General features: G+C 45.4%; 1 protein-coding gene across 1 annotated transcript; it reads left to right on the plus strand.

The window, feature by feature from the left end:
- Window positions 1-22,167: 22,167 nt before the first annotated feature.
- On the plus strand, window positions 22,168-26,474 carry LOC109733063 (uncharacterized). Its single transcript, XM_020292263.4, has 4 exons — window positions 22,168-22,682; window positions 22,788-22,885; window positions 26,048-26,137; window positions 26,228-26,474. Exons 1-3 carry the CDS (start codon window positions 22,175-22,177, stop codon window positions 26,132-26,134), a joined length of 693 nt encoding a protein of 230 aa, XP_020147852.4. The 5' UTR covers window positions 22,168-22,174; the 3' UTR covers window positions 26,135-26,137; window positions 26,228-26,474.
- The last annotated feature ends 45,615 nt before the right edge of the window (window positions 26,475-72,089 follow it).

Below are 72,089 nucleotides of genomic sequence, written 5' to 3' on the forward strand. Positions count from 1 at the left end.
CTAGTGTCATCGAACCTTAAGTGTGTAGACCCTACGGGTTCGGGAGACATGCAGACATGACCGAGACGCCTCTCCGGTCAATAACCAACAGCGGGATCTGGATACCCATGTTGGCTCCCACATGTTCCACGATGATCTCATCGGATGAACCACGATGTCGAGGATTCAATCAATCCCGTATACAATTCCCTTTGTCAATCGGTACGTTACTTGCCCGAGATTCGATCGTTGGTATCCCAATACCTTGTTCAATCTCGTTACCGGCAAGTCACTTTACTCGTACCGTAATGCATGATCCCGTGGCTAACTCCTTAGTCACATCGAGCTCATTATGATGATGCATTATCGAGTGGGCCCAGAGATACCTCTCCGTCATACGGAGTGCCAAATCCCAGTCTCGATCCGTGCCAACCAACAGACACTTTCGGAGATACCCGTAGTGCACCTTTATAGTCACCCAGTTACGTTGTGACATTTGGCACACCCAAAGCACTCCTACGGCATCCGGGAGTTGCACGATCTCATGGTCTAAGAAATGATACTTGACATTGGAAAAGCTCTAGCAAACGAACTACACGATCTTTGTGCTATGCTTAGGATTGGGTCTTGTCCATCACATCATTCTCCTAATGATGTGATCCCGTTATCAATGACATCCAATGTCCATAGTCAGGAAACCATGACTATCTGTTGATCAACGAGCTAGTCAACTAGAGGCTCACTAGGGACATGTTGTGGTCTATGTATTCACACATGTATTACGATTTCCGGATAACACAATTATAGCATGAATAATAGACAATTATCATGAACAAGAAAATATAATAATAACCATTTTATTATTGCCTCTAGGGCATATTTCCAACAGGATCTTCTCACTCGAGACCTATATATCAGCCCACCAGCTGATTTCTTTCTGCGTGCTGTTATAATTTGGTGCATCCATGATTATCCGGCTTTGGTCACTATGTCAGGGCGAACGACACATGGTTACAATGCATGTGTTCGCTGTGACAGGAATCCGCTGTCATACGCAATACTTAGCAAGATCTATTACATTGGACACCACCGTTTCCTTGCCAAGGACAAGCCGCGTCCTACAAAATACCGAAGGCATGTGTTCAATGCAAAGCATGAAAACCGTGATGCACCAAAGAGGCTCACCGCCGATGAGTTGCAAGTGGAATTAGAGAAGGTTAGGCATATGACACTAGGAAACCATCCTGGTAATGGTAGCGGGAAAAGGAAGCGTGGCAAGGCAGAAGAGAGATTATTGTTTACCCGCAGGTCCACTTTGTGGGACTTGGAGTATTGGAAAGATTTGGATCTGCAGCATAATCTTGATGTGATGCACATCGAGAAAAATATATGTGACAACATTGTCGGCACACTTCTTAATATTGAAGGCAAGACGAAAGATACCTTAAAATCTAGGATTGATTTGACACATCTGGGTATCAGAAAGGATTTGCAGGTGCAAGATGAAGGTAAACCACGGGATATGGCACCAGCTGTGTACGTATTGGACAAGGTAAAGAGAAAAGAATTCTGCGAGGTCCTGTCACGTGTGAGATTCCCACATGGATTTGCTTCCAACCCTGAAAGGAGAGTCAGTGCAGATGGAAACAAGGTACAAGGGTTGAAAACTCATGACTGCCACGTCCTACTTCAAAGGGTTTTACCTATTATCCTTAGAGGATTGGGCCGCCCTGACTTATACAGAGCAGTTGCAGAGTTGGGACAATTCTTCAGGGAACTCTGCAGTAGAAATATCAGGATAGATGCTTTGGAGAGTCTTAGAGACAAGATACCAACTATCCTATGCGACCTTGAGAAGATATATCCTCCAGCCTTCTTTGATGTGATGGTGCATTTGGCTGTTCATCTACCTGATGAGGCACTACTTAGAGGTCCAGTACAGTATGGCTGGATGTACCCTATTGAAAGGCGGCCAGGCACTTTCAAGGGCTATGTCAGGAACAGACCTGAGGGTTCCATTGCAGAGGCTTGCATTGCTACAGAAGCGTTGACATTCTGCTCAAAATACATTGAAACAGCTGATCAGCTTAGCAAAGAGGTGGGTGAAGACAATCCCGGGCTCAATGTTTTCGATTATTCTGTTCGAGTTACAGGGAAGAGTCGACAAGAGGACAAACCTAAATATTTGGACAAAATGGTTTGGTATGTGTTGAATAACTATCCTGAGATACTACCTTATATCAAGTAAGTGCTAAGTACTGCAGCTTATACATCGTAATCTACTAAACTTGCAGCACATTCTTATATATTTAGATGTTTGACGTGAGCACTATGTTGTGCAGCATCTATAAAACGAGTTACTGCCACAAAATCCAAGAAACATTGACAAACTGATTATGGCAGGATTTGCGAAATGGTTCAAGAGCCATGTAAGCTATTGAATTGCACTGTCAGTTTTTTTAATATATTGAGTACATAAGATGATTAGCTTGTCTATTTTCTAAACATAGGTTAAGAAGATGCGGGAGGATGGGCAGGCAGTTGATGATGCCCTTTATGCACTAGCAATGGGTCCTGATACTCGGGTAAGATATTATGAATCTTGCGTTGTTGGAGATGTGCGCTACAACACCCTTGCACGCGATGAAGGCAGGAAGACACAAACAGTGCCATCATGAGCACGGATACGTATGGCAGAGAGACAACTGAAATGTATGCTAACATAACAGACATTGTTTAGTTGCAGTATATCTCCAGTTTCGAGAATCATCGGTGTGTGGTTCTGTTGTGCTGTCGTTGGTATAACCTGTTTTCCAGGATCGCAAAACCCAGAGCTGATGATTATTTCAAATCCATCAATGTCAAGGCGGCGTACCATACCAACGAGCCTTTTATTTTGGCAAATCAAGCAACATAGATATTTTTCTTGGAAGACACATTTGCACATAGCGATGACTGGAGAGTATTGCAAAGGTTTGAGTAGAGGAATCCGTTTAATGAAGTTGCACAACAAGATGATGCTTACACCGCTCCTGATGTACAAGATTCCACAGATGTTCCTAATATCTTTGAGAACCATCACGTCAATGACGCTGGCGAAAAGATTGCTTGTCGTGTTGTGGACATACAAGAGTTGATCAAGAAGAAGCCAATGTTCGAGGACATTGAGGATGAAGAAGAAGATGAAACTCTGAGGAATTACGATTCAGACTGATACACATGGCGAAGATGTTGACGCTGCTGCTGCGGATGATGATTAGATTGCTTTTGTCGTATTTGCCTGTCAGAAGACGTTTTTTATCTACTATGTGAAATTGTGCTTGCTATGACAACTGAAACCTGATGAACGTGTTGTTTAGTATTTTGCTATGAGAACATCACTTGTTATGTATGTTGATTTGTGTTTGGTGATTGTATGAGGAGTAAAACATGATGACATTGTTGTTCAGTTGTACTCATATTTGGTTGTGAAACTTGAATTTGATGACATAGTTTGTTGTTGGACTGCAATTTTCTCGACGTCTTCGAATGGGAACAAAGCTGACCCGACAGGGCCTCTTCTAATTTATTTATTTATTACCAAAAGGGCCTCTGCTAATTATTTATTTATGAGCAAAAGGGGATACCCCCCGATTTCCGTTAATAGAAATCATTAGATGTTCACAACACTATGCCCAGCCTGCTACACAGGTTTCATTCATTACTAGTTTCAGCAAAGTGCTCATGTCATAGCCACTGAATACATCACGAGTGTTACATACACTGCAAATAAAGAGACAATCATCCTACAGAGCACATCGATTTTCCCCATTATCTTCACAAGCTCTTTCATCTCCTCATTGCTGTCAAGGCCGTTCAGCAGCTGTTGCTTGGCCATGATCAGAGGAACTGCATCTTTAACCTTCTGCTCTGCATCTTCCTCTTCTGTCGTTCCTTCAGTTACTTGTCCAATACCCCAACCTGCTGGTATTGGGATTCCTCGGCTAACCAAATAATCAGCGTAGTTGCATTCCCCCACATCAGCAACTTCCCAGAAATACAAATCACATGAATCTTCCCTTTTCTGCACGAATCAAATTGGAAGATCATCAACCAAACTATTAAAAAAATCAGCAACTGAAAGCAGCAGAACAACACTTAAACATATTATTACCCCATGATTCGGGCATCTGTAGAAGACTCGGCCAGGGTTGAGGATTGTGGTTGAGACGCGACGGATGACTCTGCGTGATTTGCAGCAGTGGCACCACACCAACGGCAGCGGGTTGCGATGAGCAACCGGCTGCGGTGCGTGTGCCGGCGGGGGTGTGATGAGACCCACAGACGATGGTACGGGTGGCGACTTGGCACATATCTGGTTGTTGCCTGCTGAAGAGCAGGTGGACAAGCAGCCAGTGGACATGGTTGCTGCGGCCAGAGCTTCTGACGCTAGGCAGAGTAAGTAGAGAAGAGGAGAAGCGAACGTTGGATATGTCAGTTTCATTACTTGCAGAGTAGCATAGCACCATATATAGTCATATTGGTTTGGATTTGAACCAGCTACAGGAGCACGTCTCTCTTTTTCTAAAACTCAGAACGTCTCTTTACTGTACACTAACTTGTTCTGTACGCCTTCTCAAGTCTTTGTTTTTCTTTCTTTTTTTTAGGGGAAGGAAGGAGGACAAAATTGAGAGTTCCTGGGACTCGAACCCAAGGCCTCTCAGTTGAATACCTAGGGTGCTAGTCACTTATGTGGCGAACATTCCCTGGGAGGAGGATGGTAGACAAACGCATTTTCCTCGCAGTTTTAGTTGCGACGCAAGATCGAACGGTCGCAGTTTCGAGAATGTTACCAGGCGAACGAGCCCAGTTTTTCTTTTCTTCCTATATATAAATAAGTATGCTACTTGGAGTCGGCTTAGTCAACAAACGATTGTGCCAACCTTGACCGTTGGATTGACATTCAATGTCTGTCGTGTTTCTTCAGTCTCTTCTTCCTCCAGCCGCCAAAGCCAAACCAGCGTCGGAGGGACGCCTGCTCCCGCCTCCCACGGCTGTTTGTGCTGCCGCGCACGCATCATGGCCACATCGCACCCTAAAACTCTGCGCATCTTCCCCGGCTCTTGTTCGTTCCCGTCTGAGGCATCACCATCGTCCTCCGCCTTGGTTCGCTCACCGCGGCGCCGCCCTCCGGTGTTGTCAACATGGTCAACAACCGAGAGGAATAAGGATATGACTGTGCATGGTGAGGATGACAGTAGGGACCCAGCAGCGCGTGCAGTAATTTTGTTTTTTCGGGGCGGAGAAGGGAACTGGGTTGTGCGGGAGCTGTGGCCCGTCTAGCCCAGGATTTTATTTCATATGTTTAGCACATGACCAGCCCAGTTTGTTTTTTTCCTTTCTGAAAATGGCTAGCCTAGCTATTTTGTTTTTGCAGAATAACCAACGTAGGCCTACTTGCTTTTCTACACCCTGCTGGGCCGAAAATCTTTCAAGACGAGGAGGGATGCATTTTGCCCAGAAAATGGACTATAAGTAATAAGAAATGGGCTATAAGTAACAATAAATGGGCTGTAAAATGGAAAAATACAACAAACAGGCAATTAGTTCCAAAATACTTTTTTCTTTCGGATTTTGATATTTTCAATTTCATTGTTTTTGTGCGGGTAAAATTTCATTGGATTTAAATTAAGGTATGTTTAGTTTTTAAATTAATTTGAATCTAGCTAGAAATTTCGGGCTGTATGCTGTTTGGGACAGATTTGGAGGCTGACTTGTGGGTCTACTAGGTTGACGTGTACGAAAGGCTTTGTCAACTTAGTCCACAAACGATTCTAGCAGCAGTGACCGTTGGATGTTAATCCAACGGCCGTGCTGCTTCTTCAATATCTGATCTTCTTGCTCCAGCCGCCCAAACCAACGCCGGTGGGACTGCCTGCTGCCGCCTCCCGTGGCCGGTTGTACTGCCGCATGATACGTCTCCAACGTATCTATAATTTTTGATTGTTCCATGCTATTATATTATCCATCTAGGATGTTTTATATGCATTTATATGCTATTTTATAAGATTTTTGGGACTAACCTATTAACCTAGAGCCCAGTGCCAGTTTCTGTTTTTTCCTTGTTTTTGAGTTTCGCAGAAAAGGAAAACCAAACGGAGTCCAATTGACCTGAAACTTCATGGGGAATATTGTTGGACCAAAAGAAGCCCACAGAGTATCGGAGATGGGCCACAAGAGTCCCGAGGCACCCACTAGGGTGGGTGGCGCGCCCTACCCCCTGGGCGCGCCCCCTACCTCGTGGCCGCCTCGGAGACCCCCCTGACTTGTTCCCGACGCCAAAACCTCTTATATATACAGGAACCCCCAGAACATAACCTAGATCGGGAGTTTCGCCGCCGCAAGCCTCTGTAGCCACCAAAAACCAATCGGGACCCTGCTCCGGCACCCTGTCGGAGGGGGGATCCATCACCGGTGGCCATCTTCATCATCCCGGCGCTCTCCATGACAAGGAGGGAGTAGTTCACCCTCGGGGCTGAGGGTATGTACCAGTAGCTATGTGTTTGATCTCTCTCTCTCTCTCGTGTTCTTGATTTGGCACGATCTTGATGTATCGCGAGCTTTGCTATTATAGTTGGATCTTATGATGTTTCTCCCCCTCTACTCTCTTGTAATGGATTGAGTTTTCCCTTTGAAGTTATCTTATCGGATTGAGTCTTTAAGGATTTGAGAACACTTGATGTATGTCTTGCGTTGGATACCCGTGGTGACAATGGGATATTCTATTGATTCACTTGATGTATGTTTTGGTGATCAACTTGCGGGTTCCGTGACCTTTGGAATCTATGCATAGGGGTTGGCACACGTTTTCGTCTTGACTCTCCGGTAAAAACTTTGGGGCACTCTTTGAAGTACTTTGTGTTGGTTTGAATAGATGAATCTGAGATTGTGTGATGCATATCGTATAATCATACCCACAAATACGTGAGGTGACATTGGAGTATCTAGGTGACATTAGGGTTTTGGTTGATATGTGTCTTAAGGTGTTATTCTAGTACGAACTCTAGGATAGATCGAACGGAAAGAATAGCTTCGTGTTATTTTACTACGGACTCTTGAATAGGTCGATCAGAAAGAATAACTTTGAGGTGGTTTCGTACCCTACAATAATCTCTTCGCTTGTTCTCCACTATTAGTGACTTTGGAGTGACTCTTTGTTGCATGTTGAGGGATAGTTATATGATCCAATTATGTTATTATTGTTGAGAGAACTTGCACTAGTGAAAGTATGAACCCTAGGCCTTGTTTCCTAGCATTGCAATACCGTTTGTGCTCACTTTTATTACTTGTTACCTTGCTGTTTTTATATTTTCAGATTACAAAAACCTATATCTACCATCCATATTGCACTTGTATCACCATCTCTTCGCCGAACTAGTGCACCTATACAATTTACCATTGTATTGGGTGTGTTGGGGACACAAGAGACTCTTTGTTATTTGGTTGCAGGGTTGTTTCCAAGATACCATCTTCATCCTACGCCTCCCACGGATTGATAGACCTTAGGTCATCCACTTGAGGGAAATTTGCTACTGTCCTACAAACCTCTGCACTTGGAGGCCCAACAACGTCTACAAGAAGAAGGTTGTGTAGTAGACATCACCGCACAGGCCACACCGCCCCACCCTACTCCATTGCTGGCCAAGCCATTCCTCTACTCACCCACACCTCCTGTTATTTTTCGGCGATGGCAGCCGGACCGGTAAACCCTCGTACTCCCCATCGCGTGGGCAACCACAGCCGACTCTTCCCCGGCTCCGTGTCGTTCCCTTCCTAGGCCTCGCCTTCGTCCACCGCGCTGGTGCTCTCGGCGCGGCGTGGTCAACGTGGTCAACGAACGACATCCATCGGACGTGGACTGTACGTGGAGAGGCTGACAGCTGGGTCCACGGCCGCACATAAGGAAATGCCTCCTTATTACGCACAAAATAATGATTCCTCCACCTGACATATGGGACCCACAAAGGGCCTCTGTATTTCGCAAAAAAACGTTCCCCCCGCTGACAGGTCGGACCCACCAGCTATATCTTCGCACGCAAGGAAGTGCCTCCTTATTATGCACAAAAAATGAATACTCCCCCTGCTAGCTGGGACCCAGCATAGTGGGAGGCTGACTTGGGCCTACTAAGTTGACAGGGATGGAGGGCTTTGTCAACTTAGTCAATATGAACGATTCTAGCTCCAGTGACCATACGATGTCCATCCAACGGCCGTAGTGCTTCTTCAACCTCTGGTATTCTCGCTCCAGCCGCCCAAAGCAGCGCCGATCGTGCCACCTGCTCCTGCCTCTCATGGCCGGATGTGCTGCCGTGGAGGCCTCACAGCCCCCTACTTCTCCCACCGCTGGCCAGGCCCTGCGGCGACGGCATCCTCACATCGCAGCCGAACCAGTGAACCCTCGTACTCCTCTCCACGTGGGCATCCACTGCCGTGTCTTCCTCGGCTCCGCGTCATCCCCTTCCTAGGCCTCGCCGTCGTCCACCGCCCTGGTGCTCTCACCGTGGCGTGGTCAACGTGGTCAAGGAACGACTTCCATCGGAAGAGTACTGTACGTGGAGAGGTTGACAACTGGGTCCATGGCCGCAGCAAGGAAGTGCCTCCTTATTACGTGCAAAATAATTATTCATCCACCTGACAGCAGGGACCCACTGGTCGATGTAGAGGCGCGCACGTGTGGTAGTAGAGGCGCGCACATGTGGTAGTAGAGGCACGCACGTAGCATGTACACGTACGTACAGCGGCCAGGGTGCAAGAAAGACAATACGACCACGTACGTACATACGTGCAGGGTCTCGAACGCCTGCTCACGCATACATATGACCAGGGCTCGTGTACATGGCTGTGGCTGGGTCGGAACGGAGAAACCGCGTCAGCGTCGTGTTCATGGGGAGGCAACGGAATGCGTCGTGTTCATCGGGAGGCAACGGAACGCGTGTTGTTCATCGGGAGCCAACCGGCTTGGACGGAACAGGCGATGGAAACGAGGCCTGGCGTACCGCAGAATGGAGGAAACAACCTTGTGTTCGACCACCCACGGTGGAAACGGGATCCTGTTCATCGGGAGGGGTCTGGCGTACCACAAAACGGAGGAAACGGACCTCCTACGGTCGAAACGGGGTCCTGTTGATCGGGAGGGGTGTGGCGTACCGCAAAACGGAGGAAACGGACTTGTGTTGGAGCGCTGCGGTCGAAACGGGGGTCCTGTTCATCGGGTGGGGTGTGGCGTACCACAAAACGGGACTCCACCGGATATTGTTCATCTCCACCGTCGACCTCCTCCAGCCTCCACGGGCTACTGTTCATCCACCGTTGACCTCCTCCAGCCTCCACCTGCGACTGTTCATCCACGGGCTCCACTGCGCGCTCCTCCATCGGCTACTGTTCAACCAGCCCTGTCCACGGGGGTCCTGTTCAACCACCCCTCCACGGGCTACTGTTCATCCAGCCCTCCACCGGCTACTTTTCAACCAGCCCTCCACGGGGTCCTATTCATCCAAGCCTCCATGGGGTCTTGTTCATCCACCGGCTCGATCGATCGGGGTACTGTTCATCCAGCGGCAACGGCCTCTACTACCACGGGTCCTGTTCATCCAACCCCCCACCGGTAACTGTTCATCCAAACCCCATCAACAACGCTCACTGTTCATCCAGAGGCAGCATCGATCGGCTTCAGTTAGCAGCAGTAGCGAAGGAATCACTCGGGTTCAGTTAACAGCAAGGGATCGTTCGATCGCTCGGGTTCAGTAACGCGTAGCCTGCAGTGCAATCGCTCGGGTTCAGTTAGAGCCCAACGCCTCGCTCGGGTTCAGTTAGAGTGCAACGCCTCGCACACACGCGCGTACGTATGAGAGAAACGCGCATCGCTCGGCCCCGACCACCCACCGTAACCGGGAACTCCCCCGATATTTTCCTCGCCCTTGCTTCTACCACGATTTTTCCATCATGGATGGCCCAAAGAATGTCATGCAGCTGCGTCTCCGGACCGCCCAGGACAAAAAGCCCATTTTCTTTCATGATTTTTTGTCATAGAAGTAGGATCCCACCACATCTATGATGATACCGGGTTTTGTCACAATTATTGTCATAGAAGTGTCATAAGTATGACAGAAAAAAAATTCGTTCGGCCCAAAATGTCATGATGTGCCTTTTTTTGTAGTGTATACAATAGTAGGAAGTTATACATGAAAGTTAATTGCATGGTGCATCCAATGATATTTGTTCCGTATTATGAATGTTTATATTTTTCTCCTATAAAATTAGTCACACAAAACAGAAACAAAGGGCATATCTCTCTCTGTCCACCGCACACCCCCTCTCTCTACACCATTTTCAAATATGCACACAATCTATCTCTCGGCCCTCTGAAAGTACGCCCCCAACACATTCACGCGTGATGGTCATTGTAGTTCAAGCGAAAGCACAATACGGTCACTGGACTTCAGACTACGCTCAGCACGGTCACTGTATACATTTTGTGGTGAATATATGGTCTCTATCTCACCGTACTGCTCCATATTTTTTTGATGACACTGATGGTCATTGTATTTAAAGCGGAAGCACAGTGTGGTCACTTAACTTCAGAATAAGCTCATTATGGTCATCATATACATTTTGTAATGTGAACCAACCTGTGGTTGAATGGTTAGGAGGATAGTGGTATCCCCAACCCATCAGGATTCAAGCCCTGGTGCTCACATTTATCCTGGATTAATTTCAGAATTTCTCACAATGCGCATTCAGTGGGAGGAGACATTCCCATTGACTACGAGGCACCTACAGTGACTTCATAAAATCTCAAGATGATATGTCGGCTCAGTCTCTCGAAGGTGCTCATAGGGGTAGGGTTTGCGTGTGTGCGTTCATAGGGGTGAGTTTATGCGCGTATATATGAGCGCTTGCGTCTGTAATGTGTTCAAAAGAATATACATTTTTGGGGTGATTATACAGTCACTGGCACACCATACTGCTCCATATTTTGTTGATGACACGATCAATTGACCAGTCAAACGGTCCACGTGGAGCAACTAGTGTTGCACCATCAGCGCACATTATCGTAGGGCCCACCTGTTAGCGGGTACATGAAAGAAAAAACGACAATAAATTTGTGGTCGGTGGGGATTCGAAGTCATGACCTCAGGTTGGCAGCCCGCGCACCCTAACCATAGGGGACAAGGTCGCCTTGTGATGATATGCTGAGCCGACCCTTTTAATACACATGAGCTAGTGTGGTGAATACACACACATCACACATGCGCACAAACATGCACGCAACGCCCGTGCATGCATGCAATACTCACACATACACATTGATGGAAATATGCCCTAGAGGCAATAATAAAGTTGTTATTATTATATTTCCTTATTCATGATAAAGGTTTATTATTCATGCTAGAATTGTATTGACCGGAAACTTAAATACATGTGTGAATACATAAACAAATACCGTGTCCCTAGTGAGCCTCTTCTAGACTAGCTTGTTGATCAAATATGATTAAGGTTTCCTAACCATAGACATGAGTTGTCATGTGATAACAGGATCGTATCATTAGGAGAATGATGTGATGGACAAGACCCAACCATTAGCATAGCATATGATCATTCAGTTTATTGCTACTGCTTTCTTAATATCAAATACATGTTTCTTCGACCATGAGATCATGCAACTCCCAGACTCTGGAGGAATGCCTTGTTTGCCATCAAACGTCACAATGTAACTGGGTGATCATAAAGGTGCTCTACAAGTATCTCCGAAGGTGTATGTTGAGTTGGCATGAATCGAGATTGAGATTTGTCACTCCGTATACAAAGAGGTATCTCTGGGCCCTCTTGGTAATACAGCATCACAAGAAGCTTGCAAGCAAAGTGACTAAGGAGTTAGTTACGGTATGATGTATTACGGAACGAGTAAAGAGACTTGCCGATAACAAGATTGAACTAGGTATGGAGATATCGACGATCGAATCTTGGGCAAGTAACATACCAACGGACAAAGGGAACTACGTATGTTGTCATAAAGGTTCGACCAATAAAGATCTTCGTAGGATATGTAGGAACCAATATGGGCATCCAGGTCCCCCTATTGGTTATTGACCGGAGAAGCGTCTCGGTCATGTCTACATCATTCTCGAACCCATAGGGTCCGCACGCTTAACGTTCGTCGACGATATAGTATTATATGAGTTATGTATGTTGGTGACCGAATGTTGTTCGGAGTCCCGGATGAGATCACGGACATGACGAGGAGCTCCGGAATGGTCTGGATGTAAATATTGATATATGGGATAATAGTGTTTGGTCTCCGGAAGGGTTCCGGAATTCACCGAAAGGGGTTTCGGATGTTTCCCGAAATGTTCGGGTACGAGAACACTTTATTTGGGCCAAGGGGTAAAGTCCACGAGGCTTTAGGAAGGTGCAAAAGGAGTTTTGCGGAGGCCAGGGGGCCAGACGCCAGGGACCCTGGCGTCTGGGGCTAGACGCCAAGGACCCTGACGTCTGGTCCTAGAGTCCGAGAAGGACTCTTGCCTTGCGGGCTAAACCGACTTTGAGGAGGCTCTTTCTCCAAGAAACGACCCCAGGGCTCAACATATAAATAGAGGGGTAGGGCTAGCACCCGGAACACATCAAGGTTCACCAAGCCGTGTGCCGGTACCCTGTCCCCTCTAGTTTATCCTCCGTCTAGTTTCTGTTGTGCTTGGCGAAGCCCTGCGGAGATTGTTCTTCACCACCACAGTCACCACGCCGTCGTGCTGCTGGAACTTGTCTACTACTTCGCCCCTCTTGCTGGATCAAGAAGGCGAGGACGTCATCGAGCTGAATGTGTGCTGAACGCGGAGGTGTCGTACGTTCGGTACTTGATCGGGACGGATCATGAAGGTGTATGACTGCATCAACCACGTTGATAAACGCTTCCGCTTAGCGATCTACAAGGGTATGTAGATGCTCTTCCCCTCTCGTAGCTATGCATCTCCATGGATAGATCTTGCGTGTGCATAGATTTTTTTGTTTTCCATGCAATGTTCCCCAACAGTGGCATCATGAGCCAGGTCTATGTGTTGATGATATGCACGAGTAGAACACAAAGGAGTTGTGAGCAGTGATGTTCATACTGCTTACCACCAACGTCTTATTTTTATTCGGCGGTATTGAGGGATGAAGCGGCCCGGACCAACCTTACATGTCCACGTACATGAGACCGGTTCCACCGACTCACATGCAACTTGTTTTGCATAAGGGTGGCTGGTGTTTCTCCTACTTTAGTTGAATCGAATTTGACTACGGCCGGTCCTTGCAGAAGGTTAAAACAATAAACTTGATAATCACCGTTGTGGTTTAGCGTAGGTAAGAACGGTTCTTGCTAGTTGCCCGTAACAGCCACGTAAAACTTGCAATAACAAAGTAGAGGACATCTAACTTGTTTTTGCAGGGCATGCTGTGATGTGATATGGTCAAGATATGATGTGATATATGTTGATGTATGAGATGATCATGTTTTGTAATAAGTTCATGACTTGCATGTCGATGAGTACGACAACCGACATGAGCCTTAGGGTTGTCTTTAATTATTGTATGACTTGCGTGTCAATCACTAAGCGCCATGTAATTGCTTTACTTTATCGCTATGCGCTAGCAATAGTTGTAGAAGCAATAGTTGGCGAGATGACCCCAACGCTACGATGGAGATCAAGGTGTCATGCCGGTAACGATGGAGATCATGCCAATGCTTTAGATATGGAGATCAAAAGCACAAGATGATGATGGCCATATCATGTCACATATTTTTTTAATTGCATGTGATGTTCATCCTTTATGCCTGTTATCTTGCTTAGAATGACGATAGCATTATAAGATTATCCCCTCACTTAATTTCAAGAAAATTCTCCCTGAGTATGCACCGTTGCCAAACTTCATCATTTCGAAGCACCTCATGATGATCGGGTGTGATAGACTCTACGTTCACATACAACGGGTGTAAGCCAGTTTTGCACAAGCAGAATACTTGGGTTAAACTTGACGAGCCTAGCATTTATAGACATGGTCTCGGAACACTGGAGACCGAAAGGTCAAACATGAGCCATATAGTAGATATGATCAACATGGAGATGTTCACCATTGATGACTACCCCATCTCACATGATGATCGGACATGGGTTAGTTGATGTGGATCATGTATCACTTAGATAACTTGAGGGATGTTAATTTAAGTGGGAGTTCATTAGTAATTTGATTAATTGAACTTAATTTATCATGAACGTAGTCCTGATAGTCTTTGCAAATCTATGTTGTAGATAAATGGCCCATGCTAATGTTCCATTGAATTTTAATGCATTCCTAGAGAAAGCTAAGTTGAAATACGATGGTAGCAATTACACGGACTGGGTCCGTAACTTCAGGATTATCCTTATTGTTGCATAGAAGAATTATGTCCTTGATGCACCGCTAGATGACAGACCTACTGCAGGAGCTGCTACAGATGTTATGAATGTCTGGCAGGCTCGATCTGATGACTACTCAATAGTTCAGTGTGCCATGCTTTACGGCCTGGAACCGGGACTTCAAAGACGTTTTGAACGCCACAGAGCAGAGCCACCGAGATACCATGTCACGTAGTCCCATCTATATCATGTAAATGTACGTACAACCATGTTGCAAGAAAGTAAATATGGCTATGTACGTACATACTGGCAGGGTCTCGAACGCGTACAGCAACGGCATCCTGTTCATCGGCAGCCAACCGGCTGGGTCAGAATGGAGAAAACAGCGTCGTGTTCATCGGGAGTCAACCGACTGGGTCAGAATGCGTCCTGTTCAACGGGGCCAACTGGCTTGAACTGAATAGCCAAAACAAGGTCTGGGGTACCGCAAAACGAAGGAAACGGCCTTTTGTTCGATCGCCTATGGTCGAAATGGGTTCCTGTTCAGCGAGAGGGTGTGGCGTACCGCAAAACAGAGGAAACATACTTCTCTCCAATCGCCTACGGTCAAAACAGGGTCCTATTCATCAGGAGGATTGTGGCATACCGCAAAACAGAGGAAACCAACTTCTCTCCAACCGCCTACGGTCAAAATGGGGTCCTGTTCATCAGTAGGGGTGTGGCATACCACAAAACAGGACTCCATGGGCTACTGTTCATCCACCGTCTACTGTGTCGCTCCAGCCTCCACGGGCTACTGTTCATCCACCGTCGACTTCCTCCAGCCTCCACCGGCTACTGTTCATCCAACCTTCACGGGGTCCCGTTCATCCACCACCAACCGGTTGGGGTGTGGCGGCCTCCTTGGGGTACTGTTCATCCAACTTAACCGCCTATTACCATGGGGTCCTGTTCATCCAACCCCCACCGGGAACTGTTCATCCACAACTAACCAACCAGCTAGACTCACCACATGTCTCGACTCGTTCTACATATCGCGTGCACGGCAGCAACGAGCACTGTTCATCAAGAGGCAACACAACACATCGGCTGGCAACGTCTCGCACGGGGGCTTGACCTGCTTCAGTGAGCAGCGAGAAGGATCAATTGGGTTCAGTTAGCAGTGAAGGAATCAGTCGGGTTCAGTTAGCGGCAAAGGAATCGCTCGGGTTCAGTTAGCAGCCAAGGGATCGATCGATCGGCTTCAGTACTTAGTGGGATCGATCGCTCGTGTTCAGTACTTAGCTAGTGCAATCGCTCGCATTCAGTAAGCGAACGCCTTGCAAGGGTTCAGTAGCGAACTCCTCGCACACATGCGCATACGAGAGAAACGCACAACCACGCTGCATCGCTTGGCCGCGACCACCCACCGTAATCGGGGACTCCCCGAAATTTTCCTCGCCCTCACTTCTACCATGATTTTTTATGTCATAGAAGGCCCAAAGAATGTCATGCAGGTGCGTCTCCGGCCCGCCCAGGACGAAAAGCCCATTTTCTGTCATAATTTTTGACATAGAAGTAGGAGCCAACCACATCTATGATGATACATGTTTTTGTCACAATTATCGTCGTAGAAGTGTCATAACCATGACAGAAAAAGTTTTCGTTCGGGCCATATGTCACGGATGTGTCTTTTTTGTAATGTATCTCTTTTTGGTGATTTTGGGATTTATGGGAATTTATAGAAGTGGAATTAGGTCAAATGGAGGTACGTTGGGCCCACAAGCTCAGGTGGCGCCCCCCTAGGGGCATGCCGTGTGATCTTGTTGCTCTCCCATACATCTTCTAGCCTCCTCATGAATCTTCTAGTGTCCCTTCTGGTCCAGAAAAAATCAGCGTAAAGTTTCATCGTGTTTGGACTTTGTTTTGTACTGTTTTCTGCGGAACAATAAAATAGGCAAAAAATAGGAACTGGCACTAGGCACTGAGTTATTAGGTTAGTTCCTAAATGATATAAATTGTGTATAAGATTTATAATATAATAGCATGAAACAATGAAAAATTATAGATAGCGGGAGACGTATCAGCATTCCCAAGCTTAATTCCTGCTCGTCCTCGAGTAGGTAAATGATAAAAACAGAATTTTTGGTGTTGAATGCTACCTATTTTTACGGTATGAATGCTGAGAAATGATGAAGTAATTGATATCAACATAATAATAACCATGAATAATTCAACATAATCATTACTATTCAAATATATGATGCTTAACGAATGCTATCCCTACTCATTGGATTATGTATGCAAGGCATGACTCTTCCTTCACCACATTAATATAAATCATGAGCACCCCGGTGTCAAACCAGGCAATTGTATCATTTCGTACGCTTCAGCATTTCCAACTTCACTCCATACATGAGCGCGAGTCATGGACTTAGCACTATGGGTGGAATAGAATATGTTGATAGGACAAAAGTGGAGAAAGTCTCGCATCAACTCGGAGTAGGGAATGGAGAGGCATTTCAACTGATACCGATGCAGGAGTAGGGATTTCCATGCAAAGGATGCCCTAGAGCTATAAGTGTATGAAAGCTCAATACTCAAACTAAGTGGGTGTGCATCCAACTTGCTTGCTCATGAAGACCTCTGGCATTTGAGGAAGCCCGTCATCGGAATATACAAGCTAAGTTCTATAATGAAAATTTCCCACTAGCATATGAAAGTGACAAATCAGGAGACTCTCTATATGAAGAACATGGTGCTACTTTGAAGCATAGGTGTGGTAAGAGGATAGTAGCATTGCCCCTAATCTCTTGATCTGTTTTTTTCTTTTCTCATTTTTTTCAAGAACAATATCATGAACCTTGTCCCCACATTTTGGAGGACTCACCAGTCTCCATCATTCTTTACCTCACCGGAACAATGCTCTAATAATGATGATCATCACACTTTTATTTACTTACAACTCGATAAATTGAAATAGTATGCCTCTATATGAATGCCTCTGGTAGTGTACTATGATGTGCAATGATCTAGCGTAACATGTATTACAATGATGAACGGTGGCTTTGCCACAAATAACATGTCAGTTCTATATGATCATGTAAAGCAATATCATGATGAACACACATGTCATAAGACAAAAGGTAGGTGGAAATTGCATGGCAATATATCTCGGAATGGTTATGGAAATGCCATGATAGGTAGGTATGGTGGCTGTTTTGAGGAAGGATATATGAGGCTTATGTGTGATAGAGCGTAGCATATCACGGGGTTTGGATGCACTGGCGAAGTTTGCACCGACTCTCGAGGTGAGAAAGGTAATGCATGGTACCGGAGAGACTAGCAATATGTGGATAGGTGGGAGTGTTGTATTAGTCCATGAACTCACATTAGTCATAAAGAATTCGTATACTTATTGTGAAGTTTTATTAGCACTCGGAGCAAAGTATTACTCGCATGCCCCTAGGGAGGAGTTTGGTAGGAGTTAACCATCGCGTGCCCCTGATTCAAACAACACAAAGGATTTCAATCAGACATAAAAATGCTCAAACCTCCCCACCATGCCATGACGGACACTTAAGTAAGTAATACATAACAAGCTTTAATATTGATATTTTTACTAACCAATGATCATGAACCAATACCCTTACATATTATTATGTCAATATAATCAAATCACATATTTCATATTCAGTGATCCACATGATTTTTTTTATTATATCACTCTTGTATACCTATCATTTTTAGACTAGTCTTATAACCCGTGCACATTACCACTTCCTATTTAAGAATCTCTCAAAAACGATTTAAGTGAAGCACGAGAGTGCAAATTATTTCTATAAAATATGACCACCATCGTGCTCTAAGAATATAAGTTAAGCACAAGAGCAACTTCATAGCTCAAAAGATATAAGTGAAGCACATAGAGTATTCTAACAAATCATGATGAATGTGTGTCTCTCTCATGAGGTGTGTCCAGCAAACAATTATTGTGTCAACCTAACAAGAAAACAAAATAAAACTATGGCACAAGATGCTCCAAGCAAAACTCATATCATGTGATGAATAAAAATATAGCTCCAAGTAACATACCGATGAATTCTGGACGAAAGAGGGGATGCCATCTGGGGCATCCCCAAGCCTAGACACTTTTGGTCTTCCTTGAATATTACATTGGGGTGCCTTGTGCACCCCCAATCTTAGGGTCTTGCCACTCCTTATTACTTCATCCATCGTGATCTCACCCAAAACTTGAAAACTTCAGCACCCAAAACTCAACAGAAACTTCATGATGTTCATTAGTATAATTGGCAAATCATAAACCTTAGGTACTGTTGTAAATTGATTCATAATTATTCTTGCATAATACCTACTATATTCTAACTTCTCCATGATGATGATCCATAGCATCATTAAAATAAGCACACAATGCAATACAAAAGGTAATCTGTCTAAAACAGAACATTCTGTAATGATCTGAACAAAAACCATACTTCTGTAACTCCAAAAATTCTGAAAACTTATGACAACATGGACAATTTTTATATCAATTATGTGTAAAAATTCCAGACCAAGACCACCTTCCAGTAAAAAGAATAAACTCCTACACTGGGCGCAAAAGTTTCTATTTTTGCACAAAATTGATTCAACTATCATCCAAATTATCCCAAAGGCTTTACTTGGCACATACACTAATTAAAAGGTAAATACAGAATCATTACAGTAGCAATAATAATGTCATCAAGCCAAAATAGAAAATAAAATTATTGGGTTGTCTCCCAACAAGCTCTTTCTTTATAGCCATTAAGATAGGCTTGAGATTTCAGTGATGCTCACATGAAAGATAATAATTGGAACACACACAGAGCATCATGTACCATGTGAAAAACACATTTAAGTCTAACATACTTCCATAGGCATTTTATAAGTAAACAAAGTATCAAGACAAGCAATATCTAGCATATGCAAAATTGGAAGAACGAAGCATTAATAATGTCAACACAAATGGAGGTAATTTAGTGACAGGAAGATTTTTATAACCACATTTGCCTCTCTCAAAATAATTACATATAGGATCATAATCAAACTAAAAATATAGCTACCATATAAAATATTCTTTCTATGATCCACATACATAAAGTTTTATACTCTTCCAAAATAGAGGGATTAACATCAACTAAAGTCATGACCTCTTTGAACCCACTTTTATCAAAAAATTCATATGAATGAACACTCTCGGAATATGTGGGATTCTTACTACCTAAAGTTGACGCTCTTCCAAACCCACTTTTAGTTGTATTGCAAATCATTATCAATTATAGATTCATCATGAAGTTCAAATAAATTTTCAAGATCACAAGAAGCATCATAATTATCACCCAATCATGATCATTAGCACAGTTGATATTCATAGAATTTATACTAACACAATTACAATCATGCTTTTCATTCAATAGATGCATCCCAATAGCATTCTCTTTTATCACTCCTTCATTGTTAGCTATTGGTTTACAATATGCAGCAAATTTGAAAAGATTAGCTAGCGGATGCGTATCCATATATCTTATTTGCTATTTTTATTTTCTATTTTTGGGTGTCAATGATAAGGATAACATAACTAGGCAACTAAGAAGTTGAACAAGTAAATGGCAATGTGTATGAAGGGACCATGAGTTGTTTGATGAAGTCTCCCCGGCAATGGCGCCAGGAACTCTTTCTTATATTTGTGAGCTACGTTGGGATTTTCCTCGAAGAGGAAGGGTGAAGCAATATAGTAGCGGATAGTATTTCCCTCAGTAGAGAACCAAGGTTATCGAACCAATAGGAGAGTCACGCAAACAACCTTTAGCAGTACCTAAACACACAGGAGCAAATACTTGCACCCAACGCGGGCAAGAGGGTTGTCAATCCCCTTGTACTCGTTAATTGCAATGATTAAATCTGATACTAGTAGATAGATAAATCACAAAGTAAAATAAAAGTAATAAAATTGGAGCAAGGTATTTTTAGTTTTTGTAATATGATTAAAATAGACCCGGGGGGCCATAATTTTCACTAGATGCTTCTCTCTCATAAAAATAGCATACGGCGGGTAGACAAATTGCCGTTGAGCAATTGATAGAAAAGCGCATAGTTATGATGTTATTCATGGCATGATCATGTGCATAGGCATTATGTCCGTGACAAGTAGACCGACTCCTGCCTGCATCTACTACTATTACTCCACCAATCGACCCCTATCCAGCATGCATCTATGATATTAAGTTCATGACAAATAGAGTAATGCTTTAAGCAGGATGACATAATGTATACAGAATAAAACCAAGCAATATGATTAAAATCCTTCATTTTCTCCATAGTAGCAACAACACAATACTTGCCTCGCTACCCATTCTATCACTGGGTGAGGACACCGCAAGCTTGAACCTACTACTATGCACCACTTCCACTAAAGATTTACAAATCAACTTGGCCAAAGAAAACCCATAGATCGGAAAGCATTACATAGCTATAACAATCATACATAACAAAGTTAAGAAAGACTCAATTACTTTCAATGAATAATCCAATCATAAACCCACAATTCATCGGATCCCAACAAAGACACTGCAAAAGAAGATTACATAGAATAGAACTCTGAGGAGAACATTGCATTGAAGATCAGAGAGAGGGAAGAAGCCATTTAGCTAATCACTATGGACCCGTAGGCCTGTGGTAAACTACTCATACATTATCGGAGGTGCGGCAAGGTTGATCTAGATGCCCTCCATGATCGACCCCCCTCTGACAAAATACCGAAAAATGCATCCAGATGGGATCGCGGAAGAACAGAAGCTTGCAGCGGCGGAATAATTGTTTCGTGTGTCTCTCTGGTGGTTTGGGGATTTATGGAAATTTACAGAAGTGGAATTAGGTCAAAGAAGGCACGTGAGGTCCACAAGCTCAGGTGGCGCCCACCTCGGGGCGTGCCGTGTGAGCTTGTGGCTCTCCCGTACATCTTCTGGCCTCCTCCCGAATTTTATAGGGTCCCTTCTGGTCTAGAAAAAATCATCATAAAACTTCATCTTGTTTGGACTTTGTTTGGTACTTTTTTTTTTGCAAAACAATAAAATAGGTAAAAACAGGAATTGACACGGGCACTGAGTTTATAGGTTAGTTTCAGAAATAATATAAAATTGCATATAAACCATATAAGATTATTAATATAATAACATGAAACAATAAAAAAAATATAGATACATTAGAGACATATCAATATATCAAAGGAAGTTGAAGGCACGGGCGGATTGATAGTAGAGATCAAGGGCATTTTGTCTAGGCCAGAATACTTAATTTGTTCTCGGATTTCCTCCCGTTTCGGCATTCTTAATTTGTTCTTCCTTTTGTCCATCTACATTATTCTTCCATATTATCGGATTTATTTCAGGATTTTCGACGATGCACATTCAGTGGGAGGAGACGTTCCCGTCGACGACGAGGTATCTACGGTGACTTCGTAAAATTTAAGATGATATGTCGGCTCAGTCTTTCGAAGATACTCATAAGGATAGGGATGAATGTATGCGCATGTATATGAACACTTGCGTTTGTACTGTGTTAAAAACATTATCTGTCTTTTATTACCTACTTATTTTCGAGCGCACACATGTGCACGAATCACGACGCGGTTTACTCCAAGCAGAACATTTCTGCTCAATCACAGTGCACGAGGTCTCGGAAAACGCGGCGTGTTCGCTCGTATGGACCAGCGCGCGTTGTTTAATTAATAGTACTAATTGGGAGAAAAGGATAAAACAAAAGAGATGCGGGCCAACATTTTACTACTCCCTACTCCACTGCCAACAAAAGCTCCACTGCCATTGTCTGCAATGGCGTCTCGGCCTTTCCCACGGGAGTCCCGGCCTCCTAGCTCTAGCTCTCTCTCCGCCTCCGTTCAAATGGGATCCTCGCCTGCGCCTTCGCCTTCGCCTTCGACTTCGCCGCCGATGCCGATGATAGGGAGGGCCGGCAACCTCACCGTCTTCATCACGCCGCCGTCGCCGGCCAGCACCCCGCGCTCCTCGCGCCCGTCCGACTCCCCAAGGCCGGACTTCTCCACCCCTACCTCCCGCACGGGTACGGCACCGCCTCCGGCGCAGAAGAGCGCTAGCCCGCCCGCGCCGCCGGTCAAGTTCTCGCCCCCTGCACCGCCCGTGAAGGTGTCCCCAGTGCAGGTGCCCCCGCCGCAGTACGGAAAGGCTTCTGCGGGGGGCAAGCACGACGGATCGGCGTTCGGCTTCTTATGGGACGCCGTCGCGCGCGTGCAGGAAGGTGATGGGGGAAAGCATTTTCGTCAACTCAATTGCATCTCAATTTTCTCTTCACATTTCCTGGATTGCGTGTTCTGATGCGCGGGATTCTTCTGGGTTGCCGCAGCGCACGCGAGCCTGGACGAGTACGTCGCCAACTGGTTCGGATTGGATCAGTCTAAGTACCAGTGGGCTCTCAACGACTACTACGATACCACCGGCAAGGTTCGTGCTTTTCGATTTCTCCTCTGCAGTTTCCCTCTAGCTTTGAGGAATCGGATTCCATGCGTGTCCACTTGGTTCTCTTTTTCATTCATGTTCTTAACTGGATCTGCGACTGCATGTGAGAACAATTTGAGAGTAGAGTTTCATACGTACTAATTTTGCAGTCTTTATAATTATGATAATTATTGTGATGAAGATTTGGTGGGTGAATTGCATCTGTGGTTGCGCTGCTCTTGTTATCAGTTGAGGTTCAAGTGTTGATTAGGCAGTGCTGGTTCCTAGTGCTTACTGCAAAACTAAAGTCAATCTCATCTTGTTATAGTATCTGTAAAGCTGGAAAAGGAAGATAGAAACACAAGGCAAGAATAGATGCCTAATCACACCTTTTAGCTCCTATAGAAATGATGAAGAATTTCCCTGGGCACAAAATGTGCACTAGGCTTGTCATATGTCTAGAGTAGCATACTTTGAAGCTTTTGTAAAGTTGTTCCCTTGTTCTAGCTTTGAGTGCACCGGCTGTTTGAATTGATTATAGCCTCTCAACATACTTGTGTCCGCCTTATGTTTATTCTTGACAATCATCACTGGCAAGCAGGTGAAATAACAGACCTTGTCTTTGCTGTTATGTTATTTGCATCATTCAAGTGCTCATGTCATTAATCTAATTCTACCCTTTAACCTTTAACCATATGTTCAAACGCAGAAATGGCACTAGAGTGATAGGAGGTTTGTTTGGGGATTGGAGAGAAACAAGCATAATACTACTAGCGTGTTACTACAGTTGAAAATAGTTGTCTTTGGTACCATACTTGATGTGTAATTAGTGTATCTATACTTACGTCATTTCACAATTTGGCCTATATATTGCATAATTTCACATTCATAATACAATTTGGGGTTGAAGGTGGTTGGCGTTAGATTTTGTAATGGTTGGAGTATTTCTAATTGTAGGAGATGTCATCATGTTACAATAGTGATGTAGCGAATTGGTAGAAGCCTTAGGTTGTTACAAATATAATATTCAGAAAGGATTTGTTGAACCTTTTACCATGGAGATAGTGTTACTATGCCCTCCAGTTCAAAAGGGTAAGTTGTAATGTAATATACTTAAAGTCTCCGTTACTATAATACTTTGAAGGCAAGACACGATATAAATGTTTAAAAAGATATCGATAGCCAGAGTCTGTAACATTTGACTGCACATAATCTAAGAGCATCTACATCCGGATCCCTCAAATTCCCCTATAGGTCCGGGTGGACGGCCCTGTCACTACCCGGTCACGAAATTGCCACCCAACTGGACCCCTCAAAACCCCCTATACGCCCAGGCTGTCCGGCACCCCCCAAACCCAGCCCGTATGTGGGACGGATATGGGGAGACCCGGTCGCGTTGGCCACGTCAGACTAGCCCACCCTAAACCCACAAATATGCGCCCCTAGCCGCATCCCAGACCAAACCCTAGCCACTCGACTCCACTTCCAATCCGCTTCCCCCAGCTCCTCTCCAGCATGGTGGGCAGCGGATCTGAGTCCGGCAACTCTGGATCCGACGGGTAACGGATCTGAGTCTGGCAACTCCGGATCCGTCGACTGGGACCTCGTCCCATGCAAGGAAGAGGAGTTGGCTGTCCAGCTGGCTGTCCGCTGTTCTCGGGAGGAAACCCGTGCTCCGCCATCAGAGTCACTTGGTGGGAATCCATTGCATCCGCGCAAGTGGGGCTTGTATCCGGCAGCTTGGGGCGCATGACCGCGGCAGAACCGGAGGCGACGAGCAGCGGCTGGAGGTACCGGCGCGCCTAACCGGACGGCTCCGGGCTGGCAACACAACCCTTGTGGTGGAGCCTCGCCCCCGTGACGTCGGGCTCTGAGTCCAAGGTCAACGCCGTCATACGGCACGACCACTGATGCGTCAAGGAGCGGCGTGCCCGCCGTACGAGGGAGAAGTTGCGCCATGCTGCAAAGGACAAGAGCGCTGATGCCCTCCATGCCCGCATCCTGGCAAAGCGGCAAGCCCAGACGGCGTGCTCTCGCACTGGAGCAAACCCGGGCACTCCGTGCCCTCGGCGGCCTTCCCCCCCAAAGAGTAGATCTAACTTGACCCATAGTGCATCTTCGATCGCTACTTATGCAACGAAGAGGGCAAGGGCAAGGGCAAGGGCGGCCGTGGGTGAACTTCCTCCATAGCCATAGTTTATAGCTAGTAGAACATGCCAATTTTTGGTAGTCCGATGGCATGTATGAGAACTCTCCAATGCTATGTGTGTTAATCTAGATGAAATGCGTATGCTGGTTTGAACTTTGCATGAAGATTGTTGGAATTGGGGGTTTTCGTATGAGGGAGACGGCTGTGGACGCGGACACATTTGAGGGGTGACCGGGCGCTGTCCGCGGACGCATCCGGGCACTTGTGACGTATGGGGGGGGGGGTCACATTTGTGAGTTGCGGTTGTAGATGCTGTAAACTATTTATTTCTGTGGATGGGAGGGAATATGGTGCAGCATTTCTGTTTCAAAAATAAAATCATCCTCAAACCTAGCTATTTTAATATTGTTAAGGCTTAAAGAAAATTGTTGCTTAGATTAGCGGAAATGGGTATATGAAAATATATTCAATGGTGCCCTTTATTGTATCTCTTGGCACTTAGAGCATTGTAAGGCATGGTATGCTAACACATTCTTATGGCTTCTGCAACTGGATTAGCTATATCTAGTGATGAATGCATGTGTGCATTCAGTTCCAGTGATCCGGTCTAACTTCCACTGTCACACACCCCATGCCCCACGGTTCTATCTGCCCCATTGAACTTGGGTTCTGTAGCTGCAATTTAGAAGAATGCTGGATATGATTTACAGTGTAAATATTATTTGATATAAGAATAGTGTTACTAGTTTCCCATCTAGGATTCTTTTTTTTATCGACTTGATGAATGTGTTCTTCAGGGTTATCAGCCCTTGTGTCTCCAAATCATACCTCCATGCATATGCGGAAGCAATTTCTCAAGGGGTGTCACTCAGACGCCCTGTGGCTGTGGAGTTGTATTTTTTGACCCACTTGTTGCTCCATTCAGTAAAATCTGATCATTTATTACTTGGACCAAATCAGTGAGATGCTTATTTCAATGGACAAAGGTTACATGTTGCATCTTTCTGATGTCGCTGCAGGAAGTGGAATATGGCAAAGCTGGGAAGCCAAAGGAGCTTACTACTACTACTACTACTACTACTAATAATAAAGTGCAGAAAGTTTAGAAGGTTGGTCCATATGGTTAAACATTCACTCCTTTTTGTTTCTCATCCTTTTTTCTTTTTGCTGATCGGCTGCATGTTTAATCCTCTTGGCAGCAAACTTCATTCCAGGTTGTGTGTGTAGTGAAGCGAAGTTCTATTTGTTAGATCTTGTCATTGGGGCTTCAAGAGTTTTTGCCTCTTTATCTACCTGATGAAGTAGGGTCTACATTTGACACAAGGGGCACTTGGATCATCGAGAGTCTGAAGTTATTGTTATTTGTTGGCTCCTTTCAGGGTCTGCTGTAATCTGAGACGCAAATTGCGTATTTGCAGTGGCTAAATGTTGCAGTTCAACATCTTATCACATTGTCTTGCATTGCATATCGATTGCACGGCATAAATTTCCCTCATCATTTCACTTTACCCCTGCTGGGTCTGGATCCCCTCGGCGAGTGATCGTATCTCATTGCATATATTTGTCCTAAATGACCCTTTAGTGCTCACTTTACTTCTCTCTCACAAAACTTATTGAGCTCCTTTTCGGTACACCCCCTCACTAAACACGTATAATAAGGGCAGTATGGCCTTTCCACAAGAACGTATACCCACTTCTCTTTATTTTTTTTTGAGAAGGAAAAACGCATACCCACTTCTGTATGGTCTTCCGGGACGAGGGGTATGTACATGTAGAAGTTTGCCCACCTGATCCGCCGGCACCGCCTTAAGATGTTTCTATTCGTTCACAAAAAAAAGTGTCCCGGTGGCTGGGCCCCATAGGGCGGCCGTGCCAGAACACAAGGGGTAAGAGCAACTCCGATGGGGCGACTCATTTCGTCCGCTGGCGTCCGTTTGGATCGGTGCGGACACAAAAGTCGGTCCAACGCGTCGACCCAAACGAACGCGCGTCCGTTTGGTGTTCGCCTGCCGACCCATTTTCGGCCCATTTTTGAGCCAGATTTGCGTCGGCGCGGACACGAGATGGACGCGTGCGCCTACTCCTCATCCCAGGCCCGTCGGTCGGTGGCGGCCACTATCATTTCCCCCCTTTTTCCCAAAAACCCTCCCGCCCGCGCGCTCCCGCCCCACACCCCGCCATGAAGGACGCACACGACCTCGACGCCGCCGCCGGCCTCGCCTCCCTCGCCTCGGCCGGCGCCCCCGCCCCCGCCGGGAAAGGCAAGCCTCGTGCCCTGCGCAAGACCGCTGCCGCGACCAAGCCAAAGAAGCCGCTGACGCCCGCATAGTGGGCAAGGGAGTCGGCCAAGAGGAAGGACCGGAGGCACGCCGCGGACGCGAGGGATGAGGCCGCCGCGCAGCAGGAGGTCACCAACGCCCGCGTCGCGGCGGCAACGAGGGAGGCGCTCTACATGCTAGGGTTAAACCTTGGCCAGCACAACCTCCTCAACGCCGCCGTCACTGCGGCCAGCACCAGCTCATCCGCGTTTCCTCGGATGATGCTGCCCGACTCGCCCCGCGCGTCGGCTTGCAACCCGGTGCCCGGCTTCCACGTGTACGCGCAGGCCTCCCGCCTCTCCGGGGAGTGCTCGCCCGACGTGAGCGTGGTCGCGCCTTCCACGCCCGCGCCCATCGACCTCAACGCCACCCCGGTGGCCGGTGGCTCGTCATCCGGTGGCGCGAGGTGATACGTCTCCAATGTATCTATAATTTTTGATTGTTCCATGCTATTATATTATCTGTTTTGGATGTTTAATGGGCTTTAATATGCTCTTTTATATTATTTTTGGGACTAACCTATTAACCGGAGGCATAGTGCCAGTTTCTGTTTTTTTGCCTATTTTAGAGTTTTGCAGAAAAGGAATACCAAACGGAATGAAACCTTCGCGAGGATCTTTCTTGGACCGAATGCAATCCAGAAGACTTGGAGTCGAAGTCTGGAACTCCATGAGGAAGCCATGAGGCAGGAGGGCGCGCCCAGGGGGGTAGGCGCGCCCCCACCCTCGTGGGCCCCTGTAGCTCCGCCGACGTACTTCTTTCGCCTATATATTCTCTTATACCCTAGAAACATCAGGGAGTGCCACGAAACCACTTTTCCACCGCCGCAACCTTCTGTACCCGTGAGATCCCATCTTGGGGCCTTTTCCGGTGATCTGCCGAGGGGGAATCGATCACGTAGGGCTTCTACATCAACACCATTGCCTCTCCGATTAAGCGTGAGTGGTTTACCACAGAGCTTCGGGTCCATAGTTATTAGCTAGATGGCTTCTTCTCCCTCTTTGATTCTCAATACAAAGTTCTCCTCGTTGTTCTTGGAGATCTATTCGATGTAATACTCTTTTGTGGTGTGTTTGCCGAGATCCGATGAATTGTGGATTTATGAACAAGATTATCTATGAATATTATTTGGTTCTTCTCTGAATTCTTATATGCATGATTTGATATCTTTGCAAAGTCTCTTAGAATTATCGGTTTAGTTTGGCCTACTAGATTGATCTTTCTTGTAATGGGAGAAGTGCTTAGCTTTGAGTTCAATCTTGCGGTGTCCTTTCCCAGTGACAGTAGGAGCAGCAAGGCACGCATTGTATTGTTGCCATCAAGGATAAAAAGATGGGGTTTATATCATATTGCTTGAGTTTATCCCTCTACATCATGTCATCTTGCTTAATGCGTTACTCCGTTCTTATGAACTTAATACTCTAGATGCATGCTGGATAGCGGTCGATGTGTGGAGTAATATTAGTAGATGCAGAACGTTTCGGTCTACTTGACACGGACGTGATGCCTATATTCATGATCATTGCCTTAGATATCTTCATAACTATGCGCTTTTCTATCAATTGCTCGGCAGTAATTTGTTCACCCATCGTAATACATGCTATCTTGAGAGAAGCCACTAGTGAAACCTATGGCCCCCGGGTCTCTTTCCTATTATATTACACCTCTTTTATTTACATCGCATCTTGTTTACTATTTTGCAATCTTTACTTTCCAATCTATACAACAAAAATACCAAAAATATTTACTTTACTATCTCTATTAGATCTCACTTTTGCGAGCGACCGTGAACAGATTGACAACCCCTTTATCGCATTGGTTGCAAGGTTCTTGATTGTTTGTGCAGGTACTAGGTGACTTGTGCGTTGTCTCCTACTGGATTGATACCTTGGTTCTCAAAACTGAGGGAAATACTTACTCTACTTTGCTGCATCACCCTTTCCTCTTCAAGGGAAAACCACATGCTAAAGAGGTAGCAAGAAGGATTTCTGGCGCCGTTGCCGGGGAGATCTACGCCAAGTCAAGACATACCAAGTACCCATCATAATCTCTTCTCCCTCGCATTACATTATTTGCCATTCGCCTCTCGTTTTCCTCTCCCCCACTTCTAAAATGATTTTCGAAAACCTTTGCCTTTTCTTCGCCCCTCTTCTGTTCGCCTCTTTTCGCTTGCTTCTTGTGCGTCCGTGTGTTAGATCATTTGTTTTGCCTTCATGGCTAGTCCTCCTATCATTGTTAATACTCCCGATAATGAAGTTCTCAATTTTAAACAAAGGGAGGGAGAAAATCTAAAAGATGCTTGGTATAGAATTTGCAATGCTCAAAATAGATCTAGTAGAAAGCAATCCACTTCCGTTCTTCTTTGCAATTTTTACGTAGGCATCACTCCTTGGAATAGATATGTTCTTGACACCATTACCGGAGGGAATTTCTTGGGAAGCCATACTTTTGATTCTTATAATACTATGATAGATTTGTTAGGCCCACCACCTCTTTTGGTCAATGGAACTATGTTAACTTTGGAACATGTGATGCAAAGGCTTGATATTATTGAAATTAAACTGCCACTATAGATTTAATCAAAAATTTGGATAAAAAGATCCACAACCAAATTACCCAATATGGATCTAAGGTAGGAGTTACTCTGAAAAATCTTAGGGAGAAGGAACCCATAGTTAATGAGAAGATAGATCAAGATTCCACTAGAATTGATAAACTCGAAGATATTATTACCAACTTGGGGTCCGCTTTTTCTGCCGTTAAAAATACCTCAAATCCTCCTCCTACCAAAGTTGCCAAGTTTATCTATGTTCCTAAAAATAAGGGTGAATCTTCTAGTAAGGAAAATGAAGACCTCAAATCAATAAGTGTTCACCCCAACTTTTTTGATATCATTAAGGAACCTTTTGCTACAAATGAATTTCTTGATTTCTTACCTAGGAGTATGATCATTAACAAAACCAAAGAACCTCCTAAGGGTTATGTGTGTTCAATTGAAGAATTGCATACCAAAGATGGCAATACCTAGATCTATTCTTGTTTTTATGCCTAGCTAGGGGCGTTAAACGATAGCGCTTGTTGGGAGGCAACCCAATTTTATTTTTGTTCTTTGCTTTTTGCTCCTGTTTAGTAATAAATAATTCATCTAGCTTTTGTTTAGATGTGTTTTTCTGTTTTAATTAGTGTTTGTGCCAAGTAGAACCTTTGGGAAGACTTGGGTGAAGTCTTTGCGATCTTGCTGTAAAAAACAGAAACTTTTGCACTCACGAGATTAGCTGTCATTTTTACTGGAAAGTGCTTTTAGGTTGATTCTTTTTGCAGTTAATAGAAAAATTCCTCACGTCCACCAATTTATTTCAGAATTTTTGGAGTTACAGAAGTATTCGAAATTTACAGATTGCTACAGACTGTTCTGTTTTTGACAGATTCTGTTTTTCGTGTGTTGTTTGCTTATTTATATGAATCTATGAGTAGTATCGGGGGGTATGAACCATAGATAAGTTGGAATACAGTAGGTTTAACACCAATATAAACAAAGAATGAGTTCATTACAGTACCTTAAAGTGGTGATTTATTTTCTTATACTAACGGAGCTCATGAGATTTTCTGTTGAACTTTTGTGTTGTGAAGTTTTCAAGTTTTTGGGTAAAGATTTGATGGATTTTTGAATAAGAAGTGGCAAGAGCCTAAGCTTGGGAATTCCCAAGGCACCCCAAGGTAAAATTCAAGGACAACCAAAATCCTAAGCTTGGGGACGCCCCGGAAGGCATCCCCTCTTTCGTCTTCGTCTATCGGTAACTTTACTTGAGGCTATATTTTTATTCACCACATGATATGTGTTTTGCTTGGAGCGCCTTGTATGATTTGAGTCTTTGATTTTTAGTTTACCACAATCATGCTTGTTGTACACACATTTTGGGAGAGACACGCATGAATCGGAATCTATTAGAATACTCTATGTGCTTCACTTATATCTTTTGAGCTAGATAATTTTGCTCTAGTGCTTCGCTTATATATTCTTAGAGCACGGTGGTGGTTTTATTTTATAGAAATTATTGATCTCTCATGCTTCACTTATATTATTTTGAGAGTCTTTTAGAACAGCATGGTAATTTGCTTTGGCTATAAAACTAGTCCTAATATGATGGGCATCCAAGATGGGTATAATAAAAACTTTCATATAAAGTGCGTTGAATACTATGAGAAGTTTGATGCTTGATGATTGTTTTGAGATATGAGGATGGTGATATTAGAGTCATGCTAGTAGAGTAATTGTGAATTTGAGAAATACTTATGTTGAGGTTTGCAAGTCCCGTAGCATACACGCATGGTAACCATTGTGTAACAAATTTGAAGCATGAGGTGTTTCTTTGATTGTCTTCCTTATGTGTGGAGGTTGGGATCGCGCGATGGTTAACTCCTACCAACCCTTCCCCTAGGAGCATGTGCGTAGTGCTTGGTTTTGATGACTTGTAGATTTTTGCAATAAGTATGTGAGTTCTTTATGACTAATGTTGCGTCCATGGATTATACGCACTCTCACCCTTCCACCGTTGCTAGCCTCTCTAGTACCGCGCAACTTTCGCCGGTACCATAAACCCACCATTTACCTTCCTAAAAATGGCCACCATACCTACCTATTATGGCATTTCCATAGCCATTCCGAGATATATTGCCATGCAACTTTCCACCGTTCCGTTTATTATGACACGCTCCATCATTGTCATATTGCCTTGCATGATCATGTAGTTGACATCGTATTTGTGGCAAAGCCACCATTCATAATTTTTTCATACATGTCACTCTTGATTCATTGCACATCCCTGTACACCGCCGGAGGCATTCATATAGAGTCATATTTTGTTCTAAGTATCGAGTTGTAATCCTTGAGGTGTAAATAAATAGAAGTGTGATGATTATCATTATTAGAGCATTGTTCCGTGTGAGGAAATAAAAAAAAGAGGCCAAAGAAGCCAATGAAAAAAAAGAGGCCAAAGAAGCCCAACAAAAAAAAGAGAGAAAAAGGGAGAAGGGACAATGCTACTATCCTTTTTCCACACTTGTGCTTCAAAGTAGCACCATGATATTCATGATAGAGAGTCTCTTATTTTGTCACTTTCATATACTAGTGGGAATTTTTATTATAGAACTTGGCTTGTATATTCCAATGATGGGCTTCCTCAAAATGCCCTAGGTCTTCGTGAGCAAGCAAGTTGGATGCACACTCACTTAGTTTCTTTTGTTGAGCTTTCATACATTTATATCTCTAGTGCATCTGTTGCATGGTAATCCCTACTCACTCACATTGATATCTATTGATGGGCATCTCCATAGCCCATTAATATGCCTAGTTGATGTGAGACCATCTTCCTCCTTTTTGTCTTCTCCACAACCACCATTCTGTTCCACCTATAGTGCTATGTCCATGGCTCACACTCATGTATTGCGTGAAAGTTGAAAAAGTTTGAGAATACTAAAGTATGAAACAATTGCTTGGCTGAAACCGGGGTTGTGCATGATTTGAATATTTTGTGTGACGAAGATGGAGCATAGCCAAACTATATGATTTTGTAGGGATGAACTTTCTTTGGCCATGTTATTTTGAGAAGACATGATTACTTTGTTAGTATGCTTGAAGTATTATTATTTTTATGTCAATATTAAACTTTTGTCTTGAATCTTTCGGATCTGAACATTCATGCCACAATAAATAAAATTACATTGATAATTATGTTAGGTAGCATTCCACATCAAAAATTCTGTTTTTATCATTTACCTACTCGAGGACGAGCAGGAATTAAGCTTGGGGATGCTTGATACGTCTCCAATGTATCTATAATTTTTTATTGTTCCATGCTATTATATTACATGTTTTGGATGTTTAATGGGCTTTAATATGCTCTTTTATATTATTTTTGGGACTAACCTATTAACCGGAGGCCCAGTGCCAGTTTCAGTTTTTTTTGCCTATTTTAGAGTTTTGCAGAGAAGGAATACCAAACGGAGTCCAAACGGAATGAAACCTTCGCGAGGATCTTTCTTGGACCGAAAGCAATCCAGAAGACTTGGAGTCGAAGTCTGGAACTCCACGAGGAAGCCACGAGGCAGGAGGGCGCGCCCAGGGGGTAGGCGCGCCTCCACCCTCGTGGGCCCCTCGTAGCTCCACCGACGTACTTCTTTCGCCTATATACTCTTATACCCTAGAAACATCAGGGAGTGCCACGAAACCACTTTTCCACTGCCGCAACCTTGTGTACCCGTGAGATCCCATCTTGGGGCCTTTTCCGGTGATCTGCCAGAGGGGGGATCGATCACGGAGGGCTTCTACATCAACACCATTGCCTCCCCGATGAAGCGTGAGTAGTTTACCACAGACCTTCGGGTCCATAGTTATTAGCTAGATGGATTCTTCTCTCTCTTTGATTCTCAATACAAAGTTCTCCTCGATGTTCTTGGATATCTATTCGATGTAATACTCTTTTGTGGTGTGTTTGCCGAGATCCGATGAATTGTGGATTTATGAACAAGATTATCTATGAATATTATTTGGTTCTTCTCTGAATTCTTATATGCATGATTTGATATCTTTGCAAGTCTCTTCGAATTATCGGCTTAGTTTGGCCTACTAGATTGATCTTTCTTGCAATGGGAGAAGTGCTTAGCTTTGGGTTCAATCTTGTGGTGTCCTTTCCCAGTGACAGTAGGGGCAGCAAGGCACGTATTGTATTGTTGCCATCGAGGATAAAAAGATGGGGTTTATATCATATTGCTTGAGTTTATCCCTCTACATCATGTCATCTTGCTTAATGCGTTACTCCGTTCTTATGAACTTAATACTCTAGATGCATGCTGGATAGCGGTCGATGTGTGGAGTAATAGTAGTAGATGCAGAATCATTTCGGTCTACTTGACACATACGTGATGCCTATATTCATGATCATTGCCTTAGATATCTTCATAACTATGCGCTTTTCTATCAATTGCTCGGCAGTAATTTGTTCACCCACCGTAATACATGCTATCTTGAGAGAAGCCACTAGTGAAACCTATGGCCCCCGAGTCTCTTTCCTATTATATTACATCTCTTTTATTTACATCGCATCTCGTTTACTATTTTGCAATCTTTACTTTCCAATCTATACAACAAAAATACCAAAAATATTTACTTTACTATCTCTATTAGATCTCACTTTTGCAAGTGACCGTGAACGGATTGACAACCCCTTTATCGCGTTGGTTGCAAGGTTTTTGATTTTTTGTGCATGTACTAGGTGAATTGTGCGTTGTCTCCTACTGGATTGTTACCTTGGTTCTCAAAACTGAGGGAAATACTTATGCTACTTTGCCGCATCATCCTTTCCTCTTCAAGGAAACCAACGCATGCTCAAGAGGTAGCACAAGGAAGTGCGCACGGCAGACGCTGACTGGCATGCTCCCGGAGGCCCGCAACCTGTTCGAGAGAATGCCGGCCGCCGTCGACGAGGACTACATGCAGAACCTCATCTTCGAGGGCGGTGCGCCGGCCGCTGGCTACGATCCCGACGAGACACAAAGCCAGGACGGCCATGGGGCGGTCACGCTGGCCGCTGGCTATGATCCCGATCAGGGGGCCTTCATGCGTGATCAGGTCAGCATCGACCTGGACGACTTCCCACTCGACCACGAGTTCTCGGACGACTACGGGCTAGAGGAAGAGGACGAGTGCGACATTGAAGTGGATTCCTTGTTCGAGGACGAGCTTGCCAACCAAGCTGCCGGTCCTAAGCCGAAGCGCAAGAGCAAGCGCACGAAGGCATACACGACGGCCGAGGACAAGCTTCTTTGCAAGTGTTAGCGAGACATTGGACAAGACCCCAAGACGGGCGCTGAACAAAAGCATTCAACCTTTTGGATTCGTGTCCACCGAGAGTTTCATGAGCGCAAGAAGTTTCCGCCTTACCAACTTGTGAGCACGCGCGGGTGGGTGTCCATTTCCAAGCGATGGAGGGTGATCCAACAAGAGTGTAACAAGTTTTGCGCCACTCTTGAGAGCGTCAAGGCCCGCCCCGTGAGCAGCGTCAGCATGCAAGACATGGTATGCTAGCAAGCCACCCTCTTTTGTGTCATCAAGTTCATGCTTGCGTGTTCATTTGCATATCATTTGCCCATATGCTTGCATGGAAACATTTTGTAGGCATTTCAAGCTTTGGAGGCATTCAAGGTTCAACACAATGGCAAGTGCTTCAACCTCTCCCATTGCTTTCGGGTCATCAAGGATGAGGAGAAGTTTAAGGCGCAATATGCCACCCTCAAGTCGCGTGGGGGAAGCAAGCCGTGGAGGAGGTTGGGGAGGGCGAGCCGGCACGGCCGCGGGGGAAGACCAACTCCAAGAAGGAGGACAAGCGGGATGCAACATCCAACGCCTTGATAGCAAGCATGGAGGGCATGATGAACAAGAAGGACTCAAGGGAGGAGGAGCGCCGGCATTTCAAGGCGGAGCAAATGGATGCTTTCATGGAGATCCAAAGGAGGAGGCTTGAGATGGACGCGGAGAAGCAACCCAAGATGTTCGAGCTCGAGGCAGAAAAGCAAGCCAAGATGCTAGAGATCGAGGCCGCCAACGCCAAGACCAAGGCCAAAGAAGTGGCTCTCACGAGCATGATGACCGGGGTGGAGATCATGAAGGTGGATCTCAACATCGTGTCGCCAAGGAAGAGGCCGTGGTTCGAGAAGATGCAGGCCGACATGCTCAAGTTCGACGACAAGTGATCTATGGCGGCGAGCGCCGTCTTTTTTGTATGTCGGCAGGTGTGCTGGCATGACCACGGGGGCTGTGATGGCGTGGTCGAACTCAAGTCCCACCCTTTTTTGTGTGTTGGCATGTGTGCCGGCCGGCTGGCGAGTGCGCCAACATGAACTGTGGTGATATTTTCTGAAGCCGGCATTGTATGCTGGCGCTGGCATGGTGCCGGCATGATCAGCCGCGGGCCTTTTTTTTACAGTTGATGCGGACATGAAATGGGTCGGCGCGTTGGGCGCACTGCCAACCCAAATGCAAAACTGGGCGGACGCCGGGCGGGCGGCCGACCCAAATGGACAAAAAGCGGACAAATGCGCCGTCCGTTTAGGTCGGCCCGTTGGAGTTGCTCGAATATTTAGAGTAGCTCGACGTGGTGGGGTGCGGCTGGCTATTTAAGGCGGTTGACACGTCCCTAGCATGGGGAGTGATACATCTCCAACGTATCTACTTTTCTAAACACTTTTGCCCCTTTTTGGACTCTAACTTGCATGATTTGAATGGAACTAACCCGGACTGACGCTGTTTTCAGCAGAATTGCCATGGTGTTATTTTGGTGCAGAAATAAAAAGTTCTCAGAATGACCTGAAACTTCACGGAGAATATTTTTGGAATAAATAAAAAATACTGGCGAAAGAATCAACACCAGGGGGACCACACCCTGTCCACGAGGGTGGAGGGCGCGCCCACCCCCCTGGGGCGCGCCCCCCTGCCTCGTGGGCCCCCTGAGGCTCCACCGACGTCAACTCCAACTCTATATATTCATGTTCGGGGAGAAAAAAAATCAGAGAGAAGGATTCATCGCGTTTTATGATACGAAGCCGCCGCCAAGCCCTAATCTCTCTCGGGAGGGCTGATCTAGAGTCCGTTCGGGCTCCGGAGAGGGGAATCCGTCGCCGTCGTCATCATCAACCATCCTCCATCACCAATTTCGTGATGCTCACCGCCGTGCATGACTAATTCCATCGTAGGCTTGCTGGACGGTGATGGGTTGGATGATATTTATCATGTAATCGAGTTAGTTTTGTTAGGGTTTGATCCCTAGTATCCATTATGTTCTGAGATTGATGTTGCTATGACTTTGTTATGCTTAATGCTTGTCACTAGGGCCCGAGTGCCATGATTTCAGATCTGAACCTATTATGTTTTCATGAATATATGTGAGTTCTTGATCCTAGCTTGCAAGTAAATAGTCACCTACTATGTGTTATGATTTGGTAACCCCGAAGTGACAATAATCGGGACCACTCCCGGTGATGACCGTAGTTTGAGGAGTTCATGTATTCACTAAGTGTTAATGCTTTGGTCCGGTACTCTATTAAAAGGAGGCCTTAATATCCCTTAGTTTCCAATAGGACCTCGCTGCCACGGGAGGGTAGGACAAAAGATGTCATGCAAGTTCTTTTCCATAAGCACGTATGACTATATCCGGAATACATGCTTACATTACATTGATGAACTGGAGCTAGTTCTGTGTCACCCTATGTTATAACTGTTGCATGAGGAATCGCATCCGACATAATTATCCATCACTGATCCATTGCCTACGAGCTTTTCACATATTGATCTTTGCTTAGTTACTTTTCCGTTGCCATTGTTACAATTAATACAAAGCTGCTACTGTTACTTTTGCCACCGTTACCGTTACTTCCATACTACTTTGCTACTAAATACTTTGCTGCAGATATTAAGTTTTCCAGGTGTGGTTGAATTGACAACTCAACTGCTAATACTTGAGAATATTCTTTGGCTCCCCTTGTGTCGAATCAATAAATTTGGGTTGAATACTCTACCCTCGAAAACTGCTGCGATCCCCTATACTTGTGGGTTATCAAGACTATTTTCTGGCGCCGTTGCCGGGGAGCATAGCTCTATTCTTTGAGTCACTTGGGATTTATATATGTTGATCACTATGAGGAACTTGAAAGACGAAAAAACCAAGATTTATCCCTCAACTACGAGGGGAGGTAAGGAACTGCCATCTAGCTCTGCACTTGATTCACCTTCTATTTTGAGTAAACTTGCGACCCCTAAACCTACTCCTGCTATTGATTCTGATATGTCGCATGTTATTGATGATGCCACTTCTGCTATGCGTGACACTTATGATGAAACTACTTCTATGCTTGATAATACTGTGCCATTAGGTGAATTTCTTGATGAACAACTTGCTAGGGTAAGAGAGAATGAAATTATTGAAACTGATAATATTGATGAAAGTGATGATGAAGATTCTCCCCCTAGATATGAATTGCCTGATGTACCTGAGGGTTATGTTATGGATGAAGAAACTGCTAGAGACTTTTTCTGCTTGCAAAGATAGATATGATCTTAAGAAACTGTTAGCTAAACTGAAAGAAAAGTCTTTGAATGCTAGAATGAAATATGACCCTGCTTTTGCTACTTCAGCTATCTGTATTTCTGATAAGGATTATGATTTATCTTTTGATCCTGAGTTGATTACTTTGGTTGAATCCGATCCTTTTTATGGCTATGAATCTGAAACTGTTGTGGCGCATCTTACTAAATTAAATGATATAGCCACCCTATTTACTCATGATGAAAAAGTTCGTTACTACTATATCCTTAAGTTATTCTCGTTCTCATTAAAGGGTGATGCTAAAACATGGTTTAATTCTCTTACTCCTGGTTGTGTGCGTAGTCCCCAGGATATGATTTATTACTTCTTTGCTAAATATTTTCCCGCTCATAAGAAACAAGCTGCCTTAAGGGAAATATATAATTTTGTGCAATTGAAGAAGAGAGCCTCCCACAAGCTTGGGGGAGGCTTCTCCGATTACTTAATGCTTTGCCTGATCATCCTCTCAAGAAAAATGAAATACTTGATATCTTTTATAATGGACTAACCGATGCTTCCAGAGACCGCCTGGATAGTTGTGCTGGTTGTGTTTTCAGGGAAAGAACTGTTGATCAAGCTGAATTGCTATTCAATAATATGTTGAGTAATGATAATAATTGGACACTTCCTGAACCAACTCCTAATCCAACTCCGAAGAAAAGGGGTATTCTATTTCTCAGTCCCGAAGATATGCAAGCGGCAAAGAAATCTATGAAAGAAAAGGGGAAAAAGCTGAAGATGTCAAGAATTTACCACCTATTGAAGAAATACATGGTCTTGATAACCCGACACATGTAGTAAAGGTAAATTCTCTCTATTGATTTGATGAAGGTGATATTCCTCGTTATAAGTCTGCTAGCCAATGCTTAGATGAGTTTGATAATTTTATTGTTAAACAAGAAAACTTCAATGCTTATGTTGGTAGACAATTGAAACGTAATGCTTATATGATTGAACACTTGAGTGATTATATGTCTAGAGTTAAAGGTGAACTTAAACTTATTAGTAAACATGCTTCTATGGTTACCACTCAAGTAGAACAGGTGCTTAAGGCTCAAGATGATTTGCTCAGTGAATTAAATAATAAGAAAAATGATAATGTTGTTAGAGTTGTGACGAGAGGGGGTAGAATGACTCAGGAACCTTTGTATCCTGAGGGCTACCCTAAGAGAATTGAGCAAGATTCTCAGAGGACTAATGTTGATGCACCTAGTCCTTCTAAGAAGAAGAAAAAGAAAAAGATAGTACTTTGCATGCTTCTAGTGAACCTGTTGTTGACACACCCGAGAATCCCAATGATATTTCTATTTCTGATGCTGAAACACAATCTGGTAATGAACATGAACCTAGTGGTAGTATTAATGATTATGTTCATGTTGATGCTCAACCTAGCAATAACAATGATGTAGAGATTGAACCTACTGTTGATCTTGATAACCCACAATCAAAGAATCAATGTTATGATAAGAGAGACTTCGTTGCTAGGAAGCACGGTAAAGAAAGAGAACCATGGGTTCACAAACCCATGCCTTTGATACGTCTCCAACGTATCTATATTTTTTGATTGCTCCATGCTATATTATATTCTGTTTTGGACATTATTGGGCTTTATTATACACTTTTATATTATTTTTGGGACTAACCTATTAACCGGAGGCCCAGCCCAGAATTGCTGTTTTTTGCCTATTTCAGAGTTTCGTAGAAAAAGAATATCAAACGGAGTCCAAACGGAATGAAACCTTCGGGAACGTGATTTTTGGAACGAACGTGATCCAGAGGACTTGGACCCTACGTCAAGAAAGCAACCAGGAGGGCATGATGTAGGGGGGCGCGCCCTCCACCCTCGTGGGGCCCATGTTGCTCCACCGACGTACTTCTTCCTCCTATATATACCTACGTACCCCCAAACTACCAGAGACGGAGCCAAAAACCTAATTCCACCGCCGCAACCTTCTGTACCCGTGAGATCCCATCTTGGGGCCTTTTCCGGAGCTCCGCCGGAGGGGGCATCGATCACGGAGGGCTTCTACATCAACACAATAGCCTCTCCGATGATGTGTGAGTAGTTTACCTCAGACCTTCGGGTCCAATATTTGAATCTTCTCTGAATTCTTTTATGTATGATTGGTTATCTTTGCAAGTCTCTTCGAATTATCAGTTTGGTTTGGCCTACTAGATTGATCTTTCTTGCAATGGGAGAAGTGCTTAGCTTTGGGTTCAATCTTGCGGTGTCCTTTCCCAGTGACAGTAGGGGCAGCAAGGCATGTATTGTATTGTTGCCATCGAGGATAACAAGATGGGGTTTATATCACATTGCATGAGTTTATCCCTCTACATCATGTCATCTTGCTTAAAGCGTTACTCTGTTCTTATGAACTTAATACTCTAGATGCATGCTGGATAGCGGTCGATGTGTGGAGTAATAGTAGTAGATGCAGGCAGGAGTCGGTCTACTTGTCTCAGACGTGATGCCTATATACATGATCATACCTAGATATTCTCATAACTATGCTCAATTCTGTCAATTGCTCAACAGTAATTTGTTCACCCACCGTAATACTTATGCTCTTGAGAGAAGCCACTAGTGAAACCTATGGCCCCCGGGTCTATTTTCCATCATATTAATCTCCCGACAACAAGCTATTTCTGGCGCCGTTTTTATTTTACTTTCTTTACTTTGCATCTTTATCATAAAAATACCAAAAATATTATCTTATCAAATCTATCAGATCTCACTCTCGTAAGTGACCGTGTAGGGATTGACAACCCCTTATCGCGTTGGTTGCGAGGATTTATTTGTTTGTGTAGGTGCGAGGGACTCGTGCGTGGCCTCCTACTGGATTGATACCTTGGTTCTCAAAAACTGAGGGAAATACTTACGCTACTTTGCTGCATCACCCTTTCCTCTTCAAGGGAAAACCAATGCAGTGCTCAAGAGGTAGCAGCCTTTTCCTCCTAAACCATCCAAGAAAAAGGATGACGAGGATTTTGAGCGCTTTGCTGAAATGATTAGAACTATCTTTTTGCGTATGCATTTGACTGATATGCTTAAAATGAATCCTTATGTTAAGTATATGAAAGATATTGTTACAAATAAAAGAAAGATACCGGAAGCCGAAATTTCCACCATGCTTGCCAATTATACTTTTATAGGTGGAATACCTATGAAACTTGGAGATCCAGGATGTCGGTGGGAAACGACACCTATGGGATCACAAGAATCCCTACTACGGTTGCCGGGGCGCAGGATTGCAAGAAGAGCAGGATTAGTAATCAACACAAGGATAGTTTACCCAGGTTCGGGCCGCGAGGATGCGTAAAACCCTAGTCCTGCTTTGGTGGATATATTGAGTGTTCTTGAGCCCTCCAACTAGCTATGGTGGCTTAGCCATTTCAGAGAGCCGAATCCTTCTCTAGTACGCCATGGGCCTCCTTTTATAGTCGAAAGGGGCTGCCACAGTGGCACACAGGAGGTGGAAAGGCGCACAGTGCTACGAGCTTATCGCTCGTATTACAGGACAAGACACATTTAATGCATCGCTTAGGTGTCCCCTTGCTTTATTGGGGACGGGAACGAGGCCCGTCCCGTCCGTCGCCGCTCCTCCTCGCTTCGACACGCGCCCTAGCCAGCGATGCATGCGGCGCGATGGAGGCAGGCAGGCAGCTGAGGTGGCGCGGTGGTAGGGCCTTCATGAAGATCTGCATGCCGCCACGCAGGCGCGTGTTGAGTTGGCCTGGAAGCTGCGTGTTGCCACACAGGTGCCTGCCCAGCTGGTTGGGCTGGCAGCTGCATGCGAACGGCGGTGGAGACTTGGCTGGTGCGGGCCTGGAAGTGGCCCTGCTGGTGTCCTTGGTGAGGGCTTTGCCGGGTGGCCCGGCAAGGGTCTTGCCGTGGCGTGCTGTCGTCCCCGGCAAGGAACTTGCCGGGGGTCTTGTGGCTCTCCTCGGTAAGGATCTTGCCGATGATCGTTGTCTTTTAATCCTCATCTGCTCTTGAATATTCCTTGGTCTTGACAAAGATCTGCATGCCACCATGGAGGTGCCTCCCGAGCCCTAGTTCCAACGTGGTTGGTTGAGTTGGAACCCGTGGGCTCGAGGGTGGCTCACTCCGCTGGTGTGGGAGAGCCGTCCCGGCAAGGGTCTTGCCGGGGCCGCTGAGGCTGGCCCCGGCAAGGGTCTTGCCGGGGGAACCTGCTTCACCTCTCTGCTCTTTTGTGTTCTTGGCCTTGGCATTGCTCTGGCTGTCTTGGGCTTCGGTTTTACCTCGGTTCACCTCCCCTATTCTGCTTGGTGCGGCCGTGGGCACGGCTCCGACTGTCCGTGCACAGGTAAAGGGGTACAAAGGTGCGCTCCTTCTTTTGTACACCGACAGGAGCCCCCAGGCCTGGGCCGCACATAAGCGCGACACGTTGTTGGGCCAGGCCCAAAACGGTGCGCGGGCAGGAGGGGCGGTTTTTACCGTGGTAATTTTCTGTCTGCTGCTCTTCCCCACGACCCGCGTTGAATGCGCGACGTGGAGGGGTGCGTACGTGACGTGGGCGGCATGCGTGGGGCGGTTTCCGCATGCATGCATCACATCATGGTAAAGAGGCAGCTCGCGCCTTCCCCGTAAAAAGAGGAAGGCATGGAGGCACGGCTCATTTACTGGATGGACTTGGGTCACAGCCTTTAAGGCACCCACGCCCCCTGATCACGGGGCGGGGAATGGTCGCCTCACCCGTCTTTTCGACCCTGCACGCCCGCCACGCGTCCTTCATGCAGGTGGCGAGCTATGGAGGCGGGAAACCGGGCCGTCGCTGGTTGGAGCAGCGGGTCGGTCCTGATTCCCTGTGCCTCCGCCGGCTGGATTGGTTGAGTGGGGCGGCCCGGTCTCGACCCCACCCCTTTATAAAGAGGGGAAGGGAGAGAGCGCCACCCCACATTCTTTAGTATCCACCCCTCTTCATCTTTGCTTCTTTCTTCCATCTGCCAGGGCGAGAGGAGGTTCTAGGCCTTCGACGGTGGCAGCGAGGGTCGCTGCTCGTCAGCGCGTCCCTCCCTCCCTTGAGCCTGTGGCGACGGAGCCAGCCACAAGAGGAAGGGGGAGGGGGCGTGGCCGAGGTCGCCGCGGTGGTCGGGGAAGAGGGGCACGAGGTGGCGCGGCGGTCGTGCCTCTGCCAGCGGTGCCTCCCGCGATGGAGGGTCACATCAGGGACCGGCCCCGTGAGTTCTTCATCAAGCTGCGCCGGCCACTGCGTCGTCGTCTCTGTCTCCCCACCCCCTTCGCATCGGAGATGGAGCTCGATCTGCCCCAGACCCTCAGGCTGCACATGAGGGGCTGCGGGACCGGCGGTACACGAGTCGACGTTGACTTCCCCGCCCCTCACGTCATGTATCTCCGTCGCGGGTGGAAGACGTTCGCCCACATCCATAGCCTAACGGTGGGGCTCGTCCTCTACTTCAAATTAATGGAGGGCAGCCTGCTCTCTGTCAAGGTCTTTGGAGATCTTGGGACTCGCCTGAAGTGCTGCGTGGAGAGCTCTTTTGACGATGAAGACTCTTCCTCGAGCGGGAGTGACGAGGAGGACAGTGACAGTGGCGACGAGGGAGTCGAGCGGCAGGATGCCGACTCCGACTTCGACTGACCACGCCACTCCTCCCTCGGTCCCGCGCCCTGCCGAGGGCCATCCTCGCCAAGCTCTCCTTCGGGGTGCTCCCCGTCGTCTCCTTGGGCGGCTGGCGTAGGAGGGCCGGAGAAGGCGGGTGGCGGCCGTTAACTCGGAGTACGCGGGCACCGACACCTTCGTCGCGTATTGGCGAGCCGCTGCCTCATCTTCCAGCTCTCTGCTCCTCGCACTTCGCCTAGGTGCTCTTTTTGCCCGCCCGCTGTCCTGTTCCATCTTCTGAGGAGAGGGACAAGAAAGCGATTACGGGCATCTCATCTCTTTTTTAGTTTGTAAGCCTTCGGGCCTTCGTTAAATTTAGAACTTGTAATCCCCTTGCTCATGTTTTTATTCCATATGAACTGTACCTGTGTGGGATGTTTTTAATGAAAAAGGGATGTTTGCCGGGTTTTTCGTTCGTGGGTGGACCCCGCGACAAGGAGCGAATCCTTGTTATTATTTAAGATAAACGTTTTTCACCCGGCAAAGGCCTTGCCGCCCCCCTCACTTCGCTCGACCATTCTCGCGCCCTTGGCGGAGGCAGGGATGAAGTTGGCTTAGGCTCCTCATTCTATCTCCTTGCTGCCGCGGCTACATCCAAATCCGGACCCAGGAGATAATCCTTAGGTATAGGAAAAAGGGGAGCACGGTAGCCTGGAGATAAAACAAGGTTTCACATGTCCCAGTTCCATACCAAAATGCATGACAGAGGATGAAAGACTTATCTGGATCTGCAGCCCCCGAAAACCTTGTCTTGCCACGGTTGGATCCTTGTACTTGCAGCCCCCGGCAACTCTGGTTTGCCAGGGTCGGGACGCCGGTCCGTTCCCTTTCTTCCAAGTAGCTCAGCAGAAGTGCCCATGTGCCCTGCGAACCAAAGGAGGGCAGAAAAGAAACAAAGAGATGCGCACTCGACCTCTAGGCTAGGGGTTAGTCGCTGCTAAGCACTATCAACCCTAACCAAGGAAGAGACTCGACCTAGCATGCATGCTATAACTTAGGGCACCAGCGCTTCATTTATTTGTGCTCAGGGTCTGCGCCTGGCTTTGTACAAAGGGTTACATGCCTTGCCGGCAAGGCTTGTACAAAAGGTGGCTTGTCGGGGGGCCTGGCAAGCCGCGCCTTATGGGTAAAACTTGCGAAGATGCTCGATGTTCCAGGAGTTGCTCACTGGAACAACATCTTCGGTCTCCAGGCGGACTGCGCCAGGCCTGGTGACTCGTATTAACCGATAAGGGCCTTCCCACTTTGGCGTCAACTTGTTGGAATTGTTGGCCGACTGAACGCGCCGAAGAACAAGGTCGCCTTCCTCAAAGCTTCGGGCATGAACCTTGCGGCTATGGTAGCGGCGCAAGGCTTGCTGGTAGCGTGCTGCTCTCACAGCCGCCCGAAGACGATCTTCCTCAAGGAGCGTTGCGTCATCTTGCCGCAATTGCTCTTGCTCAAGCTCATCATAAGCGATCACTCAAGGTGACCCGTATATGAGTTCCGTGGGGAGAACTGCCTCCGCCCCATATACTAGGGCAAAGGGTGTCTGACCGGTGGCTCGATTTGGCGTCGTCCTGATCGACCAAAGAACCACCGGCAACTCATCAATCCAGTGCCTTCTGCTCTTGTGTAGCCTGTCAAAGGTCTTCGTTCTCAGGCCTCGCAACACTTCAGCATTCGCCCTCTTTTCTTGGCTGTTGCTCCGGGGGTGTGCCACGGAAGCAAAACAGACCTGGCTGCCGAGGTCTTGAATGTACTGCATGAAGGTGTGGCTTGTGAACTGCGTGCCGTTGTCGGTGATGACTCTGTTTGGCACACCAAAACGGCAGACTAGTCCCTTGAAGAACTTGACGGCTGACTGCGCTGTCACCTTCCTCACTGGTTCCACCTTTGGCCACTTTGTGAACTTGTCGATTGCAACGTACAAGTACTCAAAGCCCCCGACAGCACGGGGGAAAGGGCCCAGTATGTCGAGCCCCCAGACCGAGAATGGCCAGGAGAGAGGGATCATTTGAAGGGCTTGAGCTGGTTGATGAAGCTTCTTTGAATGGAACTGACACGGTTCACACTTGGTTACTAGTGTCGTCGCATCCTGGAGGGCGGTGGGCCAGAAGAAACCTTGCCTGAACGCCTTGCCGGCAAGGGCCCTTGACCCTATGTGGGAGCCACATATGCCTCCATGTATCTCCGCCAACAGCTCCAGTCCTTCCTCCCGGGGGATGCACTTCAATTTCACACCGTTCGGCCTTCTCCTGTACAGGACATCATCGACGAACTGGTACAAGGCAGACCGACAGGCTACTTTTTCCGCTTCTTCCTGCTCCTTAGGAAGCTCCCCTGTTTGGAGGAATCAGACGGTATGCTGCGCCCACGCCGGAGCCTGGGGCTCGACGGCAAGGACCAAAGGCATTTCGTCTGCCACGGGAGCGGTTGTCTCCACGGCCAGGGCTTGACGCCCCGCCGGAGCCAGTTGCTCTTTGGCAGGCTCAGCGTCCACGGCAGCATCCTTGCCGGCAGCCCCAGGGGGCTCGGCAGGAAACTACTTGCCGGGACCTGATTTCCTCCGCTTGTTCTGCCCCGTTAACGGTTCGACGGATGGCTGAGTTAACCGGAGCAAAAAGGTACCTGGTTCCACAGGTAGCTTGAATGCAGCACGCTTCGACAGGTAATCGGCGATGCCGTTCTCCACTCGGGGAACGTGCTCCGCTTGGATACCGTCAAAGCGCTCCTCCAGCTTCCTCACTTCATCTACGTAGGCTTCCATCAATGGGCTCTGGTAATCCTTGTTGACTTGTCTGATGAAAAGCGGCGAGTCACCCCTGACGATGAGCTTCTTCACCCCGAGGTCTGCCGCGATCCTGAGACCGGCAAGCAGCCCCTCGTACTCAGTAGTGTTGTTTGTGGACATCTCCCTGGGAAAGTGCATCTGGATCACGTACTTGAGGTGCTATCCGGTGGGTGCGACAAGCAGCACACCGGCACCGGCGCCTTGCAGCGAGAAAGCCCCGTCAAAGTACATGATCCAGTCGCGGTCCGCTTCCTTGCCGGGGAGAGCGGTCTCTTGGATTTCTTCGTCAGGTGTTGAGGTCCATTCCGCAATGAACTCTGCCAAGATTCTGCTCTGGATTGTTGAGGTACTTTCAAACTTCAACCCAAAGCTCGACAACTCCAAGGCCCATTCCACAATCCTTCCGGTTGCATCTGGGTTGTGCAGTATCCATTGTAGAGGGAGGCGGGTGACGACAGTGATCTCGTGGGCTTGGAAGTAATGACGCAGCTTCCTCGAGGCCATAAGGAGGCCGAAGAGCAATTTCTGCACACCGGAGTACCTCGACCTAGCCCCCTGCAAGAGGGAGCTGACAAAGTAAACTGGGTGCTGCATCATCTTCTTCTTCTGCACCACTTCGCTTGACTGTGCGGGCGTTGCCCTGATGGCGTCAGACTCTGCCGGGGGCCTTGCCTTGCCGGCACCAGGTCCTGCCGGGGGAATCCTTGGCTCGCCGTCCGCTGGTTCTGTCGTCGCCACTGCCTCCTCGTCGACCTCCCTCTGTGCCACCAGTGCAGCGCTGACCACTTGATTCGTTGCCGCTAGATACAGCAGCAACGGTTCTTGTGGTTTAGGCGCAACCAGTATTGGCACAGAGGAAAGGTATTTCTTCAGAACCTGCAACGCCGCCTCGGCTTCTGGGGTCCACTCCATCGGGCCTGCCTTCTTCAAGATTTTGAAGAAGGGAAGGGCGTGCTCGACGGCTTGGAGATGAATCGGCTCATGGCGGTGATGCAGCCGGTGAGCCGACGCACATCCTTGATCCGCTTGGGCGCCTCAGTGTGTTCAATAGCCTTGATTTTGTCTGGGTTTGCCTCGATCCCGCGCTGCGACACAAAGAATCAGAGAAGCTTGCCGGACGGAACGCCGAAGACACACTTCTCAGGGTTCAGCTTAAGGTTGATCTTGCGCAGGTTGGCAAATGTCTCTTCTAGATCTTGCACAAGAGTTGCCCCGTCCTTGGTTTTGACCACTATGTCATCCATGTATGCCTCCATATTTCTATGGAGCTGGGGTTCAAAACCAATTTGGACTGCTCTTGCAAACGTCGAGCCAGCACTCTTCAACCCGAAAGGCATCCGTAAAAAGCAATACGTACCACATGGGGTGATGAATGTTGTCTTCTCTTCATCTTCTCTTGTCATGAAGGTGGTAGCCCGAGTAGGCATCGAGGAATGATAGTAGATCACCCCCGGCCGTGGAGTCGACAATCTGGTCGATGCGCGGCAACGGGAAGGGGTCCTTAGGACAAGCCTTATTGATATCTGTGTAGTCAATACACAACCTCCACTTCCCATTTGCCTTGCGCACCACTACCGGATTGGCCAACCACGTCGGATGGAGCACTCCTCTCACCAAACCCGCCGCTTCCAACTTCCTGATCTCCTCTGTGATGAACTCCTGCCTCTCCAGAGCCTGCTTTCTGACCTTCTGCTTGACGGGCCGCGCATGAGGACAGACAGCTAGGTGGTGCTCAATCACCTCCATGGGAACACCGGGGATGTCGGATGCTTGCCACGCAAACACGTCGACATTCGCCCGCAGGAAGGTGACGAGCGCGCCTTCCTATTTGCTGTTGAGGGTGGAGCCTATGGTGAAAGCCCCTCCCGTGACATCCTCCCTGACGGACACCTTCTTGGTCTGCGGCGGCTTAGCTCTGGATTTCTTGCTCTTGCCGGTAGAGCTCTCTGGTACGTCCTTGATGGTAGCACAACACTCCGAGGAGGTGCGCTTGCCGGAGTGGGTGCGAGAGGTATTGCCGGACTTCTTCTTCCCTCCCGGGGCTTCAGCGGCAGGAGCAAGTGCCTTGGCGGTAGCTGCTGCAACTGCTTCCCGGTAGAGTTGGTCGGCGCAAATCAGCGCATCCTTCTTGTCGGAGGGGACGAAGATGATGGTCAACGGCCCGGGCATCTTCAGCATGTTGTAGGCGTAGTGCGACGCCGCCATGAACTTGGCTAGTGCCGGGCGGCCGAGGATCCCGTTGTAGGGCAAGGGGATCTCGGCCACGTCGAAGACGATCCTCTCCGTCCTGTGGTTCAAATCCCCTCCAAACGTCATGGGCAGCGTGACCTTCCCCTTGGGCTGGCTCCTCCCCGGATTGACCCCTTGAAACGTGCCCGTTTCCTCAAGGTCTCCATCAGGGATTTGCAGCGTTTTGATCACGACGGGCGAGATCAAGTTCAGGCCGGCCCCGCCGTCGACCAACATCTTGTTCACCTTGAGGTTGCGTATCGTTGGCGAGACCAACAACGGCAAACACCCAACCGCAGTTGTGCGGTTAGGGTGGTCCTCGGCGTCAAAGATGAGGGGCGTGCTGGACCACTTCAGCGGCTTCTGAGCGTCGAACGATGGCTCTGCTGCTGTAATCTCACGCGCCCACTGCTTGAGCTGGCGGTGAGAAGTATGCAGCGAGGCGCCACCGTCGACGCACATGGCCTCTGTAGCCTTCTGGAACTCTTGCTCACCGGACTCGTCATCCTCATCATGATCATCGTCTTCTTGCTTCTTGTCACGGCCCCGGGCGGGCCTCTCTTGCTGGCTATCCTTGTCGCGGCGGCCTCCTTGGCCGCCACGCTTCTTACCGGATCCCCCGGCACCGTCCTGGCCCTTCTCCTTGTCCTGCCTCTCATACTCGGCCTTTTGCTTTTCAGCAAGCAGCTCGACTTGCCGGCAGTTCTGGAGGTCGTGGCGCTTGGTGCGGTGGATCTTGCAGTATTTCTTGCCGGAGCCCCCTGGCTTGTCGGCAGCTGCTAAGGCCCGGCAGGCGACGCACCTGGCAATCTACTTGCCGGGGTCGTCTGCCTTGACCTTCTTGGCAGCGCCGGTGTCGTCAGACCCTTCAACGGCAAGCACGGCCTTGCCCTTGCGTTTCCTGTTGCGACGCCGGCCCTTCTTTGTCGGGGCGGCGGTGTCTTCATCAGTAGAGTCGGTTTCCGCGCCGGCGTCTTCGCCGGGGTACTTCCTTCCCTCTTCAGCCCGGGCGCACCTATCGGCCAGAACATAGATTTCGGCCACATCCTTAACCTTGGTCATCGCCAGCTCTTCACGCATCTTGCGGTTGCACACGTTCTGATGGAACGCGCTGATCACAGCGGCGGGATGAACGTCGGGGATGTTGTACTGCACCCGGCTGAATCTCTGGATGTACTTACGCAGGGTTTCCCCTTCCTTCTGGGGAATGATATGCAGATCACTAGCCTGTCCATGAGCTTGGTGGCCTCCAGTGAAGGTGCCAACGAACTCATGGCACAGATCCGACCAAGAAGAAATGGAATCCGTCGGCAAGTGCATCAACCAAGACATAACATTGGGCTTCAGTGCCAACGGGAAGTAATTGGCAAGCACCTTGTCATCGCGAGCTCCGGCAGCCTGCATCGTGATGGTGTAGATGCTGAGGAACTTGGATGGATGGGTCTTGCCAGTGTACTTCTCGCCGACGTCGGGCTTGAACGTGCGGTGGGATGGCCACTGGAACTGCCACAGCTCGCGGGTAAAAGCTGGGTAGCCCACCTCGTAAGGTAGGCCGCCGGAGCCCCCCGACGCTGGGTGGTCCATAGCAGGTCCCGCCCGCTTGTCCGACTGGTGGCGTGTATCACGCCGGTGCTCGATAGTGGTTCGAGCATCTTCGTGAGCTCGTTCTCGAAGAACTTGGCGCTGGTCGCGGTGGGTCCGCGGGTCGGATGACGCTATAGAGATGTTATCACAAGCACCGTCACGACGAGCCGACGCCCGCGGCGGCTGGCGAGGAGGAGGAGAGTGCACCGTGACCGCAGAACCCCCGGTCCTCCCAGCGCTGGCATGTGGTGGCTCGGTGGAGCGCCGGCCCGAGGGTCCCGCCGGTCGTGGATCATCTTTGTTGGCGACGGCGATGAGGCACCGGATGGTGGCCGTCCACTCGTCGAGCTTCTCCGCAGCAGGAGGGAAGTCGAGGAGCAGCTGCGCGCACGCCAAAGCTTCTGCTGGCGTGGGTGGCGGCGACAACTGCATGGACTGTGGCGCGCTTCGACTTCTAACCACGTTAGAAGGAGCTCTATCATGACCCAGTGGCTGCGCGCCATTTTCGCTAGCACTTCGGCGGGCATGCTGAACTCCTTCGTCCCACGGAGGACGCACAGGGCTCTTCCCACGGCGGTGTCTAGGGTCACCGGCGTGGTGACGCTGCTCGTCGCGCACACCATGGGAAGAGCGCGCAGTGGTCGCCGGCGTGGGTGTCTTGGAGGTTGCTGCGCCGCCCGTGGGTGGCACAACGACACTCCCGGAGGGCCCCGTGCCGCCTGCGGGGGCCCCAGCCCCATCTTTAGACTTGGTGACGTTCGGCCCGTTGCCTAGCGCGCGAACAGCGCCGCTCGCCGGGCTCTGACCGCCAGGCCGATGCTGGTGCTCGCGGACCGTGGCTCGGGTTTTGTCCGCGACCGGGCCGCTGCTCGCCCGTACTGGCACGGGCCGTTCGACCCCCAACGAGCCGATCGCCATGGCCGTCTTCTTCTTGGGAGCCATGGCGATGAAGAAGCGTTAGGCTAACTACTAGACCAGATTCTCACAATTGCGCCCCTACCTGGCGCGCCAAAGATGTCAGTGGGAAACGACACCTATGGGATCACAAGAATCCCTACTACGATTGCCGGAGCACAGGGTTGCAAGAAGAGCAGGATTAGTAATCAGCACAAGGATCGTTTACCCAGGTTCGGGCCGTGAGGATGCGTAAAACCCTAGTCCTGCTTTGGTGGATGTATTGAGTGTTCTTGAGCCCTCCAACTAGCTATGGTGGCTGAGCCGTTTCAGAGAGCCGAATCCTTCTCCAGTACGCCATGGGCCTCCTTTTATAGTCGAAAGGGGCTGCCACAGCGGCACACAGGAGGTGGAAAGACGCACAGTGCTACGAGCTTATCGCTCGTATTATAGGACAAGACGCATTTAATGCATCGCTTAGGTGTCCCCTTGCTTTATCGGGGACGGGAACGAGGCCCGTCCCGTCCGTCGCCGCTCCTCCTCGCTTCGACACGCGCCCTGGCCAGCGATGCATGCGGCGCCATGTAGGCAGGCAGGAAGCTGAGGTGGCGCGGTGGTAGGGCCTTCACGAAGATCTGCATGCCGCCACGCAGGTGCCTACTGAGTTGGCCTGGAAGCTGCGTGTTGCCACGCAGGTGCCTGCCCAGCTGGTTGGGCTGGCAGCTGCATGCGAATGGCGATGGAGACTTGGCTGGTGCGGGCGTGGAAGTGGCCCTGCTGGTGTCCTTGGTGAGGGCTTTGCCAGGTGGCCCGGCAAGGGTCTTGCTGTGGCGTGCTGTCATCCCCGGCAAGGATCTTGCCGGGGGTCTTGTGGCTCTCCTCGGCAAGGATCTTGCCGAGGTTCATTGTCTTAATCCTCATTTGATCTTGAATATTCCTTGGTCTTGACAAAGATCTGCATGCCACCATGGAGGTGCCTCCCGAGCCCTAGTTCCAACGTGGTTGGTTGAGTTGGAACCCGTGGGCTCGAGGGTGGCTCACTCCGCTGGTGTGGGCGAGCCGTCCCGGCAAGGGTCTTGCCGGGGCCGCTGAGGCTGCCCCCGGCAAGGGTCTTGCCCGGGGAACCTGCTTCCCCTCTCTGCTCTTTTGTGTTCTTGGCCTTGGCGTTGCTCTGGCTGTCTTGGGCTTCGGTTTTACCTCGGTTCACCTCCCCTGTTTTGCTTGGTGCGGCCGTGGGCGCAGCTCCGACTCTCCGTGCACAGGTAAAGGGGTACAAAGGTGCGTCCCTTCTTTTGTACACCGACACAGGAGTACCAACTATACCATGCTCCATTAAAAGAAACTATGTTAAAATTGCTTTATGTGATCTTGGAGCCGGTGTTAGTGTTATGCCTCTCTCTTTATATCGTATTCTTGATTTGAATAAGTTGACACCTACTGAAATATCTTTGCAAATGGCCGATAAATCAACTGCTATACCTGTCGGTATTTGTGAGGATGTGCCTGTTGTGGTTGCAAACGTTACTATTTTAACGGACTTTGTTATTCTTGATATTCCCGAGGACGATAGTATGTTGATTATCCTTGGTAGACCCTTTTTGAATACTGCAGGGGCTGTTATTGATTGCAACAAAGGCAATGTCACTTTTCATGTTAATGGTAATGAGCATACGGTACACTTTTCGAGGAAACAACCTCAAGTCCACAGTATCAATTCTATTGGAAAAACTTCAACGATTACTATTGGAGGTTTTGAATTCCCTCTTCCTACTGTCAAAAAGAAATATGATATTCTTATTGTTGGGGATGTGCATATCCCCGCTGAGGTAACCTAGTGCTATTCGAAAATTCTCCAGTTTCATGTTATTCGAAAAGAGTTTGTTAACAAGACTTGATCGACCTTGTTAGTGGATTCCTTTTGATGAGCATGAGGTGGATGAAGTTAGAAAGCACAACTCTTTGTACCATCCTTTTACTTTCTGTTATTTAGATTAAATAAAGAAAAAATAGTATTTTCTGTCTGTTTTTTGAATTATCCTTGCACTAAAAAATACCCCGAAAATAAAAGTTCTCCAAATGTCCCGAAAATGAAATATGATTTTTTGTAGAATATTTAAGAATATCTGGCACTGAGAACACACCAGGGGGACCCACCATATGGCCACGAGGGTCCAGGGCGCGCCCCTCTGCCTCATGGGCCCCATGTGGCCCCTTCCACTTATTCCAGCACCCACACACTTCTTCCTCCAGAAAAAATCCTCCCATAGCTCAAACTCATGTTCTAGCTCTTCTTGCTGCCATTTTCGATCTCCTTGCTCAAAGCTTCATTCACAAAACTGTTTTGGCGGCTTGTTCTTCGGTATGTGACTCCTCCAATGGTCCAATTAGTTTTTGTTCTAGTGCTTTATTTATTGCAAATTTTTGCTGCTTAGGTGACCCTGTTCTTGAGCTTGCATGTCAAATTTATATGGTCCCAAGTAGTTCTAATGCATGATATAGCCTCTAGGCACTTGTGGGAGTAGTTGCTATTAATCTTGTTGAGTTTGCTTCACTTTTATTTTGAGTCACTAAAAATTTCAGAAATTTTTCAGAGGAAGAAATATGTTTAGGAAAATGTACCAAGGTGGTTCCTCAAGGAAGCAAGGACAAAGGCTCGTGATACGTGAGCCGGACAATGAACTACCAAGGGAAGCTCAAGTGCGGCCTTGCGAATGGCCATCAGAGGAGTTTATGGTCGGAGCAGGTATCAAGGATGAATTTGACGCGTATGTGCGTAATGCTGATCTTGAGGGCTTCGTGTCAGATAAATGCCCGCAATACCGTTACCTAACTGATTCCTTTGTGAGAAGGTTTAAATTTACATCCTTGCACAATTCTCACACATTTTTATTTGATCTTTATGATAAATCATATACCATGGATTTAGAAGATTTTAATATTGCTTGTAAACTCCCGTAGTGGGGCAATGTTAGCGAACCTCGCAAATCTGAATATAAAGATTTTCTTGCTAGTATCACTGTGGGGGAATCTAGAGAAATGACACAAGCTACCATAGGGAGCATTCATTTTCCTTCCATACACTATTTTGCTCTCTTTATAGGTAGATGCATTAACGGTAAAGATGAAGCTTGTCACATGTGCGTTCCAGATCTTTGTGTCTTCAAGTGCGGTATTAAGTGATAAACAATATAACTTGGGAGCTATTGTCGCACGAAGGTTGCATCATAACGGTACAAGTGGATATTTGTTTGGTGGAATTTATGCAACTCGTGTAGCTAATTATCTTGATGTACCCATACATAGAAATGATTTGCTGTTACCTCCTGCTTATCTAGATTATAACGCTATGGTCCGCCATCAGTTTGTTGAGAGGAATGAACAGTTCCTTCAGTACCGACTAATCTTCGACAGACGTCGCACTGTCCATGTTGCTGTCCCTGCTCCTACTTTCTTTGACTTTTCAGGCAAAAAGGAGATATGTTATAACCAGGGAGGAGGCGAACGAGTATGAGAGGAGGACGGAGGCATCTCGCCTGCAAGCTGCAGCTCGTTAGGCAGTAGCCGCTGCATCTCAGTACAACCCCAGCTACAACTTTGGATATCCGCCAGGCCAGCCGTGGCCTTAGACCAACTTAGGCCAAAAGCCTAAGCTTGGGGGAGTACGTATTTCTCACCGATATTACATTCATGTTCACACACTCATGCCAGTTGTCCGTGCTCATACTTTATCATTGTACTATCCATGCTAGTTTATTTTCTTTTCTAAGCTTCTTCTTGTGTGTTTGAATAACCTTAAGAAAAACCAAAAAAATTAGTTGTAGTTTTTAGCTAGTTTACATTCCATGCCTGTAGTAGTAATAATTAAAAGAAAACCCAAAAAGATTTCTCGTTCTTCTTTTGCTTGTTGGGAGCTTTCCCCTGTAAATAGTTTTATTCCTTTTCTTTGGGGGTCGAGAGGAGAAGACCATGATGAAAATGTTGAGTGGCTCTCATATGCATTATTGTTGATTTAGCAAAGAGTCCATGTTACCTTGTCTTCTCCTGTGTATTAAATGCTTGCAGATTCCAGCTTAGTCCAATGCACATGCACTATTTATTATCCACACTGTTCGGTCGTGCGAGTAAAAGGCAATAATGACGATATATGATGGAGTGATTGAGATGAGAAAAGCTGGTATGAACTCGACCTATCTTGTTTTTGTAAATATGATTAGTTCATTGTTCCTGATTTAGCCTATTATTAATGAAACATGTTTGCAATGACAATTAGAGATTATAGTTGCTCATGCCATGCTTAATTAGCTAGGAGTTTATAATGGTTTACCTTGCGTGCCAACATGCTATTAAAATGGTTGTGATGTGGTATGATAGGGTGCTATCCTCTTTTGAATGATTCAAGTGGCTTGACTTGGCACATGTTCACGCATGTAGTTGAAACAAAATCAACATAGCCTCCACGATATTTGTGTTCATGGTGAATTATATCCTACTCACGCTTGCACTCAGTGTTGATTAATTTTAATGCATGTTCATGACTGTTGTCGCTCTCTAGTTGGTCGCTTCCCAGTCTTTTTCTAGCCTTCACTTGTACTAAGCGGGAATACTGCTTGTGCATCCACTTCCATAAACCCCAAAGTTATTCCATATGAGTCCACCATACCTTCCTATATGCGGTATCTACCTGCCGTTCCAAGTAAATTTGTATGTGCCAAACTCTAAACCTTCAAATGAAATTCTGCTTTGTATGCTCAAATAGCTCATGTATCAACTAGGGCTATCTATATCTTCCATGCTAGGTGGGTTATTCTCACAAGGAGTGGACTCTGCTCCTCATTCAAAAGAAAATGGCCGGTAACCGGGATGCCCAGTCCCATGCTCAAACCAAATCAAAATAATTGCAAACAAAACTCCCCCAGGACTGTTGTTAGTTGGAGGCACCCGTTGTTTCGGGCAAGCCATGGATTGATGCTTGTTGGTGGTGGGGGAGTATAAACTTTACCATTCTGTTTGGGAACCGCCTATAATGTGTATAGCATGGAAGATATCGAGATCTCTCGGTTGTTATGTTGACAATGAAAGTATACCACTCAAAATATTATTTATATCTATTTCAAAACTCGAGCTCTCGCACCTCTACAAATCCCTGCTTCCCTCTGCGAAGGGCCTATCTATTTACTTTTATGTTGAGTCATCACCCTCTTATTAAAAAGCACCAGTTGGAGAGCACTGCTATCATTTGCATGCATTACTATTAGTTTACATTGAGTATGACTGTGACTGTATCTCTTTTACCATGAATTACAATGTCCAGTCAGTCCTTGATCTTCAAGGGTGCTCTGCATTTATGTTTTGCGGTCTCAGAAAGGGCTAGCGAGATACCATCGTGTTATATCATATTATGATTGTTTTGAGAAAGTGTTGTCATCCGAGATTCACCATTATCGCTCGCTAGTAGATTATGCCATTGATATGAGTAAACATGAGACCTAAGTGTTATTGTGAATATGGTTAGTTCTCTTTGCTGAAAACTTGAATGCTGGCTTTACATATTTACAACAACAAGAGCAAACCGAGTTTGTAAAAGTTTTTCTTTATCACTTTCAGTTTGTCAACTGAATTGCTTGAGGACAAGCAAAGGTTTAAGCTTGGGGGAGTTGATACGTCTCCAACGTATGTACTTTTACAAACACTTTTGCCCTTGTTTTGGACTCTAACTTGCATGATTTGAATGGAACTAACCCAGACTGACGCTGTTTTCAGCAGAATTGCCATGGTGTTATTTTTGTGCAGAAATAAAAGTTCTCGGAATGACCTGAAACTTCACACAGAATATTTGTGGAATAAATAAAAAATATTGGCGAAAGAATCAACACCAGGGGGCCCACACCCTGTCCACAAGGGTGGAGGGCACGCCCACCCCCCTGGGGTGCCCCCTGCCTCGTGGGCCCCCTGAGGCTCCACCGACATCAACTCCAACTCTATATATTCACGTTCAGGGAGAAAAAATCAGAGAGAAGGATTCATCGCGTTTTATGATACGGAGCCGCCGCCAAGCCCTAATCTCTCTCGGGAGGGCTGATCTGGAGTCCGTTCGGGGCTCCGGAGAGGGGAATCCGTCGCCGTCGTCATCGTCAACCATCCCCCATCACCAATTTCATGATGCTCACCGCTGTGCGTGAGTAATTCCATCATAGGCTTGCTGGACGGTGATGGGTTGGATGAGATTTATCATGTAATCGAGTTAGTTTTGTTATGGTGTTATCCCTCGTATCCATTATTTTCTGAGATTGATGTTGCTATGACTTATGAGATTGATGTTGCTATGACTTTGCTATGCTTAATGGTTGTCACTAGGGCCCGAGTGCCATGATTTCAGATCTGAACCTATTATGTTTTCATGAATATATGTGAGTTCTTGATCCTATCTTGCAAGTCAATAGTCACCTACTATGTGTTATGATCCCGTAACCCTGAAGACAATAATCGGGACCACTCCCGGTGATGACCGTAGTTTGAGGAGTTCATGTATTCACTAAGTGTTAATGCTTTGGTCCGGTACTCTATTAAAAGGAGGCCTTAATATCCCTTAGTTTCCAATAGGACCCCGCTGCCACGGGAGGGTAGGACTAAAGATGTCATGCAAGTTCTTTTCCGTAAGCACGTATGACTATATTCGGAATACATGCCTACATTACATTGATGAACTAGAGCTAGTTCTGTGTCGCCCTATGTTATAACTGTTGCATGAGGAATCGCATCCAACATAATTATCCATCACTAATCCATTGCCTACGAGCTTTTCACATATTGATCTTTGCTTAGTTACTTTTCCGTTGCCACTGTTACAATTACTACAAAGCTGCTACTGTTACTTTTGCCACCGTTACCGTTACTTCCATACTACTTTGCTACTAAATACTTTGCTGCAGATATTAAGTTTTCCAGGTGTGGTTGAATTGACAACTCAACTGCTAATACTTGTGAATATTCTTTGGTCCCCTTGTGTCGAATCAATAAATTTGGGTTGAATACTCTACCCTCGTAAACTGTTGCGATCCGCTATACTTGTGGGTTATCAGCGAGGTGGTACTAAACCTCAGGGGTATGCGGGGCACGCTAAGAGCATACACAATGTATGCCATAGCCAAATCTGACACACAACCACATATGACATTGATTCTAAATTTACTTTTAAAATGGGATCCACTTCGGAGTAAAAAAATGTCTTTTCTCTCTTTAAAATGTTCTCTCTTCAGCATGCACATGAAGCGTGAGCCTTCTCAGCCATGAAGTGGAGGTAGCATGCAAAGCAAATACTCCATCCGTTCCAAAATAGATGACTCAACTTAGTACAAAGTTGAGTCATCTATTTTGGAACGGAGGAAGTATTTGTTTATTGTCACTTTGGATTTGGCATCGGCGCTCCTAGCGTCTCCGGCTCCCTCTTTTGTCTGATTTGGCTTTCTTTTCTTTGGTTTGGCAATACCTCCACAATGTTGACAACCTTTGCCAAAAGCTATTTTAGCATTCGACACTACCATTTGGTCACACATTATGGATGCCCTAAGGCGATGCGCGTTGGGCCGACCAGTAAGCACCGAAGGCATCAACATTGGGATCCGCCGGCCCCGCCTTGTCTATCACGATGTTTCTAGTCCTTCACAAAAAGTGTCCTGATGGCTGGGCCCCATAGGGCGGCCATGTCAGAACACGAGGGGTAATATTTAGAGTAGATCAATGTGGTGGGGTGCGACCGGCTATTTAAGGCGGTCGACGCACCCCTCGCATGACGAGGTGGTATTAATCCTCGGGGGTATGCAGGGTGCACTAAGGCGACGCGCCCTGGGCCGGCCCAGTAAGTGCCCGAGGTGTTAGCTTTGGGGCAACGCTCGCTGGGCTGGCGCCGGGGCGACACGTGGTTGGGCCTGATGCCGTTGGTATTTTTCCTTTAAGAAAAGTCATTTACTATTTTAAACCTTTTCCTTTTGTCTTCATATTTGTGTTATAATTAACTTAAAAGAACAATGTTAAGTCCTGTTTTAAATTGTCATCTTAAATATATTTTTCATTAAATATTTCTTTAACTTTTGACTTTATTACTTCTATTAATAACTTAAAATAACAGTTTCAAGTTACTTGTTTTTGGACATTAGTGAAATGGCCCCATTTTTTTTGACCTAAGATGACCAATTCATGGCATTATGCCAAAATGGTTTGGTTTTCGTCAACTTTTGCATTTTCTGGAATTATCTCGACGAAGAAAGGTCGATAAATGGACGCATGTGTCATAACGTGCAAACGATGTTGAAGGTCGTTCAGAGTACACATGGGGGCCTACCATGGGCATTACCCCCTTTGACAAAAGTTTGGGTCATTTCTCATAAGTAAAACAAATTATGTTCAGAAGACAATGTCCGGGTAGGCAAGAATGGTGCGTTTGGGAGCACATCCTTTTTGACATCCGTGAAATGGACCTACTTTTTTCCCAATGTGCTTTTATGACCAAAACAAGAATCCATGCCAGGTGGTTTTGGTTTTCAAGTTTTACATTTTCTAGAATTATCTCCATGGAAAAAGGCCGATAAAGGACACACGTGTTGCAACGTGTAAATGGTCTCAAAAGTTGTTCAAACCAGGCATGGGGTGCATACTATGGGATTGCCCCTTGGTGGAAAATTTTGGGGTCTTTCCTCATAGGTAAAAAACATGTTCAAAAGACAGTGTTCGGGTAGGGCAGAAGGGTTCATTTGTGAGCACGTCGTTTCCCAACATCCTAAAATGGCCCCAAAATTTTCCATGGACTACCATGACCAACTCATGGCACCATGACAAGCGTTTTTTTCACATTTGCATTTTTCTAGAATTTTTTCAGAGAAAATAGTTTGATATAATGCCCACATGTGTCGCAATGTGGAAACGGTCTCAGAACTCGTTCAAACCAGACATGCATGCCTATCATGGGCATGCCTTTGATGGCAAAAGTAGGGGTCATTCCTTAGATGTCCAAAAAAGATCATGTTCAACAGACGGTGTCCGGATAGACTAGAAGGATCCGTTTGTGAGCACGTCGTTTTTCGACCTCTCCAAAATGGCCCAACTTTTTTCATGGACTACCATGACCAATTCATGGCACCATGCCAAGTGTTTTTTTACTTTTGCATTTTCTAGAATTATTTTGGTGAAAATACTTGGATAAAATGCACACACGGGTCACAGTGTGCAAACTATGTCAGCATTCGTTCAAACCAGGCATTGATGCCTACCATGGGCGTATGCCCCCTTGGTGGCAAAAGTTGGGGTCATTACTCACATGTCCAAAAAACACCATGTTCAACACACAGTGTCCGGTCGTCCAGAAGGGTCCATTTGTGAGCACGTCGTTTTCTGACATCCGCGAAATGGTCCCAATTTTTCCCATGGAGTACCATGACCAATTCATGGCACCATGCCAAGTGGTTTTGGTTTTCAACAAGTTTTGCATTTTGTCGATTTTTTTGGTAAAATAGTCCAATAAAATGCCAACATGTGTCGCTACATGGAGATGGTGTCAGAACTCGTTAAAACTAGGCATGGATGCCTACCATGAGCATTCCCCCCTTGGTGGTCAAAGTTGAGGCCATTCATCAGATTAAAAAAACATGTTCAACAGACGGTGTCTAGGTAGGCCAAAAGGATCGTTTGTGAGCATGTCATTTTTTTGACATTTGTGAAATGACTCTAATTTTTCTTCATGGACTACCATGACCAATTCATGGCACCATGTCAAGTGTTTTTTTTTCAACTTTGCAGTTTCTAGCATCCTTTACATGAGTAACTAGGGGTGGTGTATTACGATTTTTTTTCTACTGTTGTTGTTTTCTTTGTATTTGTTTGTAGTCCCTCGGCTTCTCTATTGTCTAGGCCTTCTTATTGTGTATGTGGCTAGCCGTAAGTTTCCAATATAAGGAACACTGATGCAACCATAGGATGAGCTCCACCTAATAACAATGGCAACAACATTAACTGAACACATGAAAAACATGTGCAATAATGCTTGAAGGCAAGCGGTGTGGCAAAGCACACATATGCTTCTAGTTTTTTTTCCGGTTGGCATACGCTTCTAGTTGAGATGATATGGCATAACTATCCATGTTTTTTGCGAAGTTTGCATAGATATCCATGCTAATTAGGCAATTTTAAACCCGTGAAATTCGTGACATCCACTTATCATCTGCCTTAGTTGAGAAGAATGTTGAGATAGGTTAGAGTTTCTCTAAGTGGTGCTTCCTCTGTTCCATAATGTAGGGACTGTTTGGTTTTAGGCCTTACAATGCCACATTTTATCACACATTCTTTGCCAAACTTGTGTAAGATTAGTTCAACAGAATAGAAGCCACAAGTTGACAAATCTAAAGGAATCTTCTCACACTTTTGAGTGTATGTGTTGTAGGATCCTAGTGTGGCAAAAAGCATCTTGCCTAAGATGAGGCTTGAACCACACTACTAGCTAAGTTGGTGAAACTTACCTTACCTTATATGTGGAAACCATAGTCACAAAGCAAACAGTCCTGAGTGCGTACATACTTTTTGAAATCTCAAAGTTTACAAACTATGACCAATTTATAGAGAAAACTATTTATATGTACAATGTCACATATATAAAACATGAAACTACGCCTATGATAGTTTTAATAATATATATTTGACACTCTAGATGTAAATGTTTTCTTCACAAATCAATGTTCGTGAGGTTTAACTTTTTTACATATCTATATGCAGTATGTTTTTTTAGAGAGATATATGCATACAAACAATATTAAGATAAATATACCAAATCAACATAAATATATTCATCATTAGATATATTTTCGTAATGTATTTATTCAATATTATAGTTGTTGATATTTTCTTCTATATATTTGGCTGTGGAGGGAGTATAGTTTTACCTGTCGTTGTCGTGCGCTATGTAATCAACAACAAACTACTACACAAAACATATTTTCTGTCAACGACCATCCAACTATGCATTTCGATTTAGATACACGCTTAACATTATTAATCTGACGTTTGGGATCCTTGCAATTACTTTATTTTCCACTTGCCTCTCGTTTTCATCTCCCCCACTTCTAAAAAGTTTTTACAAAAATACAAAAATATTTTTCGTTTGCCTTTTGCTTGTTTGTTATCTTTGCTTGTGTTGCCATGTGCCTTCTATTTGCTTGCATCTTCGCTTGCTAAAAATCTATTTTTATGGATCCTCACCCACTTGCTAATCTTTTTAAAAGATCCAATTATGATGAACCAATTGCTAGTGAATTGAGTTCACTAGATTATCTTTATGAAGTTTTGCTTGAGATTCGTGAATCTGAAAAATTTGATGAAGTGTTAAAGAAGAAATTTATAAAGTGGTTCATGATATCTCCTTGAATGAAAAGGATGATTGCAATGATGTTATTATAAACGCTATTAATGTCAATTGTGCTAATAATATGCAAAACCCTAAGCTTGGGGATGCTAATTTTGCTATCCACTACTTATTGCAATAATCATGATTAGGATTCCTCTTATGATCTTGAAAATTTATTTAAGCCTCATGATGAATATGTCATTGATAATAATGTTTGCAATAATATTGAAAGTGGGATTGGAAGAGCGCCAACTTTAGGTAAAAATAATCTCATAAATTTGGAGAGTGTTCAACCTTATGAATTTTTTGATAAAAGTGGGTTCGGAGAGGTCATGACTTTATTTGATGATAATCCCACTATATTGGGAGAGTGTCAACTTTGCATGCATGTGGATCATGAAGAGAAAATTTTATATGATAGCTATATTGTTGAATTTGATTATGATCTTATATGTAGAGAGAGGAAAATATGGTTGTAGAAATTTTCATGTTACTAGATTACCTCTCATTATGTTAAAATTGTCAATTTTACTTCTCTCCTATGCATATGCTAGATATTTCTTGTGTTGATAATTTGTTTGCCTATAAAATTCCTATGCATAGGAAGTATGTTAGAATTAAAAGTTATTTTCACATGCTTTATGATGCTCACTTTGTGTTTCAATTCTTCTGTTTCATGTGAGCATCATTAAAATTATCGATGCCTAGCTAGAAGGCTCTAAAGAAAAGCGCTTGTTGGGAGAAAACCCAATATTTTTCTTTTCTGTTTTTAATAGATATAGAATTATGCAACTGTTATGATTTTGTTTTAGTATTTTAAATAGTGTTTGTGCCAAGTAAAGCCTTTCGGATGGTTTGGGTGATAGTTGACTCGATTATGTTGAAAAACAGAAACTTTTGCGCCCAGTTCTGGAATTTTGGAATTTCACAGAAACATGATTTTGCTCTAAATTTTTTACACATGATTGATATAAAATTTCCCACATTGTCCTAATTTTTTAGAATTTTTGGAGTTACAGAAGTATGGTTAAAGTTCAGATTACTACAGACTATTCTGTTTTTGACAGACTCTGTTTTCATTGCATTGTGTGCTTGTTTTGATGAATCTATGGATTGTATCGGGGGGGGTATAATAAGCGATGGTAAAGTTAGAATACAGTAGGTATAATGCAATAATAAAATATGAATGGGTTTGTAACAGTAGCCAAAGTGTGATTTGATTTCTTATACTAAGGGATCTCACGAAGGTTTTGTTAAGTTTTGTGTGATTGAAGTTTTCAAGTTTTGGGTGAGATCATGATGGATGAAGGAATAAGGAGTGAAATGAGCCTAAGCTTGGGGATGCCCCAGAAGGCATCCCCTCTTTCTTCTAATGACCATTGGTAATTTTACTTGGAGCTATATTTTTATTCGTCACATATCATGAGTTTTGCTTGGAGCGTCTTGTATTATATGAGTCTTTGCTTGTTTGCTTTTTAGTTTGTCATAATCATCCTTGCTGGACACACCTATTTGAGAGAGCCATAACGATGCTATGATTTGTTATAATTGCTCTATGTGCTTCACATAAATTTTTGAGCTATGGAATTTCTCTAGTACTTCACTTATATCTTTTTGAGCACGGTGGTGGTTTAATTTTTGAAGAAATGCTCTCATAGTTTACTTAGATTATTTTTGGAGTTCAATATTTTTTGAAGAAATGCTCTCATGCTTCACTTATATTAATCTGAGAGTTAGTAAAATTTTGAAGAAATATCCGATCATGCTTCACTTATATTATTTTGAGAGATGAAAATTTTGAAGAAATATTTATGCTGTCGTGCTTCACTTAAATTTGTTTGAGAGCTTGTTATTAGCAATGGTAATTTTCTTAAGATATGGAATTGGTCCCAAAGTGATAGATATTCAAGAGGGATATAATAAAAACTTTCATGAAGATCATTGGATATTAATATGTGAGTCATGTTGGTAAATAATAGATGATTCCTTGCAATAGTTTTGCGATATGGAGATAGTAATATGTGAGTCATGTTGGTAAATAATTATACTTTAGTAAGAATATTGGTGTTAAGGTTTGTGATTCCCTATGCAAGCACGAAAGTCAATAGTTATGCAACAAAGTTACATCCTACTTGTGGTGCATTATTCAATGTTAGTTATGTGTAATGCTCGTTTATGATTGTTTTCGTTTCTTGGTTGGTCACTTCCCAATCTATTTGCTAGCCTTCATGTGTACTAAGCGGGAATACTGCTTGTGCATCCAACTCCTTAAACCCAAATCCGTGCCAAATGAGTCCGCCATACCTACCTATATGCGGTATTTCCATGCCGTTCCAAGTAAATTTGTATGTGCCAACTCTAATTTTCAAAATGAATTTTCTTTTTGTGTGCCCGTACCGCTCATGAAGCGGCAGGGGGTGGCCAATATTTTCCATGCTAGGTATGTTATTCTCAAGATGAGTTTTTATTCACTTGTCATCACACAAGAGTGTGGCAGGTAATAGGGATGCCTAGTCCCGAAATAAAAAATTATTTATATGTTGTCAATAATAAATTCCTTGGAAAGTGTTGGTATGGAAGGTACTCATGGATATGACTAGCCATGGATTGTTAAAGAATGGTGGAAAGGAAATAAAATTTATTTTATGTTTGGGAACTGCCTATGATTTATCTAGCATGGAAGATATTGGGAATTCTCGGTCGTTTTCGTTGACAGGAAAAACATCCCTCTCAAAACAATTTTATCTCTCAATTTAAGCTATGAGCTCTGGCACCTCTACATATCTCTGCTTCCCTCTGCGAAGGGCCTATCTATTTAATTTTATGCAATTTTTATTTTTATTGAGTCTCCATCTTCTCTTATAAAGCACCAACTAGGAAACACTATTATCATACTTGTGCATTAGATGCAGCTATTATTTGAGTGTGCTTCATGAATGGATCAATGATTCAACATAATGGGCTAGGGATAGCTTTGTTTAGCGTTGATATTTTGAAAGAAATGGTTGCTTGTTGATATGCTTGAGTATTGATGTATTCATGTCAAATTATAGACTATTGCTTTGAATCACTTAAAGTCCAAATGTCCATGCTACAAAGAAAAGAATATGTGATGAATATGATAGGCAGCATTCCACATCAAAAATTCTGTTTTTACATTTACCTACTCGAGGACGAGCAGGAATTAAGCTTGGGGATGCTTGATATGTCTCCAACGTACCTATAATTTTTTATTGTTCCATGTTATCAAAGTAGCAATCTTGGATGTTTTATATACATTTACTAGCAACTTTATATCATTTTTTGGGACTAACCTATTGACATAGTGCCCAGTGTGAGTTGCTATTTTTTGCTTGTTTTTTACTTTGTAGAATATCAATACCAAACGAAGTCCAAATGCCACGAAACTTTTTGGAGATTTTTTTTCTAGCAATAAGAGACCCTGGAAGCTTCGTGAGGGAACCAGAAGAGGCTCATGGGGCCCACTAGGCACCAGGGCGCGCTACTCCGGCGTGCCCTGGTGGGTAGTGGGGCCCATGAGCTCTGCCTTGACCTACTTCCACCTCTATAAATACTCTAAAATCCCCAAAACCCTAGGGGAGTCGATGAAATACTTTTCCAGCTGCCGCAAGTTCCAGAACCACGAGATCCAATCTAGAGACATTTTTCGGCACTCTGCCAAAGGGGGTAACGATCACGGAGGGGTTCTTCATCATCGTTATTGCCCCTTCGATGATGCGTGAGTAGTTTACCTCGGACATACGGGCCCGCAATTAGTAGCTAGATGGCTTCTTCTCTCTTTTTGATCCTCAATACAATGTTCTCCTCGATATTCTTGGAGATTTATTTGATGTAACTCTTTTTTGCGGTGTGTTTGTTGGGACCCGATGAATTGTGAGTTTATGATCAGATTTATCCGCGAATATTATTTGAGTCTTCTCTGAACTCTTTTATGCATGATTGTTATAGCTTCGCATTTCTTCTCCGATTTATTGGTTTGGTTTCGCCAACTAGATTGATTTATCTTGCCATGGGAAGAGCTGCTTTGTTTTGGGTTCGATCTTGCAGTGCTCAATCTCAGTGACACAAATAGACATAATAATCTCAATTTGTGATGGGTTATGAGTATTTAAACTATCTCAATTTGTGATGGGTTCGATATTGTGATGGGTTGCGAGTATTTAAACTATCTCAATTTGTGATGGATTGCGAGTATTTAAACTATCTCAATTTGTTGTTTGTGTGCAGGTGATGTCTACAAAGTGTTGCTTGGTTCTCCTACTAGATTGATAACCTTGGTTTCATAACTGAGGGAAATACTTACCTCTGTTGTGCTGCATCATCCCCTCATCTTCGGGGAAATACCAACGCGGATCACAAGTAGCAGCGCCTAGGGGGGTAGGCGTGCCCTAGTGCTCCGTGCCCCTCCTTTGCTCTGTTTGACCTAATTTTGCCTCTATAAATTCTCTAAAATTGGGAAACCAACAGAGAGCCACCCAAAAACTTTTTCCGTCGCCGCAAGTTTCTGTTCTCGCGATATCCTATCTAGAGGCCTTTTCTGGCACTCTGCCGGAGGGGGAATCAATCACGAAGGGCTTCTACATCAACCTTGCTGCCCCTCTGTTGATGTGTGAGTAGTTTACCACAGACCTACGGGTCCATAGCTAGTAGCTAGATGGCTTCTTCTCTCTCTTTGATCTTCAATACAATGTTCTCCTTGATGTTCATGGAGATCTATTCGATGTAATCTTTTTGCGGTATGTTTGTTGGGATCCGATGAATTGTGAGTTTATGATCAGATTATTCATGAATATTATTTGAGTTTTCTCTGAACTCTTTTATGAATGATTATTATAGATTTGTATTTCTCTCCATTCAATTGATTTGGTTTGGCCAACTAGATTGATTTATCTTGCAATGGGAGAGGTGCTTTGTGATGGGTTCAATCTTGTGGTGATCTATATCCTAGTGACAGAAGGGGACAAGACACGTATTTGTATTGTTGCCATTAAGGATAAAACGATGGGGTTTATTCGTATTGCTTGACTTTACTTTGTCTAGATCATGTCATCTTGCTTAAGGCGTGACTCCGTTCTTTATGAACTTATAATACTCTATATGCATGCTGGATAGCGGTCGATGTGTGGAGTAATAGTAGTAGATGCAGGCAGGATTCGGTCTACTTGTCTCAGACATGATGCCTATATACATGGTCATTGCCTTGGATATAGTCATGATTATTCGCTTTTCTATCAATTTCCCAACAGTAATTTGGTTTGGCCAACTAGATTGATTTATCTTGCAATGGGAGAGGTGCTTTGTGATGGGTTCAATCTTGCGGTGATTGATAACCCACAAGTATAGGGGATCAGTTGTAGCCTTTCTAGATAAGTAAGAGTGTCGAACCCAACGAGGAGCTAAAGGTAGAAGAAATATTCCCTCAAGTTCTATCAACCACTGATACAACTCTATGCACGCTTAACGTTCACTTTATCTAGAACAAGTATGAAACTAAAAGTACTTTGTAGGTGTGATAGGATAGCACTGGTACGCGTCAGTGCTATACAAACAGTTTTTAACCCCTTTCCGCGACAACATTTGGAACCATCTGCTACCTCTTGAGCTTGCGTTGGTTTTTTCCTTGAAGAGGAAAGGGTGATGCAGCAAAGTAGAGTAAGTATTTCCCTCAGTTTTGAGAACCAAGGTATCAATCCAGTAGGAGACAACGCACAAGCCACCGAATACCAGCACAAACAAACACCAACTTGCACCCAACGCGATAAAGGGGTTGTCAATCCCTTCATGGTTATTTGCAAAGTGAGATATGATATAGATGGATAAACAGTAAAGTAATATTTTCAGTATTTTTGGTTTATGGAACGGAAAGTAAAAGATTGCAAAGAAAGTAAATAGGAAACTAAAATTGTAGATCGGAAACTTATATGATGGAAAGTAGACCCGGGGGCCATAGTTTCACTAGAGGCTTCGCTCAAGATAGAAAATATTACGGTGGGTGAACAAATTACTGCCGAGCAATTGATAGAAAAGTGCAAAGTTATGACGATATCTAAGGCAACGATCATGAATATAGGCATCACGTCCGTGTCAAGTGGACCGACTCCAGCCTGCATCTACTACTATTACTCCACACATCGGCCGCTATCCAGCATGCATCTAGAGTATTAAGTTCATAAAGAATGGAGTAACAAATTAAGAAAGATGACATGATGTAGAGGAATTAACTCAAGCAATACGATGAAAACCACATATTTTTATCCTCGATGGCAACAATAGAATACGTGTCGGTTCCCCTTCTGTCACTAGGATCGAGCACTGCAAGATTGAACCCAAAGCTAAGCACTTCTCCCATTGCAAGAAAAACCAATCTAGTTGGCCAAACCAAATCGATAGTTCGAAGAGACTTGCAAAGATATCAAATCATGCATATAAGAATTCAGAGGAGATTCAAATAATATTCATAGATAAGCTGATCATAAATCCACAATTCATCGAATCTCGGCAAACACACCGCAAAAGAGTATTACATCAAATAAATCTCCAAGAACATCGAGGAGAACTTTGTATTGAGAATCAAAGAGAGAGAAGAAGCCATCTAGCTACTAGCTACAGACCCGTAGGTCTGTGGTAAACTACTCACGCTTCATCGGACAGGAAATGGTGTTGATGTAGAAGCCCTCCATGATCGAATCCCCCTCCGGCAGGACGCTGGAAAAGGCCCCTAGATGGGATCTCACGGGTACAGAAGGTTGCGGCGGTGGAAAAGTGGTTTCGTGGCTCCCCTGGAAGGTTTTGGGATATTTGTGAACATATAGGTGGAAGAAATAGGTCGGCGGAGTCACGAGGGGCCCACAAGGGTGGGGGCGCGCCCTACCCTCCTGGGCGCGCCTCTCGACCTTGTGGCCGCCTCGTGGCTTTCCTGACATGCACTCCAAGCCCTCTGGATGTCTTATGGTCCAAGAAAAATCACCACGAAAGATTCATTCCGTTTGGACTCTGTTTGGTATTCCTTTTCCGCGACACTCTAAAACAAGGAAAAAAACAGGAACTGGCACTAGGCTCTAGGTTAATAGGTTAGTCCCAAAAATCATATAAAATAGCATATTAATGCATATAAAACATCCAAAACAGATAATATAATAGCATGGAACAATAAAAAATTGTAGATACGTTGAAGACGTATCACTGTCGCCAAGTGAGTGTGGGTGATAGGGGGTCCTTCCCAAATGACCCAGAAACTGTCGTGGATGGGGAGCCAAGATCCATGTACAGTACTCCTACTCGTTTGTGCTCGCATTGCCATCCTAGTCGGTATTCTGTGGTGCTATGTTTACGATGCGCGGTCCATCACAAACGGTTCACTATTATAGAACGTGTATGATAAGCATACAATCACACACACTTGCTTTTCCCAAATTGTATGCGATAACTAATTAAGAAGATTAGCTAATCGTCATACGAGTGTCGGACAGGATTACGAAATGTCGGACCATCGTAACATCGTCGTACACGACAACTATCGCACACACTATTCTGTGGTGCAACGTGTACGATGCATACTTCATCAGAAATAGTTCATGGTTGCGGATCGTGTACGATAAGGCAACTAACACAAACGTTTAGTTTGCCCGCACCGTTTATGATATTGTCTGACATCGCACATGCTTTGCAAACGGCAACTGTGTGCATGCTTGCACACGTTTCCTCTTTGTGAACCGTGTCGGATTATGGTGTATATCGCAAACGTTTGTATTTTACCAACTGTGTGCCGTAACGACCTAGAGGGCGTAATTTCACCGTGATTTAATTGCTGCTATTTCAAATTATACCGGATTTGGATTTGAATTTGAATGTATGATGTAGCTTTATTCATATCCATCAGGTTCAAACAACCAATCCATCATTCGATTCATAGGTACATATGTTCAAGAATTACATAAGAACCAAATAAAGAATGATGAACCACAGTTGTATACTTGTACTATTAAAGACGGTATAGAAAGAGGCAAAATACATTCTGGTTGCTGAACAAGGTGAAGCGGAATGCCCATATTGTACCCTCCTCCATGCAGAAGGCACGCACGACTCTAGTCCAACCCCTTGTGATGGCCGACTGCCCATCCTTCACAGTCTTCATGAAAACATCTAGATAATCATCGTGTCCTGGTAGAAATACTTTAACCTTTGCATGCCCACCAATCATGTAGTTTGAGAGGTAATCTTGAGTAAACTGCTTTGGCACTACTGCAGGATGCTGCTAACGCGACACTATGATTAGAGACCCTTCGACGAAATTGTGTGCGATGCAATAATCGCAAACGATGGTGTAAAAACCCCGTCAAAAAGGTGCAAAACATTTGCGATGACGGATGCATCAAACACGGTTCAGATTTTAGTTGCGTGTGCAATGCAGGGCATACGTCAGTTCAATTAACTGTTTGTGATGAGGAGGAACAAAAGAAATGGGCAACCAGATGAAGGTGTATGCAATATACATCAGACAGTTCACTCAGATGAACTGTTTGTGATTAGGCAACACAAAAGAAATGGTTAGCCAGATCAAGGTGTGTGCGATATACGGCATGCGGTTCACTCGGATGAACTGTTTGTGTTGAGAAAAGAGAACAGAAACGGTTCAATATAACAAGATGTGTGTGATACGCGGCAAACAGGTCTGTAATCAGAAATGTGTGAGAAGACCGACAATAACATAGATGGTTGCTGCTAATAAGACGTGTGTGTTGTGCGATGGGATTGCATACAGAACAACAACATACACACACACACACACACTTATAAGGACATGGTTGCATAACCAAATTAAACATCCACTTACATAGGTGGCTACTACAACCATGGCACTTGCACACACCAAAGTAAACTATTACATGCATAATTACATAGGTGGCTACTACACACATGATATTTCCACACACCAATATACACACCAATAAAGTAAACTGAAGGAAATATGCCCCAGAGGCAATAATAAAGTTATTATTTATTTCCTTATATCATGACAAATGTTTATTATTCATGCTAGAATTGTATTAACCGGAAACATAATACTTGTGTGAAT

The sequence above is a fragment of the Aegilops tauschii genome, chromosome 2, assembly GCF_002575655.3.
Source record: "Aegilops tauschii subsp. strangulata cultivar AL8/78 chromosome 2, Aet v6.0, whole genome shotgun sequence".
Lineage (NCBI taxonomy): Eukaryota > Viridiplantae > Streptophyta > Magnoliopsida > Poales > Poaceae > Aegilops > Aegilops tauschii.

Coding starts and splice junctions, on each gene's coding strand:
- LOC109733063 (XM_020292263.4), top strand. CDS start 22,175: ATGCGGGCCAACATTTTACTACTCCCTACTCCACTGCCAACAAAAGCT. Junction 22,683..22,787: donor CGTCGCGCGCGTGCAGGAAG/GTGATGGGGGAA, acceptor GGGTTGCCGCAG/CGCACGCGAGCCTGGACGAG. Junction 22,886..26,047: donor ACTACGATACCACCGGCAAG/GTTCGTGCTTTT, acceptor ATGTCGCTGCAG/GAAGTGGAATATGGCAAAGC.